The 72089-nt window shown below is 41.9% G+C and overlaps 3 protein-coding genes across 3 annotated transcripts in view; all 3 read left to right on the forward strand.

The window, feature by feature from the left end:
* The first annotated feature begins 6870 nt into the window (after positions 1–6870).
* LOC311598763 (protein CTLA-2-beta-like) lies at positions 6871–11480 on the forward strand. Its single transcript, XM_084784112.1, has 5 exons — positions 6871–6973; positions 9975–10116; positions 10401–10523; positions 10617–10736; positions 11122–11480. The coding sequence occupies exons 2-5, from the start codon at positions 10027–10029 to the stop codon at positions 11128–11130; spliced, it is 342 nt and encodes a 113-aa protein (XP_084640238.1). The 5' UTR covers positions 6871–6973; positions 9975–10026; the 3' UTR covers positions 11131–11480.
* A 22348-nt stretch (positions 11481–33828) lies between these two features.
* On the forward strand, positions 33829–34651 carry LOC311598764 (testin-2-like). The gene is made up of 3 exons (XM_084784113.1): positions 33829–33945; positions 34053–34199; positions 34383–34651. The coding sequence occupies exons 1-3, from the start codon at positions 33862–33864 to the stop codon at positions 34638–34640; spliced, it is 489 nt and encodes a 162-aa protein (XP_084640239.1). The 5' UTR covers positions 33829–33861; the 3' UTR covers positions 34641–34651.
* Positions 34652–65007: 30356 nt separating this feature from the next.
* Positions 65008–72089, forward strand: part of LOC311598750 (testin-2-like) — a gene marked incomplete at both ends in the record, with an annotated part of 12138 nt that continues 5056 nt past the window's right edge. The window contains 4 exons of the mRNA XM_084784085.1: positions 65008–65133; positions 65433–65555; positions 65643–65789; positions 65974–66198. Of these exons, the coding sequence (XP_084640211.1) occupies positions 65008–65133; positions 65433–65555; positions 65643–65789; positions 65974–66198 (621 nt within the window). The remainder of the gene's footprint in view (positions 65134–65432; positions 65556–65642; positions 65790–65973; positions 66199–72089) is intronic.

Here is a 72089-nt window from a genome sequence, read left to right on the forward strand (position 1 = left end):
AGACTCCTAGTAGCAAGAGATTTGAAACCTGAAGTAGTCCCCTCCTGTAGCCAAGTGGGTCTTCCAGTGGAGGGAGGGTGACACCAACTCACCCACCCACAAAACCTTCAACCCAACCAACCAGTGAGTGGCTCCACTTGAGTCACATGCCATGAGAGAGCCCACCCCTGATGCTGTTAATAAGATTCTGCTATACTTGGAGACAGGAGGCTAGCATAACTGTCACCTGAGTGGCTTCACCCAGAAGCTGATGAAAACAGATATAGAGGCCCAGAGACAAACATTAGGTAGAGCTTGAGAAATGTTATGGGAGAGGGGAAGGAAGGATTGAAAGACCTTTTGTGGAGGTCAAGGACAACACAAGAAAACCTACAAGGTCAACTAGCATGGACCCACAGGAACACGCAAGGATCCAACCATCAAACAGAAAGCATCCATGGGATAGACCTAGGACCCTCACATATGTCTAACAGATAGATGTACAGCTTGGTCCTCATGTGGGACCTCTGGCAGCAGGAGCAGGGACTGTCTCTGATTCTATTGCCTGCCTTTGGATACCTTTCCCCTAACTGGACAGCCTTGTCCAGTCTCAATAGAAGATGCACCCAATCCTACTTTGTGGGCATTCCTGACAAAGTGCTGTTGAGGCTCATAGCCTGGGGCAGCTTCCACAAACATAACTGTGGAAGCAGTCAGGTGGAAGGTGCCCAGAGATGAGCATCCATTGGCCAGCTCGGAGATGATGTGGAGAAACCTGATTGGTCACCCAAAGCAATATAACTTGCTGTATCTTCCTGGATAAATAAGTCTGGACCCACTCACCCTAGGTCCCTTTCACCAGAATCCTGGCGTCCCTGTGGTGACTCCCTACCACTCACCCACTCAGCCTGAATCCCTTGCTTTCACCCACAGGCTGGGCCCTCGGGAGGAAGAACAACACTACTTATTATACCGAGGTGGGTTGATATCCCTTCAAGGTCTCCCCTTCTCTGATAAGAAAGGAGGGAGGACACAAGGGGAGGGGAAGGAAGGTGAAAGGGAAGGATTGAAAGGAAGGGAGAAAGCAGTAGTCTCAATCAGGATGTAAATTTAATTAATTAATTAATTAATGAAAAAGAAAAAAAACATTATTGTGGAAATGGCAAGGTGATTGTTTTTCCTGGAAAGGATTTCCATAATGAATATGTTTTATGTTCTTGAGAAAAACCACAGTTTAGAAGATTTTTGAGCCTTTTTTTAATCGAAGAGATTCTTCTCTCATACAGTATATACCAAGCACAATTTTCCTTTGCTTCACTCCTCTCAGGTTGCCCCACTTCCCCTCTCCCCCAATTCTCTCCCCTTCCATTTCCTCTTCAGAAAAGAGCAGGCCTCCAAGAGATGACAGCCAAACTTGACAGGACAAAAAAAGATACAATAAGACAAGGTGAAAGTCCTCATATCAAGGCTGAACAAGGCAACCCAATAGGAGGAAAAGAACCCCAAGAACAAACAACAGAGTCAAAGATACACTTACTCTCACTGTTAGGAGTCTCACAAAAACACCAAGCTAACAGCCATAACATATACACAGAGGACCTGGTACAGACCCATGCAGGCCTCTTTGGTTTCTGTGAGCCCATGTGAGCCCTGCTTAGTTAATTTGGTGGGCCATGTTCTGGTGACCTCTGTTTTTAAGTTCCAGATTGTAGTAGTTAGTGGTTAGTATTATGTACCTAGGTTTTCTTCTATCTAAACATGTTCTTACATTCCCCTTATCTCACATTTAAAATTGAGGTTCATGAAGTGTCTTAGTTTAAATCTCAAGATGGACCTCGAATTTCCATTAGGCAAAACCCAGAGAGAAAGAGCAGCTGAGGAAAATTCCATTTTTCTCGTTTACCTTTCTCCACGTATGAGCAAAGCCTTTTAGTAAATGACTCATATATCATGAATTAGTTGCTAAAGACAAGAGAGGCTAAAGTGTCACTGACTGAGGAGACTAGGCAGGCTGCATAACCTAAGTAGAGGCATCTTGGGTCCTCTCGTCCCATCCCATCCAAGGGTTTGCTCTCGACTGTCTAGTCTCTGTTTCAAGACATCCTTCCACTAGCTAGTCTCTTTTCATAAAAACCTTTATTTACCTTCGTTTCACGTGTATGTGTGTCTACCTCTACTACTTTTGTGTCTAGTGCTCAAAGAGGCAAGAATAGGATATTGGATTCCCTGAAACATTAGTTAAAGATGGCCGGGAGCCCCAAGTGGGTCCTGGGAACTGAATTCAGGTCCTCTGCGAGATCAGTGAGTGCTCTCAGTTGAGGAGTCATTTCTCTAACCCTTCCTCTATTTTTGTCATACCCACCTGAATCCACCTCAGACACTGGAGTAGTACCCCAGGCTCTGTATTCCAACCAGGTGACAGTAGACAAGCATAATCTGACTCAGCCTACTCCAGGGTATTTCTTATTCTGAGTTAAGATCATGGTTAGGCTCGAAATCCACTCAAAACACCTGGAAACATTATTTTCTTAAATAACCCACAAAACACAACACCAGGTACTAAATGAGCCAAGGCCTCGAGGCTCGTTCCTGACGTTCCTCGACAGGGGACCATCGCACATCTCCCCATTTTCCTCTGTGGCAACCCATCCTCTATCCTCCAGTAAACCACGAGAGGAGATTTCTGTAAATGCCTGGAGTCCTAGAGCCTGAGGCTGAAATGCTGTCACCAACAAGCCAATCATAAAGACAGTAGGATTAATGGGTGGGGCTTAGTAGCCAGAGATTAGTGATTTAAAGACCGGTTAGATGCTGGATTCTCAGGGACCTCTGAAGCTCTGAGTCTGAGGTGTGCACAAACAGCATCGGACGTCGCAGGTGAGGCCCTGGCTCCGCCAAAGTAGATTAGGAACTGTTGGAGTGCCCTGGAGGGACTCCCTGGAGAATGAGGAAGACCTATTACAAATGAGGAAAATCTTACCTTCAGGAGCCTTGGTGAGGAGAAGCAAGGAAGGATGAGTAGAGGATCCAAGGAGCCAACCAGGACTCTCTCGGGCATCCAAGCTTGTACTAGATCCCTGAGAGTGCAGTCTGAACCTGGTCACTGGGGTGCTGGATGGTCCCCTGTACCATGGCAGCTGTGCCCATATGACCCATTTAGTTAGGATCACTTTTCCCCATATCAACAGACTCTAAAACCTCTGGTCTCTTCTGGCCTGTGCAGAAGGGATACCAAACAGCATGCTCCTGACTTGGCATCTTCTGGCGGAATTAAATTGAAGACCTGTAGAGCCCTGAGCTGAGAATCCTGGGAGTGCTCTCCAATGTACCCCCACTCCCACCAGTGGCTCTGGCTTCTAGTGGCATGGCCTTGTGAACCCCTTCCTCTTGGAGGCGGTGGGTAGGGACTCAGGAGGCACAATGACAAATGTGGGTGAGCTGTCTTTGTTGCCTTTCCTAAGTTCCCCAGGAAGGACAGGTAGAGTGTTATCATTCAAGAGGGGAGGGTCCAAAACATGGGGTAACTCCTGCTGTGGAATAGGCAGGAGGAAGATGTCCACGTCTTAGGACAACTCTGCCTTAAGTTCTTAGTTACAGCTTTAGCACTTGAAATTAGGAGGTATAAGCACATTCATCTGAAAACAGTGGCACTACTTTCTGTTGCCATCCCCAGAGCCGCGAGCAGCTACTAACAAATATCTCCACGTGCTTTCTTCAAACGAATCACATCCTTAGCTTTCTCCACATTGTTTAGGTAAACACTTGAAATCGTTCAGACAGACTTTAGCCACATGGGTGCCTTAATTTATCAGTAAACAAAAAAGAAAAATATACTTTGTAATACTTAGACTGAGGTTTCTCCTTTTTCCCTCTAGGTTCTTGAGACATGTCTCCTGTTGTATTCCTAGTCATCCTGTGCCTGGGACTGGCCTCAGCTGCTGCATTTCCTGATGCCAGGTTGGAGGCTGAACTGCAAGAGCAGACGATAAAAGATGAGAAGAGCAAGAGTCTGGTTGGTAACATGGGAACTGTCCAAAGGGATCTCAGAGAGAATAGTCTTTGCTGTTAGGAGTATGTAGTCAATAAAAGAGCCATAAGGATCAACCATCACCAAGGACTTGCTTAAAGTTGTGCACTATAAATACAGGGTAGCCTGCCTTTCTGAAGTGCAGAGTATGGAGAACAGTAGGCTGTGGTGTCCTGAGTCCTTCTCCTTGGCTCCTCTTTACCTGTCACAGCAAGACCACTTGGTCAGCTTGAGTGCGGAGTTAATATGAAGCAAATACAGTCACTAATGTTTATTTCTAGGACGAAGAAGCACACAGAAGAGGAATGTGGGATGAGTTTACAAGCACTATGGAATATGTCCCGGAGGAAGATGGGTCCGACCTGGATGAGGATGACTTTAGTAACCTGGTGTGTGTGACTTGGATGGCTTAATTCTGTGTTTCTTCGCATACAGCTTTGCAGGAACTCTGTTGGTTACCAATGTTTTATTTGCTTTTTTCCATGAAGTCTGCAAAAGAACTGCAAGCAATAATTTCCTTTTTACCCCCAATGTTTGGAGAGAAGGACGGAATGCCACTATACCCACCTGGTGACTATGCTGAAATACAGGAAATGGTAATGAGAGATGATATGGCTTCTGCACAGGATCAGGTATGACAGTGTCACATTTCCACTCACTTCTCAGCTGACCCCAGGGAAGCCCAGAAGGAACTGATGTCCTCTTCACTTATGTCAGGAGTGAGACAATGTGCGGTTGACTGCATGACTAGGTGTTCATCTCTGTGAATAGCGGCTACAGTTGATATTTGGTTGTAGGTGACATTCCCTCTCACTCGGGGTACATGTACTGCAGATTGAGCTGTAAGCGTGCGAGTGCCCTTGAAAAACAGATGTTCCAGAGGAAGTACTGTGACAAATCACTGGGATGCATTCTTTCTAATTAATGCTGCATGTGCTTTGCTTCCAGCCAGAGTAACACAGACGGCGGCAGCATAAGGTTTCACAAGGAGTGAAGCAGCCACCGTGCCTTTGTCTTCAGGAGCCTTCTGACCCGAGATGGGAGCCTCCTGGTGGTAAAAATGAAGATCTGAACTTGGGGAAAGGCAAGCAGAAACAGCAGGCTGTTCCCAAGTCAGTTTCCAACCCGTGCTGCACGGGATCCTACACTCAAGTCCCTTAAGATACACACTGTGTTGTGACTCCAAGGCATCTTCACACTAATAAAGCCTTACCAAGAGTTTAACCCATGCTCTCAAACTACTTCGTATCTTCATTCACAGAATGATGTTTATATTTAACCTTCAAAAAGAATGGACAGAGTCTGTCTTTAAAATAAAGCTTTATTTGAAACGCAGACTTCTGGTTTCTGGAAGTAAAATTGATGTGTGGTTAACACCTAGTTCTGCCTGAGGGCGTGGCTGACCTGTGATGGTGCTCTGGGAGGAAGTGTGATTGGGCCTCATCATTAGTCAGTGCTCCCCTCTTGATTAAGCCTTGTTTCCAGGACTTTATGTGCACTCGACCAGCACGTGATCTGAAATTCTATTTGAGATTTTCTGAAATTCGATCATTTTAATTGACATGAATTTGGCAAGAGAAAATTGGTTTCCTTCTGTTCAAAGAGGTGGTCCCTCATTCGCTTACACTGCCCTGCACCTGAGCTGTGAACCTCTTCTGACTTCCTTTCTTGAGATTATAATTACATCACTTGCCAGTCCCGTTCCCTTCCTACCAATGCTCCCATAGACCTCTCCTTGCTCTGTTCCATCCCATAGCCTCTTTTTTTTTTTTTTTGTCATTAATTGTGGTTACACGTATTCCAACCTGTATAATGCTAATTGCGTGTATGCTCTCAGGGGTGACCTTTGATATTGAAGGACCAATTATTGAGTTCTTCCCTGGAGATCACTATCCTTCTCACTCTATTCCTGAATTATTGCTATCTGTGTGGATCAATTTTCTGCTTATATTTTCATCCAACTTGGCTTGGGGAGAACATATGGTTTTGTTTTGTTTTTTCTTTTTAAAGAAAAGGATGTCTGTAATAAGCATCCTAAAGTCTTCAAATCTCAATTGTCAGACAGACAAAAATTCAGCAAAACTCTGGAGAATAGCAAAGGAAAGTGGCCACGCACGGGCTCTTTTATCTTTTCATATGAGGTATCAAAATGGAAACAAGCTGCTGATCACATGTAGAAAGTTATATTCTCTGTATTTTCTAGAACAAAGCCACTGTAGTCTTTTCTAATTTTTGTTAAATCTGCTTTGTGATCATGGGCCCAGCTGTGCTTGTCAGTGTAATGGTGAAGTCAACACAGCAATTTCCCCATGTCTGACATAACCCTGTAGGCCACCTAGTTTTGTATGCATCCGACATCTGCTCTTTGGTTTAGGCAACTGTAAAGCCCTGAGCTGAGACACTGATGTTCATTCAGGCTGAGAGACAAGAGCTTTCAAGCCCTGTTTATGGAATGGTTATTTCATGCTCCTGTCTGTCAAAGGCTGTTTTTGGGCAAGGCAGACACAAACAAGTACACACTGCTTGATGCTGTTGATGTGCTGTTTGGAGCTCTTTCACAGTTTGTAGGCTACCTGTGCTCTCCCTACAGATGCAGAATACGTGGGTGGGACTGTGAGCTGTCCCCATCGGTGTCATTCTGCTGTGGTTTTGTTCTCTAAAGACTGTTAATTGTAGAAACCAGAACATCCTGTGAGTCCTAGGTTTCTCAGAAAAGCCACATTCTATATGACACAGCTTGGGCCTAAGGTGTGATTAGTTCCCTGAACCATGGTTTCCTGACTAGCTAGTCAGCCTGGCTGATGACTGCTCTATGGGACTGGCTGAGGCCTGGGGAAGGGCTAGCCATGCTCCAGGCAGGAAGGGGCGGGGCCACGGGCTGCTATGGGCGGCACCACTGGCTTCCTTGGTCAGTTGCTCTTAGAAGGCTGGGAGAGCGCAGTCCTGGATTCCTCTTCAGCACTCCAGGTGGGAGCAAAGACAAGAGATGTACACAGACTCTAGATCCTGTGCGCTCTGCTTACCTGGGACCTTCTTATTTCCTAGGTTTAAAATTTTTGTTTTGGCTTTGTTTCCGTGTTTGTCTATTTCGATTTTTTGTTTGTTTGTTTGTTTGTTTTGGTTTTGGTTTTTTTTTTGTGGTGGTGGTGGTGGTTTTTTGTAGGGAGGAGTTAACAATAGAATTACATCATTCCTCCCTACTCTTTTCTCCCTCCTACCCTCGGAAATACATTTTCTGACTATAATAGATAAATGCAGGCACAGGACTGGGAAGGGAACGGAGAGTGCACAGTGGTGGTGGGGGAAGGGAAGGGGGAGTGAGTGCACAGTAGGAAAGGAGGGAGGGAAGGGGGAGTGAGTGCACAGTAGGAAAGGAGGGAGGGAAGGGGGAGTGCAAGGTGGGGGTGGGGGAAGGAAAGGGGGGCACACAGTGGGAAAGGGGAAGGGAAAGGGAAGTGCACCGTGGGGCGTGGGGGAAGGGAAGGAGAGATGGTAGGGAATTGGGGAGAAAGGGGACCCTGGAACCAAAATGTCTGTTTTTTATAGTGAGGCTCTGGGAGAGTGGAAGGCCCACACCTAGGCCCATGCCAGTCACACCCTGGAGCAGGACCTAATACCTTAGCCTTTTGTTGGTAATAAATGGATGGGTGGCACAGCATTCTGGCTTTTTGACTACTTCAGGCTAATAGTAGGAGGAGACAGGGGGGTGAAAAAGCTGAAATATTGGTCAAGTCAGAGAAGAACAAGCTATTGTATTTGCAGTTGAGGATCTGTGAGACCATATGTGGCAAAGAAACTGCAGGTGTAGCTAATGCAGTTTTTGAGGTTTAGGCTGGAGCACTTGCATTCTGGATGCAGCAGCTGGCAGGATGCTGGAACGAAAGTGTGTGTGTGTGTGTGTGTGTGTGTGTGTGTGTGTGTGTGAGTGTGTATGTTAAAGGCAGAAGATAAAGTTAAGGAGTTTACATTTGAAACGTTTAGGCCCATGGTCTTGGTAGTTGGGGGAAGAGAGCCCCAAAACTGGGGAATGGGAAAGGAATCCCATCCTCTGAAATGGAAATACTTATTTCGAGTGTGACCTGTGGATTTGAGTGGATCTCCTGCATCTTACAAGAATCTTTTTAAGTTTACAAAAAAAGAGACAAATGGGCTCGGGAGACAATTTAAAATCTGATTAATGTTAAAGCTCTAAACAGTCTACATACAACAGTAGCATAGGAATGGAAGAGTTCTTATGTACCTTAAATCACTTTCTTATTACCAACCTCAAAACACCTTCTCACCCTCAAACACGCCTTAGATCCTCAGACCTTACATAAACTTTACACTTTTCTGAGAAGGCAGCTGAAGCCTTGGTTTTTGTCATTAAACTGGTCTTCAAACCCTTTAGAGCCACAGGAAGATAAACTACCGCAGGAGGCATAATCCAACCGGCCGAAGTATTGATTAATATGACAGAGGCTTACCCATTATTCAGACAGCCTTCCCAGTAGCTTCTGTGGCGTCAGTGGCTTCAGTCTGGGCACAGATCTTAGGGCAGCATCAGTCCTGGCCCAGCAAACCTGAGAGTTCTTTCTGTGGAAGAGGACTTTGGGAGAATGACCGATCTTATTTTGTCTAGGCAAAATGGGGCAGTCAACTCTCCAAGTGTCCACAGTTTGGGGAGGACCTTTGCAGCGGCCCAGCTGGCTCAAATTTGCCCAGTATCAACAGTCCAGGCAGGGTCATCTCTGGCAGTATCTAAGTCTTCTTGGAGGCCTTGGGGTCAGCACCAGAAGCTGGGGTCTCTTGTCACATTAAGCTTTTTTAATTAAGCATTTACATGTACTTATTCTACAGATTCTATGACAGGTTTGAGGACCACCATCTATAAAAATATAGCTGATCTCAACAAATGGTGGCTCCAGGCGAGGGGCTTGGGACAGTCCTCAGGAACGCCAGGAATGTGAAGGCTTTCCTTGGAGGGTGGGGTTGGAGAAAGGGAGTAGCATTTGCCTGGCCATGTGGGGGAGGGGGAGGGGTGAGAACATGTTTTAAAAAAACAAAACAAAACAAAACATAGACAGATGCAGTTTGAAAACATAAATTATGTAGACACCCTGTGGCAATCCTGTCTCCCAGCCTTTGCCAAATCACAAGAATATGGAAGTGTCGTCCCAATTCGATATACTGTGATTGCTTAAGTTTGGTGAGGTAAATCCAGGAACACCCATCCCTGGAATGTGAGATAACCTTGGAACAAAGGCCTGGCTTTGTTCCAGAGGACTCTTTCCTGCACTGTCATGTCTTCACAGAACTGAGTCCAGATGATTTCTGGACTCCCCCCCCCCCCAAAAAAGGCACCAGGGGCCTCTAGGCAGCAGCTGGGGTACAAGCATCACCTGGAGCCATCCCCACAAGGCCCTGAGTCACTAGGCAGAGGTCTTCAACTTCTCCCGGGGTTTAAAGATCAAATCAGAGCAGGCAGAGAACGTTGAGGTATAGAGAGTGGCCCCAAGAGTCCGGCCTGCGGGGCTGAATGGGGCTCAACTTCTCTCCCCGCCCCCGCCCCGCCCCCCAGTCACCAGCAGCAGATGATCGATTAAATAAACAGAATGAGCTAATTGGCGACGAAGCTAGAATAAGATAAATGCTGGTTTATTAGAAGTGGCACAGGAGGGGGAAGGGAAAGGAGACCTGCGCTGGGGTGGGGGTGGGGGGGATAAGGGAAGCGAGTTGGGGAAAAAGGGGATCCTGGAATCAAAATGTCTGGTTTATATAGTGACTCTCTGGGAGAGCAGAAACCCCGCCCCTAGGCAGAGGGCAGGCCATGCCAGCCACGCCCTGCAGCAGGACCTAACAGTTACTACACTCACATATGCGTGTACATATATACTCGTACATGTAACCTAGTCAATGTGCATAGCAGTACTTGCCTGTGTCTTTTCAAGGCAGATCATTGAGTATTGACCAAATCCTCCACTTCTAGGTTTTTGAGACCTGATCAGTGCTGTCTTTCTGCTCATCCTCTGCGCTTGGGAATGGCCTCAGCTGCTGCTTCCTCTTCTGATCCCAGTTTGGATGCTGAATGGGAGGAATGGAAGATGAAATTCAATAAAAAGTACAGCCCGGTTGGTAATATGGGCACTGTCCAGAGGGATCTCAGAAAGAGTGGCTCTTGCTGCTCGGGCTGTACAGGCAGAAATGTGGCCATAGAGGCCAACCCTCAACAAGGGCTCGCCTGGAAACAGGCACCGTGAGGTCAGGGTGGTGAGCGATGCTGCTCCTGTGGGCCAGGAGAATGGCTGGCTGCAGTGTCCTGAGATCACTCTCTGTGGCTCTTCTTCTCTTATCACTGGACACCTGTATGTAGAGTTGATATGAGAAAATACCATCTATTGTCTTTTTTTTCCAGGAGGTAGAAGGATACAGAAGAGCAGTGTGGGAAGAGAACAAGAAAATGATTGAGCAGCACAACGCAGATTATGAGCAGGGCAAGACCAGCTTCATGATGGGCCTGAACCACTTTGCTGACATGGTGACTACTACATAAATTCTTAGCTTTGTGTTTCTTCTCCACACATCTTTCCTGTATCTGGTTTTCAGTGTTTTATTTTGCTCTTTTATGAAGACTTTTGAAGAATTCAAGAGAAATTGCTGTGGACACTCCATGTGTCCACCAACGGTTCATCATTTGCCTGAATCTGGGGATTTGGAAAAGAACAGCCATGTGACACCTGTGAAGGATCAGGTATGACAGAGTCACAACCCCACCTTCACCTGCCCACAGGGAGCCACGAGGGAACCGAAGTCCTCACCGTGTCAGCAGTGGAACAGCATACACCCACTGTTTGACTACGTGTTCTTCTCTATGAAATGTGGAAAGAGTTTATATTGGGGTGTCATTGACAGCCTTTCCTTCGTGATCGGGGTACTGTAGTTTGGCATTAAACATGGTGAACATGTGTGTGTGTGTGTGTGTCTGTGTGTTTGTGTGAGTTATAAAACACACACACATATATGTATTTATACACATACATATGTATATATACACATACATACCACAGGGAAGATATTGTAACAAAGCCATTATGCTGCAGTTTTTCAAATTAATGTGATACGTGTTTTTATTTCAGCCGGAGTAACAGTTGTGGCTTCCTTGGTAACAATAAGATAGCCTAGGAGTGAAGCAATTATTCTGCCATTGTTCGGTCTCCAAAGTCCAATCTCAGGAGCCTTCTGCCGCAAGATACGAGCTGCATGATGCTGAAGAGGCTGGACTGGGGGAAACCAGCAGGGGGAGCCCGCTGCAGTGTCAACCATGAGCTGTATGGAATGCAACACTGAACTCATGTGAGATCAACACTGTCTTGTGAACTCTAAGGCATATTCATACTAATAAATACTACCAATTCTTTAATCCATGAAGTCCTTTATGTAAATGATTCTCACATGGATCTTTACATTTTACTTTAATAAAAATAATATAAAACCATGATGTCTTAAATTTAGAGCTATATCTGAAATTAGTATTCTGTTTCTTTCTGGTTTTGTTTCTGTCAGTTTTTATGTGTTTAAAGACACAGTTCTGCTTGAAGGTACAGCTCACTGCAGCATGATGTTCTAAGAGAAAGCATGAATGGTTCTCTCATTGTACAGTCAGGTCACAATCATTGGTTGAGCTTATTCCCAGGGTTTTTTTGACCCTACCTTTGACAGTGATCTGAATGTGTGTATGGAATTTTATTGGATTCCAAATTGTTCATTCCCATGAATTCACCAAGTATAGACAGCAATTAGAAAGCTACTCAGTGCAGAAATGGTGCCTTCTGTTCACTGTCCTGTTCCTGTGCCATGAGTCTCATATTATAAGAATATATTAGTGACTTGTACTAACTGCACTGTGGTCACATGAAGCCACCTACCAGATGAGGTCTGTGGTCACAGGAGTGTAGTCAGCACTCGAGTGACTTTTTTACAGTCCGACTGAGCCCAGTCATACAAAGGTACATGGCTGTCTATTGCTGCAAATTGCATTCAGTCCAACCTCCAAAGTCATCATGTTTCCAGAAGTGTTCAATCTCCAAAGTCCAGAGTTTTTCTTACACTCAAGGACTACCATTAACTATGACCACCTATAAAATTAAACCAATGACAACACATTGCAGGCTTCCAACAGACAAATACACAGAGTAGGAATTTCCATTCCAAAATGGAATTATGGGAACATACCAAAGATTGACAAGTCCAAAGCAAGACAATAACCCATCAGAAAAAAATATCATATACTAAATTCCATGGTTGACATAGACAGCTGAGTCCTTCAGCTGTGATCCCTGTAGGACATGTAAACTCTTTCTTAGGCTGTCTCTTTCCATATTTTTTGCTTTCTTTGGTAGATATCCCATGGTGCTGGCCTCACTGCCTCCTGTGAACTCTACTGATAGTAAGATTTCATCCTCAGTTCCATGAGGGCCCCTACAGAGCCTGTTTGCAGATGCTCTGACCTGAGAACAGATGCCTAACCTCAGTGTCTCTCAGAATCCACGCCTCACCGAATTTTGGGTTTTTCATGCCTATAGAACCAGTTCTTTACAAATTTACACTGCCTGGTTTTCACATACCTGAAGGTAATATTTCACACTTGGATCTAAAACGTTTCACTGTCTTGTGCTGATACTGGGGACTCATTTCCCTAGGGAATAGTTTTCTGGAATGCCCTAAGGGCGCCACAACCAAGCCATCCCAATTCTCCCATTGTTAGAGGCATGTATTTGAATCTATAGGACGGCCACTCTAGTTTCCAGGATCTTAGCACTTAATGGTGACCCTTAAAAATACTTGGATAGTTGCAGGAAAGCGGAGTGTTATATAGCCAGGCTGCTATAGGTGCACTACAAGGTAGACTAGGGGTGTCCAGTAGAGACTCTCCCAGTACCTTCCCTACATTAGTCTCTGGAATTCCCCATCTCCCACCGCTGTTCCTATTCTCCTGCCTCATCAGTAGCTAATGACAAATGTAAGGCTGTGGGACATACTTCACACTCAAACCACAGCAGTAAGTAACACCTGCATGTGTGGTCCAGTTCCTCTGGTAGAATATTATCAACCAGGGTCAGCCTCCTTTATACAGAGCAAACATTCTTCCATAGAATTGAATTATATGCACTGTTCTTACTAACTTCCCAAAGCTGCACACGTGTCAGCCCACACTCCTGTCCTCATGGTACCAGTGGCATGCCAGAAAACCATGACACAAATACAACCTGCAAAACTGGAAAGCATCCCCTACACCTTGACACGCAATACTTTGCACTGTAGGCTGGACTGAAGCTACTCCCAGCCCTCTGGATACAGCAGGGTATCGAATAAGTGATTCTTACTTTTCTGGACTAAAGGGTGAATGTAGTCACCGTCAACAAATCAGTTTGTTGGTTTCCTAAACTTACAAAGCATTCTTCTATTTCAGTGCCCCCTTCTTATTTAATGATCTACCTATGCCACCCTGCCAAACACACTTAAATCCGGGTCCAATACCTCATGATGTTCATGCTACTTGTCTTTACTACTCTGGTTTTATCTGCTGAATATAATGACCTCCAGTTAAATAGGTTTCCTACAAATGGCATGATGTCATTTTTCCTTATGTGTAAAAGAAAATGTATTGAGTAAATGCATCATGATTTTTTTTTATTCATTCATCACTTGGTGGATGTCTAGGCTGGCCCCATACCTTAGCCATTGTGAATGGTACAACAGTGAACACATGCATATGAACGTATGTGGTATGCTAACTTAGCATCTCATGGACATACTTAGCTGCATTACAGATATAACTGTGCTTCTTGAGAAGCCTGCACACCAAATCCCCAGTGGCTGCAGTCTACACCCCGTTAGCAGTGGACACTGACTCTTTCCTCAGACCTTTGGCTCCCTGACAGCATCCATTCTGACTCTTATAGGAGACTATCAAGCAGTTGGAATTTTATTTTCCCCTTGTTGTTAAGGACATTGAACATTTTTTTAAAACTTTTTTTTAAATGTTTTTTAAAACATTTTTACAAACTTTCTTAGATAGCTCATTAGTTCACTGGCCATTTTTAAAGGCCATTTTTTTTTTGAGACAGGGTTTCTCTGTGTAGCCTTGGCTATCCTCGATTCACTTTGTAGACCAGGCTGGCCTCAAACTCACAGTGATCCTTTTGCCTCTGCCTCCCAAGTGCTGGGATTAAAGGCTTGTGCCACCATGCCCAGCTAAAGCTGCATTTTTTTTAAACTTTTGAAATTATGCTATAATTATACCATTTGTCTCTCCCCCTACCTCCTTCCAAACATTCCCATATACTTCCCTGCTCTTTGTAATTTATCATCTTTTTTCATTATTTGTTGTTATATGTAACAATATAAATGTGTGTGGATTCATAAGTATATATGCGACTTTCTCAGTCTGCACAATGTTACTTGTATGTTTTCAGGGCTCATCATCTCTAATTAAATAACGAGGTGGTGTGTTCTTCCTTAGGAAAGATTATTTTTCCTGCTCTCAGCATTCATTAGTTCCTTGTAATAATTCCTGTATGGTTGAACCCTCCTTGTCCTTATGGACATAACATTTGACATTTCTAGGAGACAAATGTCACACAGAAAATTCCCTGTTCCTCTGGTTCTGACCTTCCTTCAAACCTATATTCTGCAATACTCTCATACATTTTTTTCTTAATTGTTTTGATGTTTTAGTTGAAGAGGACCTTTACTATGTTGGTTAAATGGGAGTGGTTACTGTTGTTGGAAGCCTTATGGCTTCTTTCTCTGTAATTTTGCTATGGACATAGAGAATCCTATTCATATTTCAAATGTTTATTTATTGGACAGTTTTCTGTTTATAATGTATTCAGTCATTAAACTTTCTTGCCTCCCATTCTCACTTTTTCCCTCCAACAAATCCTCTTCTATTTTTAGGGTGTATGACCCATTGAGTTTAGTTGGGTTGTGTGCATGTGCCTGAGTGGAAGTTTTATTGACTAAGATGCAGAGAGCTTAGTGGTCTATTTGGATTTTGAAATAAGCACATTCTTCACTTGAATGTGTTACTCTAACCCACATACTTGGGAACTTTGAAGGTGTTAGTTTCAAGTGCAGCCAGAACAAGGTAGGAATTTTCAATAGGTCCTTCATGCAATGTAGGAGGCCCTGTTATTTGAGCTATTTAAAACAACATACCTGATTGAATCTGAGTCCTCAGTGACAGGTAGGAATGCTATGTGAAGTCTGTAGTTGGGCCCATAAGTGATCCCTAGCAGAGGCCCTTAGAATATAGAGCAAGTTCCTATGATCTTCTCTGGACAACCCCTCTACTTTGAGAAACAGTCTCTGGCCTACTATCGGGCCTTCAGGGAAAGTGAATACTTGACAGTGAGCCTCCTAATTATCCGGTAACTCAAACTGTGTTCGTGATCAGCTTTTTATGTGACATTTTAATTTATATATTATCATTTATATTTAATTAATTTTGTTAATTTATCAACTATTTAGATAAATAATCATTTCCAATGCATACAAATAAATATAAAACAATTAAATGATAATAATATTATTTATAATTAACTAATTGTCAATTATGTATGAATCATAGCAAAATTTCTGCTATTTATTGGTCGGTAAGAAGGTATCTATGTCTCACAAGACTTGAGGCTCCCTTAGTCTGTGCTTTAGATTTGGTAAGAAACACTGGAAAGGTTTTCTTTAGGTGACCTCAGCTCCCTGGATACAAATCCTGGCCAACTGTGTCATAAGCCCTTAGTTAGAGCTGTGACATTTGAAGCCACAAGGCACAGGAAACTGTTGTGCTACCAGAGCTCACACTGCTTAGCCCTTGTACTAACGGAGCTCACACTGTTCAGCTCTAATTCCTGAAGCCCTGAGCAACAACTCACATGTGGACTGACAAATGCTCCATGTACTTGCTTTAGATATCTGTTTATTGTATCTCTGGGACTGACAAATTAAAAGGGGAAACTTGGACAAGATATACTCAAGGGTAAGTTAGACTAGATACTCAGTTGACAGAATTGTACCTAGTATGTGAAAGTGCATGCAGAAGGCCTGGAAGACTACCTCACAAGGTAAAATATGTTTGCCTTTTTCCTCTTTAATTGAGAATAGATTTTTTTTCCACATAATATATTCTGATTACAGTTTCCCCTCCCTTTTTACCTCACAGTTTTACCTCACTTCCCTTTCTATCCAGACTTATTCCATTTTGTCTTTCATTAGAAAACAAACATGCTTCTAAGGGATTATAACATACTTCTAATAACAACAACAACAATAATAACAACAACATAAAATAGTAAAGAAAAAGTACCACATTGCATTTGGACAAGACAAACAAACAGAAGGTAAATCCCACAGAAGGCACAAGAGTCAGAGAAGTAAAGCACTCATCCTCACACTCAGAAATTCCAGAAAAGCACTAACCTGGAAGCCATAACATGCATGCAAAGACCTGGTGTGCTTCAGACCCATGCAGGCCCTAGGCAAGCTGCTGCAGTCTCTGTGAGTTCACATGACCTTTGACCGTGTTAGAGGGCTTTGTTTTCTTGTTGTCCTCCATCCTCATGGGCTACATCTTTCTGCCTCTTTTTGCAGAGGTCCCTGAGGGGAGGGATTTGATGAAGACCTTACATGTAGAGCTGAGTGTTCCAACGTCGCTCAGTGTCTATACAACATCTGCTTATAACCTCCTTCACATTCCTTACTTAAATATCTGGAATAGTAGTTCAAATAGTCTCACCCTACTACAACTGTCTTCAGTTTTTTAGGAGGATGTAAGAAAAAATTATTTTCTCCTCTGCACACAGCTTTTTATTATTTTCATAATAAAATATAGCTTCAATACTGATATAATTATATGAAATGCATAAATATTAACAACCAGTGCACATCCATAATTCTAGTGCAGAATTAAGGTACATAAAACTGAATGTTTTAATAAAGCAAGACCTCATACTGAACACTGCAAGAAATCAGTAGTGCCTCTTGTACATACTCAACTGTTGACATGAAAACAGACATTACCAAACACTAATCTAGCTGTCCTTATAATGTATAAGAACCATAGTTTCCAGGCAGCACAAAGGGACTTCCAATTTAACACAGAAATGGTATCACCAGAGAAGCACCAGAAAGGTTGTATACTCTAAACTGAAGCCACATCGTAGTACACTGTTATTACATTTCCATACCTTACAAGAGTAGTTTCTGTTTCCTAAGCCTAATGTATCCTGAAAACCATGTTTTCCAGCTTAAGTTGGACTTGTGACCCCATGATGTATGCCCGCCCCTTTGCCTTGCTAAACTCCTGAATCTGTGGTATTTGCTTTCCCTTTTGCCTTACGAAAATGTCTTCCAGATACCCTGATGGCTCCCCTTCCACATGATGTATGTATGCTTGCATTTATTTTTATTACATCTTTTCTAACAGCCAATTATCCCAAAAGTTGTTGTTGGGTTTTTTTTATGACACTTATTTACCGCACAAGGAGCCTTGAGTCCTGAGTCAGCCACTCTTTTGTCCTGATGCTAACAGCCAATTATCTCGACCCTGACCCTTCCTCTGGTGATGATTTTCTATTCAGGCCACCCAGAGAGACCTCCAAAGCCAGTGAGAGACTGCTCTCTGAAGTCTCAGCTTTGGAAGAGACATCTGACAGGCTAGTTCTAAATAAAACCTGCTTTAGTCAGCAGTCCTGGAATTGGTTTTCCTCAGGTCTAACAAAGCACACTGCCTTTAGCAGTTGTTATTGTACAAAGCAGTAGGGTATGCAGCCTGTGCAATGCACCCAGGAGTGCTGGTGTCCTATACAGGATGCCATAGGAGAAAACAGCCCCTCTCCCCACCAGCAAACACAGCGGAGTACCACTAAGAAGTCCACTGCAGTGAGGATTTTCCATACAGGAAACCCAAAGTATTTTAATAACTGTAAACATTCTTTCTTGACCAAAACGTTCAACAAACGTGCACATGAAAAAGCATAGGTTCAAGGTCTTTGCAGTTTAAATTTCAGATGCGTGTTATTTAATGAAATAACTGGGCATTATAAATAAAGTAGAGTTTTAATTTCTTTTTGTAAACAAAACAATGAATGATAATCTGTACTACAATTTAGAGAGAAGAGTGATGCAGACATCTCTGGTGCAGGTCAAACGTTATCTCAGGGCCATGATCTTGGCTTCATGGCTTTACACATAGCCATCTGTGATGGTACCTTTCACAAAGTGTCCTACTTGGCATATCTTAGAGGAGAAATTTAAGAAACCTGTCCTACCAACTTGCACATCCTCAGGATTCCACAGAACCTCATAGTGGACCCAGCTTTCTTCCCTCACCCCATCCCTTTGTGTCCTCTCTACCTGGGAACCCATTGGCCTTGCTGGCCTAGGAATCAGTGTCCACACTGTACGTGAACCCAGATATACAGATAATAACACAAAACAAAGAACAGAACACCCTAGAAACAGCACAAATAAACAATCATTACTGTTCAAGACAATATGTCTCCACCAGAACCCAGCAAGCCTGCTACAGAAGACCCTAAGAAATGCAGCAAAGCTGAACACAAAGAAAGGACTTTGAAATAGCTATTATGAATATGCTCAAGGACCTTAAAGAGGATATGAATAAATTGGGTAGTGATGCCTGTGAAAACACACACACACACACACACACACAGAGAGAGAGAGAGAGAGAGAGAGAGAGAGAGAGAGAGAGAGAGAGAGAGAGAGAGAGAGAGAGAGAAGAATGAAATAATAAAAACAGTGCAACACATGAAAAAACAAATAAAGTCACTAAGGAAAACCCAAACAAAGCAAAAACTAGAAATTAAAATTTTAAGAAGTCAAACAAAATCCTTAGAGATAAGACCCAACAACAGAGTACAAGACATAAGACATCGAAGGAAGAAAATATCAGGCAGTGAAGACAAGGAAGAAGAAGCAGAGACATCAGTCAAAGAAAATGTGCAATCTAAAAACATCTAGGCAAAACACATCCAGGAAACAAGGGAAACTGTGAAACGCCAAACCTATTAATATAGGAACATAGGAAGGATGAAAAATTTAAACAACATCATAAAAGAAATTTCCCTACTCTAAGGAAGGAGGTGCCTATCAAGGTATGAGAAACACAGAGCACCAGAAAGACAGTACCAGAACACAAATTATCCAAGACACTGAACACACAGAACAAAGGAAGATAATAAAATGCATAAGGGGAAAAGACCAAGTAGCACATGAAGGTGGACCCATTGCAATAACAATGAATTCAATGGAGAGTCAAAAAGCCAAGAGGGCCTGGACAGATGTTAGAGACTAGAAGACCACAGGTGCCAGAGCAAACAACTATACTGAGCTAAACTTTACATCATTATATTAAAAAAATCAAATTTGAGCAGTATCTACCTACAAGTCCAGCTCTTCAGAAGGCACTAATAAAAGATGAATTTAACAGGCTTACAAAGACACCAGATGCTGGTGTGAAAGGACAAATCTGATGCTGTTTACCTTTTCTCCTGATGCCAAAAGCCATGTGGCAATTAAGGCAGAGCTTGCTTATGATAGCAGCCCTAAAGTCCTTTTCTGCTGTAGCATTTATTTTCGACACACAAGTGTTAGCCTAGGAACAGATTCACAAGCCTGCCTCCTAGCTGCCTAGCAACCTCTGATGTCATCACCTGCCACTGCCATTAGGGCCCCCCACCCCCGCCAACCTGTAGCCCCCTTACTCTTTGTCTCTCTTCCTCTCTTCCTCTGTCTTTCTCTCTGTCCCCTGGGGTGCCCCCTTCCTTCTCTCCCCATCCAGGCTTCTACAATAAATCTCATACCATACGTCTTGTGTGGAGCCTATTTCATATTTAATAACAAGAACAGAACACTAAACAAAAGTCACATCTTGACTACATTCCCAAGGCTCAAATGTGCTGCGAACATGCAGGGATTTCTTTCCTTCTGTTTGGAATGTGAACTAAATGTTGTTCCTGTTATGTGTAAGCTGTTGGAAGTTTTCCTCTAACTTGACTGAGGGGAAGGCACACACATTTTATAGGGCTCTATCTATCCAGGTCTGCCTGTAACAAGCACACAAACATCCTTAAATATCAATTATGTGTCTGACAAATGCACAGTAAAACTCTGGGAAACTCAAAGGGAAATGGGCAAGAATCTATCGCTTTACCTTTTCTTGAGTTATAGTTAAATAGAAACAAACTTCAGATCTCTTCACTTGCAGTAACTTACATTCTCTGTAGTTTTCAGTCACACCTGTATGTGATTTTTTTTTATTCTGATTTTTGCTAAATCTGCTTTCTGATCATAGACCCAGCTGTGCTTGTCAGCGTGATGGTGAAGTCCACACAGCAATTTCCTCATGTTCTGTCACCCTGTGGCCACCTAGTTTTGTATGCAACAGGCATCTGATGTTTGGTTTGGGCAACTCAGGTGATCTTTATTCACGATGAGAAGTCCTGGATTGAGACGCTGACGGCCAGGCTAAGTCACCAGTGTCTGACACCTCTGTTTCTTGCTAGTTATTTCATCCCCTTTGGAAATGCTTCTGTCTGTCATTAGTTGTGTGGCAGGCATGGCAGACACAGACAGGTACACACTGCTTGATGCCTCCGATGTGCTGTCACCAGCTCCTTCACCAGTAGGCTAGCATGTGCTCTCCTGACAGATGCAGAATCTGAGGTGGGACTTTGAGATGCATTACTGTCCCCAATTGTGTCATTCTGCCATAATTCTGCTGCCCCTAAAGATGTTCTTTGTAACAAAGAGAGACTAGTCTGTGAGTCTTAAAATTCTCAGAAAAGTCACATCCTGTAAAACACAGGTTAATCCCTGGGGTCTAGTTTGTCTCTTGAGCCATATTTTCTTTAGCTCTGTGGCCCAGTTGCCTTAGCTGAGCTTGCACGTGATGCCAGGTGGTGGGCCAAGGCCCCCAGGTAGGGAGAGCCACCACCTGGAGGGGATTGGATTGGAGGCGGGGCTGAGCCTGAGCCCTGGGGGCCTCCTTTGTATTTAAGCAGCTCCTCTGCAGCCAGGGACAGTGCAGTGCTGGCTTTAGCCTCTACCTGGACACTACAAATTTCAGGCAAGAAACAAACACCAGCCAAGGTGCACAGGGTGTGAGATCCAGCTGGCTGCTGCTGCAAAAATGTTCCAATAACGTTGGGATGGCTAACCCTAGACTTTCTCTGGGTTTTTTGGTACCTGGCTCCTGCTGTTTTCCCAACCACTCTTTGCTTGGCAATGGCCTCAGCCTCTTCATCACCTGACCCAAGTGTGGATGCAGAGTGGCAGGAGTGGAAGACGAAATATGGGAAATCCTACAGCCAGGTAGGTAACATAGGAACAGTCCAAAGATCTCAGAGAGGATGATCTTAACTGCAGGGAGTTTGGAAAGATAAAAGTAGGCATGGAGGCCAGCCATCACCAAGACGTTGCCTAAAGACAGGCACTATGAATCCAATGTGGCCAACAGTGTTGATCCTCTGAGTGTGGCGAATGCCTGGCTGTAGTGTCCTGAGATCCCTCTCCATGGCTCCTTTTTACTATATTCCACTTGGTCAGCATGTAGGGGGAATTAATCTGAAGGAAGTACTATCTGTAGTGTTTATTTCCAGGATGAAGAAGGACACAGAAGAATGGTGTGGGAGGAAAATAAAAAGAAAATCAAGCAGCACAATGAAGAACATGAGCAGGGCAAGGCCAGCGTCTGCATGGGCCTGAAGGAATTTAGTGACTTGGTGAGTGACAGTGAACTGTTAACCCTGTGTTGCTTCTTCTCTGATTTTTTCCGCTATCTGTTGGTTTTTTAATGTTTTATTTGCTTTTTCCGTGAAGACTAATGACGAATTCTGGGAAGGGATGACTTGCTCTTCAGATGCAGTGTTGGGAGACCAAGACGTAATGAACACAAATCTCTTTAGTGATATCACTGAATTTGAGGATTTGACAGCGGACAATAATGTGACACCTGAGAAGGACCAGGTATGACAGTGTCGCATTCCCACCATCAACCGCCCATAGGGAAGCCAAGAAGGACCTGACATCCTCACTTCTCTCAGCTGTAGGAACACAAGCAGTCCACTGTTTCACCAAGTGTTCAGCTCTGTGAGCAGTGGCTACAGTTGATATTTGGTTATGATGATAATCTTTCTTCTTGCTTGTGGTAGATGTACTGCAGGTTGGGCTTTCAATATGGCTGCTTCCCTTGAAGGACAGAAGTTCCAGGGAAGATACTGCAATAAAGCCACGGTGCTTCATTCTTTCTAATGAAGGCCACATACTCTACACTTCCAGCCAGAGTAACAGTTGCGACATGGATAGCAACACAAAGCTAGGCAAGGAGCAAAACAATTACTTTGCCATTGCTGGAGGAGCCTTCTGGCCCAAGATGTGAGCTGCACAGTGGTGACAAGGCTAGGGGGAAAGAAGAAATAGCAGGGGCTTCCCAGTTATAATGGTCAACCTGTGCGATGAAGGATCCAACACTCAAGACCTCTTATGTGAACTCTGTCTCTTGTTCACACTAATAAAAACTTACCAATATTTTAAACCATGCTCTGAAATCCTGTATGTGTTTGATTCTCACAAGGATCTGTAAATTTTGCTCTAGTAAAAATAAGGTACACTCTAATGTCTTAAAAATAAAGCTTGATTTTAAACGTAGTATTCTTTCTTCCTTGTTTTATTTCAGTAAGTTAAAAAAAAACTCTGCTTGATGGTACACCTGACTGTGCAGTAGTATTCTGGGAGGGAGAGGGGGTGGCTCTCTTCACTGTAGAGTCAGGACTCCACCCTTGATTAAGCTTTGTTTGCAGGGTGTTAGGGGCCCTCCTTCAGCAATGACCTGAAAGTCTATTTGAATTTTTCTAGAATGCAATGATTTTATTTTATTTTATTTTATTTTTAATGCAATGATTTTAATTCACATGAATTTGACAAGTAAAAATTGTTATTCTGTGCAGAGAGAAGATGCCTTCTTCTGTTCTACTTCTCTGCACAGCGCTCTCTTCACACAGGAGGCGTGTTGAAGGCATCTATAGAATGAGGTCTGTGGTCTCAGGAGGGTAGGCCATGTTCAAGGGACCCTGTTGTAACCCAATACAGCCCAGTCACGAAAGAAGTTCATAGCTATGTTAGGGTACAAAATATACCTTTTGTGTTTTCCTATATACTTTAGTTCTGTTTTATAGTTTTCTGAAGAACATTGGAACTGTAGTGAGAAGTCTGTTATCTAGATGGCTATTGACAGTCTACTAATTTTTGTGCTACCATGCCAATCCATAAGCATGAAACACATTTCCTTCTTCAAGCTTCTTCATCTGCTTGTTTCTTTGTTGTCTTAATGCTTTCACTGCAGAGGTCCTTTGCCACCTTGATTATGCCTATTCCTAGGTATTTTATTAAATAATAATTTTACATTATTTAAAAGTTGTGAATTATATTTTTTCTTGACTTCTTTCTAAGTTTGTAACTGACATACAGAAAGTTATTCATATTTTTATTCTTTCGTGGATTTATAGATACATAATTACTTTAGGCATCTCTATCACCCATTACACTTTCTTACTTCTTTCTTGCCATTTAAACTCATCTTCCCCAACAAATCTCCTTTCTGCCTTATGTCTTTTCTTGGTGTGTGGCCCACTGAGCTTAATTAGGGTTGCTTGCATGTGCCTGGGTAGGAAGTCCATTGACTAAGATGCACAGAGCTCAGTGGCCTGTTTGGATTTTGAAATCCACACATTCCACACTTGAATGTGTTACTCTAACCCACATAGCAAGTGAAGCTTAAAGCCGCTGGTTTTCAGCGCAGCCTGAACAAGGTAAGGGTTTTCAGCAGCTCCAGGCTTCTGTGTAGAATGTTCTGTCACTTGATTCATGCAATCCTGAACACATGAGTGGACTTCAGACCTCAGTGTCAGATCAGAATGTTGTCTATGGCAGACCCCTTAAGTGAATTTCAGGAGAGACCATTGAGAATGTAGAGCAAGATCCTAATATCATTTGTAGACTATTTCTATCCTCTGTAAAACAATGATGGGCCTTTTATTTGCCCCCCCCAGGGAAACAGAATATTTGGCAATGGAACATGAAGTTACCATGTGATCTGAGCAGCAGTTCATGAGTTGAGATTTATTTGACTCACTAAGCCATGAAATTAGACATCTATAAATACAATCTTTCACATGGCTAGGCTTGAGCACATTCTGAAGGAGTAAGCCACTTACATGAAGAAATTTTCCAAATGCCTATGGTTCTTAGATCTGTGGCAATGCCTTTCTCTCTCAGATATGCAGCTATGACCTCATGAAATATGCTCAAGGAATGATTGAGAAAAAGAAGGTCAGAGTGTGGCAGCAACGGCTCTTTACACTAAGCAGCCACTACTCAGAAGGTATGTCTAGAGTATTAGAGCCCTTTGCTGGAACAACACTGAAAGTTCTGGTGAAGGGACATCTTCACACTGGGTAAAATTCTCGGCAAAGCACATGGTCATACACTTTTCTTGGAAGAAATGACTATCGTTCAACTCAGTGTTACTATCTGGACCACAGCCAATGGTCTGACTGTACACCTGAGACTTAGGATGGAGGATGATTAGAAAATTGGTGAAAAAGTCATTCAGAGAATAGGTATTGTTATAGGAGTAGCCAAGGCCCATTACAGGAAAATTATTTCCTTCAAATACAGAGAATAGGAACTTCAGTGTGGTTGGACACTAACATTTAATTTCCCCAGTTGAATTACCTCTAAGAAACCATTCCTCAGGGAGGCAGGACATTCCCTCTGGAAGGGCAATCCTCCTTAAGCCATGTGGAATAGTCAGGAGGATATCCTTTCATGAGATAAGCACTCTGCTTTCCAGAACCCTCGCCCCTTATCACAGTGACTCACGCAGCTGCAGCTCACAGTGGCCTTGCTTTTCTGAATCACTCAAAGTGTGACTTGCCCTGTCCTTTTTCTGCCTATGTTTCAAGCATGCTTTCATTAATATTTGGGGTTTTGATGTGTTTAAAGATCCCCTCCATGTTGTGGGGCTGCTTGTCCATCACGTAGCTGACCTACAAGCCAGCCTAACTCAAATGGTGTGGCTTTCTGACTTCTTCACTATCTGACTCCTCCAAGAGTCTACTGAGACGTTCAGCTTGCTTACTTCAAGTTTTCTTTGAAAGACTACCAACCTTGTTATCACACTTCTGTTTTAGTTCACTTTTCAGTTCTTAGATATGTTCTTAGGGAACTCCAATTTTTCTAGTAATCTGTAGTTCACTGGCAAGACTACCCAATGTCTCTGATAACTGTATGCTGATAGATCTCTTCAAATGGGGCAAAGACTTGACTATTCTTATGCTCCTGAAAATGCTCATCAAAAGGTGATTTCAGCAGAGGAGGGGCTCAGTAATCAAGAAGATATTGTGAGTTAGTCTGTGGAATGTCAACATCTCTTCTCAGCCATCCCTGTTACTGTTCAATGGATCCATGAAGAAAGAGAAGTGGAGGCTGAATTTGGACTCAACATCTTGGACTTTCACACACCAAATCTGACCAGGATATGGCTGTTGCTTAGCATCAAGTATGCCAAAAGCAGAGATCAATACCAGGCCCTAGATATGGGCCATTTCTGGAGTGACTTAGTAGCAAGCTTTCTGCACCAAACCATAGAGAGTGTTCTTTGCTTTTATTAGAATAGACGTGTACTTTTCTGCTATTTGTAGACCTACAGATGCTTTGTCTACTGTTGCAGTATTCCACACGGAATTGTTTCTGAACAATTAACTCACTTCATGATCAAATAAGTGTGGAAACTGATCCTTGGAGCTCACTAATCATATCAAATTCCCCATCATTCAGAAACAGCTGGCTTCATAGAAAGATTGAATGGCATTTTAGAGACACAGCCATAGCATCAGTTAGGTAGTGATAAGACGATAGCCTAGGAATAAGTTCTCTAGAAGGCTATCAAACACATGATATGGCTTCTCATATAGCCAGGAGTCACTGATCCAAGAATCAAGGGGAAGCAATGAGAATGGTGCCACTGAACAACACTCGTAGCAGCGCACTAAGAAATAGTTTTCTTTCCCAAACTTTATGCTCAGGTGCACTTGAAATTTTGTTTCCAGAAATGGGAACGCTTCTGTCAGGAGTCACAACAAACATTCCATTGAACTGGAAGCTAAGACTTTCTCCTGGCCACTTTGAGCTTCTGATATCTTTGAGTCAAGAGGCTAAGAGAGGAATTAACTGTTAGTAAGAGTGATTGATCCAGACTAAAATATGGGGACATATTTTCCACAATAGAGGTAAGGAAGATTTTGAAGTGCCCAAGATCTTGTGTATCTTGGAGTGGCCATGTTATATGTTTAAGATCAATATGAAGCTACAAAAACCCAATTAAAGCAGGATGATAAATGAATGGCCTAGATCCTTCAAGAATGAAGGTATGGTCAGGTGGAATTTCTATGGTAGCGTTGAAAGTGAGTGATACATGATGTGACTAGAGAGGTAATCAAAGACCATAGCCTTGGGGGAAAATATCTGATCTCAGCCTATTGGCAGCTCCCCTGGCTTCTGAGGCTCCAGTGCCATTGGGAGAAGGATCCAGGAGCACTGGTAAGCAGTGAGATACTGATGACCAGGAAAGATGTGCTGACACCTGCAGGAGCTGTTCAGATTGCTACATTCTGAGTCTTGGGTAGGGGGAAAGTATGACAGTTCCTTGTAGCCATTGAAAACAAGTGATTAAAGTCTATTTGCAGATGCATATAACATCTTATCAAGTAACCCTTAATTAATGCATGAAAGGGTATAGTTTGGAGTTATATATGCGTGGAATTGAGACTTGTATAGTTTCCAGACATGTTGGAGGGCCTATAAACTCATGAATGCCTGGAACCCTGTGTGTATTCCAATCACCCATAGATTAAGGAGATACAAGGTAGAAAATGTTTCAAGGAAAGGATCAAAAGTTATATAGGACAGATTCCTGTGTCTTCACTTTCCAAGGCTGTTTGTTGAAGAAGCTTCCAGCTGGCACCATCAATGAGAGCTTGGCCATACTAGCTTTGTGACCAGCCTTGATCTCATGCAAATCTCATGGCTTTGGCTAAACAAATATCTTTGGTGGACTTTTATGATACTTTCTATGATGGCTAATCTTTCTTGTCAAATTCATACAATTTGTAAAATGGGTCTTCAATTGAAGACTTGCCTTTATAATATTGGCCTGTTGGCATGTGTTTGAAGAACATCCTTGACTGACAATTGATGTGGGAAGTCTCAGTCTATTGAGGGGATACCATCCTTGGGAAAGTGGGCCTAAGCTCTATAAGAAAAGTAGCAGAATGTGAGACTAGGATTAAGCCAGTAAGTCTCATTTCTCCATGGTCTTTGTTTCAGTTCCTGAGTCCAGACTCTGCCATGAGCTTTTGCCCCGGCTTCCCTAAATAAAGGATTCTCACTTATATATTGAAATAAACTATTTTCTTTTTAAGTTGCATTTTAGTCATAATGTTGATCATAGCAACAGAAAATAAATAAAAGCAGTATTCAAACAAATTTATGTTCACACTAATTTCTAGAACCTTCTTCTGGGATGGAGAACTTTGAGTTTGTTAGAGCTGCTTTTCCTGGGAGAATAGTGCCCTTACACATAGTCTGCTAGTCAATGGCAAAAAGTGCATGCATACCAATCACCCACCAACAAGAAAGATTTCAGAAATAGCTATAATGGAGGACTTTGTTGTCTTATGTTGTCTTTTCATTCCACAAAGTTCTGTAAGTGTGAAGGGCCTTCTGGCAAGATAAGTTTCAGTTTCATAAGATGAGAGAAGATGCAAAGGTTCTTTGTTTTAAGTTGCCCTTGAAGATTCTGCTCTTTCTAATGAGATTCTGGGTCATGTTCTCCAAGTTATTAGTAAAGAAGTGTAACACAAAGATCTCCTGATTGAGGTAGACCAGGGAAATGTGAACGTGTCCTTGATTCAGAGACAGAAGGACATGTGACATGAAGGCTCCTTTTACTTTTTCCTTAAGACTCACATTGTATCAACTATTTATTGAAAAGTGAAAATGTGTGCTTGATTGTAGGAGCACCAGAACTGTAAACACGTTACAAAAGGAGATTATTTCTGGGATAAAACAATATTGCTATGCCCTGTTAAAAAAAATAAACAGAACTGTTGATTAAAGAAAAACTTCTGCCCTTTTCCTTCTACTGCAAAACACTTCTGTGAACTTACTATGTAATATCATAAGCTAGAGAAAGAAGTAAATATTATAAGCTAGAGAAAGAAGTGAGCATAGTATATAGCTTAATATTTAAAGTCATGTTTACCAGCCATTGCTACCCAGCATTGTACAGCACACTCTTTCTAAAATCCTGCTTATACTACTGTCTTAATTAGTGCTACTATTTCCATGATGAAATGCCATAAATCAAAAGCAACTTGAGGAAGAAAGGGTTTATTTGGCGTATGTATTCTGAATCAGTCCATTGAGTGAAGTCAAATCACAAAGCCAAACCTGGTGGGACCCTGGAAGGCAGAGCTGGAGCAGAAGCCAGGCATGAGTGCTGCTCACTGGCTTGCTCCCATGCCCTGCTCAGTCTGCTTTCTTCCAGAACCCAGGACCACCAATCCAGGCATGGACCCACCTTTATTTATCACAAATGAGATCACAAATCCATCTTAAGGAGATATTTTCTAAGTTGAAACTTCCCCATCTCAGATGACTCTAGCATGTGTCAAGTTCGTGGAAAACTAGACATTTCAAGACAATTTCTAAAAATCCAATCTATTGATAAGGATACACACACGTGTTTATAGAAGATTGACAATAGTCCACAGTGAAACCACAGCAGATTTATAGTAGGAATATGTTTATACTAAAGTACAGTGTACTTCAACATGCAAAAGTTGGAACATAGTATATCAGAAGATATCTGACAAGGCAGCTCATTGTACCTACACTGACCTCAGTGCTCCCTGATGCTAAGGAACTGGGATGGTATTGCTAGTGGCAACAGTGTGATGACATAATTTTTCAGAAATTGAGAGATAAAGCCCTTTAAAGGAACATGGTAAATAGGGTAAAAAAAATCATGTCACAAAAGTGGAGAAGTTAATGGTAACTGAGGAAAGAAGAGGAGCCAAATGAAAGGGTTAAGGAGAAAGAAAGGGGAATGAATGAGAGTGTTAAACCATACAGAGTCTCTGTTTTTCTGATTCTGCTTTATTTAAAGCTTCTTATTGATTCAATCATATTACTCATTATTAGTTTATTTACATTTCTTACTTTTTTATCTAATGGTGATACATGATGTGTACCTAGTAATTAATTTGTAATCTATTTTCTTTCTTTCTTTTTCTAAAATTACTTATTTATTATGTATACAGTGTTCTGCCTGCATATATACCCGCAGGCCAGAAGAGGGCACCAGATCTCATTATAGATGGTTGGGAGCTACCATGTGGTTGCTGGGAATTGAACTCAGGATTTCTGGAAGAGCACTCAGTCCTTTTAACCTCTGAGCCATCGCTCCAGCCCTGTAATCTATTTTCTAATTGGTAGGATTATTTCCTATGCTACTTGTGGTTCTGTTCAGAAAATCTTAGCCTACACTTATATCTTCATGTACTTCAGCAAGATTTGATTATTACTGATGTCACATTGAACTAGTATATGGTACTTAGGTCACAGAACCCTGCCTTCACATTCCTTCTGGATTTGTTGTTTTTAGATTCTATCCTTCCTCCCCTTTCAGTTTCGCTGTCAGTTATTATTTCAGGAAAAACACCACCATTTGAAGTGTTAAACTTCTTTCAAGAATTTATGTTTTTATTCCCTGATTGATTCTTCTGCTTTATTGCTTCTTTCTTTCTTTCTTTCTTTCTTTCTTTCTTTCTTTCATTGTCAGCTGCTGTGGGATTGAGTCAGGTCTGCTGACATCAAAACCAATGTTTATCATATGGGAGGTCAGCATACAAGGTTGTGAACTCTTCTTTAAAGGAGCCATGAGGCTTTGCCTAGAATAGTGACAGCCCTGAAGTGCAGAGAGTCCCCTGAACTGTGAAGCATCATTTACTCGAGGAAGCCACATTGCATAATGGCTGTACCTGGGTGGATCATCTGTGATTTTCTGTCATCTGAGTCTGTCACTCAACATCATTATTGTAGTCACTCATATTAATATTTGCAGAGCAATGGGCATGAAGATGGTACTTTTTATTTCACAGAATATAAGGAAGCCACAAAATTTTACTAATAAGTGTAGAGAGAGTGTCTTGTATGTTGTAAGGATGCAACATCTGTCAATAAAAATATATATGGCCTATAGGAAAGGGTAGACTAGACTGTGGGACATCTGGTAAGCAGAAAAGATTCAAAGCTAGAGCCGGGTGCAGGGACACTCATCCAGAAAAATGTGAGGAGGACAGATGCATGGTACCTGACCAGAGATAACCAGACAGGTGGCAAAATGTAATTTGTATAAATGGATTATTTCAAGTTATGAACTAGTCATAGAAGACCCTAATTATATGGCCTAGGTATTTGTAAATATATTTTAAGTCTCAGTCATTATCTCAGAGCTTGGGGCTAGGAGGAAAAGCACATACTCCTACTATAGATAAAGTCTAAATTCTACTGATAAAGTCTACTGATGCTCTAACTATGAACATGGGGCAGAGAACCAATGCCTGTTCTCAATGAAAGCCTACTTGGGTCACACATGGTATAATAACTTTGGTGACATAGTGGAGCTTTCCAGTGGTTATTTGTTATGAAACACAGAAGAAAGCACATGGTCTTCTAGTAAAAAAGATGAAGAGAAAAGTCTTTGGGGTTCCACACTAAAAACTTGGAAGGAATTTTAATGATACTCATATTTAGTAACCTTTATCTCTTTAAAGATTTGGGGGAATGAAAGACTCTAGAAGAGATTACCCAAGGTAAATAAATAAAAATTTTGAGTGTTTCATGAACAACATGTTTATCTTGGATTAGCAATTACAGTTGCTTTGAGTAATCAAGATTTTAGGTGGCCACTATAGTCAGAGCAAGACCATTTTCTTCCATTTTCATGAGCCTAGTTAGACATGGCTCCTTACCATTGTGTACTGTTTACTTCTTACTGTGATTAAGGCTAATTAGAAAGAAAACACAACAGACAGAATTTTAGCTATGGCTGCTTGCTTGAAGCACAATGTGAGAGTGAGAAGCATGCTTAAGCTTTCTCTGACACTCCATCTCTGACACCCCGTTTCAATGCAGTTTCTGTATTGTTTTTGCAGGTTCACTTACCCAGCCCATTGGTGCAATCTCCATGCTCCTGGACCTTACCCATAATGCCAGTTTGTGCAGATCACCCAATGTTTGGCTGTGAGTCTCAGCATCTGTTTCAAGGTACTGCTAGGTAGAAAACAACTCTCAGAGGACAACTCTGCTTGACTCCTCTCTGAGGCATAGCAGAATATGGTTAATAGTGTCAGGAGTTGGCTTTCTCCCATGGGGTGTGTCTTAGGTTGGGCCAGATCTCTGAAGAAAGAGCCTGGGGAATGTAGGAGAGAAGATCGCTCATGCTTGTGCCTTGGTAGTATTTATATTAGGGAAATGACAATTCTGCAAAAAGCAACTTACATTCAATGCAATGAACAATCAAAATTCCAACGAAGTTGTCATGGCAACATACAGGTTAGAAGTTCAGTATCTATTTCTTTTAAACAAGGCCTTTTTGGTTATTGTCAATGCAATGCTGAGATGATACCTGGCATCGAGGCTACAAATTCTGACCTTCACAGTCTTTCTTGATTTATGGCTACAGGTTCTACCCTTTCTCACCATCCTGTTTCCTGGTCAATCCCAATGTCACTGAGCTCAACTCGGCTGTGGGATAAAAGCAAGATGGCTCAGTCACTCCAAGATATTTTAAGCAAAACAACTTCTTCTAACGTAAAATGAGGACATAGGCTGAAATTCAACACAGAGTTATGTGAAAACCGTTTTTTTCTCGAGCCATTCAATAACACGATGTCAGAATTCAAGACTTCAAGTCTGTGTTGCTGCCTTCGCTGCTGAGGCCATGCTGCTAAGGGTGATTTGCAGTGGAAGCCCACAGCCCAAGGGCCAGATGGGATAAGATCTTAATATAAGCCTGGAGTCCCAGTCCACTCACTGACATGGGAAAGCACAAGAAGATGATTGGGGTGGGGCTTCCTCTAGAAACTTAGGATTTAAGGTCCGAAAGGCTATGTAACACAGAGATCCTGGGACTACCAAGACCTCTGAAAGCCTGACTCTGTGGATTGCATCTGAGGAGCAGCAGCCATCACAGGTGAGGCCACTAGGCCTGTGAAGGCAGATTAGGAACTGAAGCTAGAGGAAAGCCCTAGACAGACTCCCAAGCAGATTCATCCAGAATGACAACATGTCTCCAACCTCTGTGGCCAACCCTGGCATAGGGGAGCAAGGGAGGTGGGTAAAAAAGGTTAAGAGATAATTGGGTCCCTCCAGGCCCTAATTCTGTCCCAGGACTCAGGGAAAAGTCTGTGCCTCTCCGCGAGGCCATACAGGGTGTCCTAGTTCGTAATTACTATGTCCTTCACCTGCTCTGCCAAACAGCACCATCTTTTTACAGATTACCACTAGATGACATGTGCTGGTCTCGGCTAGCATGTGCAGAGGGGAAGTGTCCATGCTAGCGCCCTGGCCTGACCCTGGAGTGTTGAGAACCTGGTCTTGAGAGTAGTCTCTCCTTGTACCTCACCTACACTGTTGTTTCTGCTTTAAGCCTTGTCCTCAATGCTTCCATAACCACCTGGGATAATAGTTAAAATAATTTTATTTAACCACGATGACCCTAATTTTTAGATAGGAAAACAGTGTTTTATGGAAGCACCAATATAATTAGGGTCTCATTTCTTCCCCTGTCTAGGTTCTTCAAGCATGACTCCTATTTTATTCCTGGCTACCCTTGGTTTGGGAGTGGTCTCAGCTGCCCCAGAACTTGATCCACGGTTAGATGATGAATGGCATGCATGGAAGGCAGAACACAATAGAACATACACAGCGGTTGGTAACATGAAACTTCCAAGTGAACTCCAAAGAGTATTGTCCTTGCTATGTGGACGTTTCTATTGCTGTGATAAACAGCACTACCAAAAGCAAAATTTGGGGAGGAAAGGGTTTGTTTGAACTTATACTTGTCATGAAGGGAAGTCATGGTGGGACGTCCTAGTGGGAATCTGGAGGCAAGAAGTGAAGCAGAGCTGCTTCCTAGCTTTTTCCTTCTACTTTGTTCAGTTGATATATATATATATATCCCAGGGCCACCCTGTTCAAGGAATATCCTACCTACAATGAGCTGGGACCTTCCAAACCCAAACAAATGACAACTAAGAAAATGCCTAGTGGCTCGCCTACATGTACGTCAGTCTTATGAAGGCATTTTACCAATTGAGATTTCCTCTTCTCAAATGACTCCATCTTGTGTCAAGTTGGCAAAAACAAACAAGCAAAATGCAACCAACACAAGAGCTTGGGGGTTACAGCACATGTTCTGGAAACCAGTTCTTTCCAAGGCTTAACCTGATGACAATCATTCTGAGCACTGTAGCAAATGTCCTTCTGGTCACCGAGGAGGGATAGTGTTTTTCAGAACCATACAGCCATCCGTGGCCTTCCTCTCTCTCTTCATTTGTGGCAGGAGACTCACTGAGTGAACGTGGGGTGGGCATACAGTATAAGTTAAAAACCACAAATTTTATGTATTTTAGAATGAAGAAAGATCAAGGCGAGTGGTATGGGAAAATAATATGAAAATTATTGAACTGCACAACCAGGAATACCTTAAGGGGAAACACAACTTCACCATGAGAATGAATGCCTTTGGTGACGTGGTGAGTATGGCATGAATTACTTGAAGGTGCTTTTTCCCCTTTCAGTTCTTTGTAAGTAGTCCACTCTCTTTGATGTTTTTTGTTTGTTTTTTACTTTTTTTTTTCAGACTAATACAGAATTCATTAAAATGCTGACTGGCTTTCAAACCCAGGAACTCAAGAGGTTGGAGGCATTTGGAAAGTTTCTTTTGCATGATATCCCTAAGGCTGTGAATTGGAAAGAACAAGGCTATGTGACTCCTGTGAAGGATCAGGTATGACAGTTACTCTCCTGAGTTCCACTGCCCACGAGGAATTGGAGAAGGAAATGTCATCCTTGCTTTTACTGTCTGTGGAACAGCATGCGGTGCACTGTTTTATAAGGTTTTTTTTTTCCCAACAAATTCTCAATGATCTGATCCCAGTTTGTGGCCAAGAGCTTTTTCTTTCTCCTTTAGGGTTACTGTGGCTCTAGTTGGGCTTTTAGTGCAACTGGGGCCCTAGAAGGACAAATGTTCCGGGAAACAGGTGAACTGGTCCCTCTGAGTGAGCAGAATCTAATTGACTGCTCCGTGTCTTATGGCAACCAAGGATGCCATGGTGGCTTCATGCAGTATGCATTCCAGTATGTGAAGGATAATGGTAGCCTGGCAACTGAGGAGTCCTATGCGTATGAAGGACAGGTACGTACAACTCCTATATTGCTGTCACTCTAGCTCAGGCTATAGAGAGCAGAACAATCAGAGGGACAATCTGCTCACTCTAAATTCATATTTTAATTTGAATTATTTTATTGAGAATTTCAAAGCATACATGTATATAATAATTTTACCAAGTTTACTCACATTTTCCCCTCAGTTCCTACTCTATGCTTTCCAACTTTCTGTGTGTCTTTAAAACAACTCACTAAGTCTACTTAGTGCTGCCTCTACATGCATGGCATAAATTTATTGAAACAATTCCATAAGACAGTATTAAATCTGAAATAGAAGCATTTTCATGACCTGATGCCAGCAATATTAATCAATCCCACATATCCATGAGCATATGACACTTATCTATTGGTATTATATTCAACACCTTTCTTCTGTGTCAGGCCTTTCATTGTATAATTCTTCTTGCTTGGTTATATTTATTCCAAAATATTTGCAGCTACTATGAATGTGACTGTTTCCCTCACTTCTTTCATTTCTTTCTCAAAATGTTTGTTGTCAATATAATTGAAGGGGAAAGGATACTGATTTTGTATCTGGCTACGTTGACAAATATGTTTATTAGGTGTAGACATTTTCTGGTGGAGTCTTTGTGCGTGTGTGTGTTTGTGTGTGTGTGTGTGTGTGTGTGTGTGTGTGTGTGTGTGTTCATATATGAAGGACTTGAGAATGTCTTTTTCAGGAAATATGTGATTGATGTCACTTAGTATTCTATTCATCCTGGGTTTCCATTTTTGGGAAGGCTATGGTAGTACAGAGGACTGAACCCAGTTCCTTGTACATGCGAGGCCAGCATTTGCTGGCGTCTTCAGAGTCTTTTGCGTATACATTTATAGCATTTGAAATCAATGGCATCTTTTCTTCTTCCCTGCCTATTTGTGTTCTTATCTCCTTTCATTTTCTTACTGCTGTATTTTCATAAGTCTTCACAACAAAAGCAACACACAATGAGTTCATAGGCAACTTCATGATAAATGAAGAAAATCTCAGAACATTTCCACTAAAATTAGGATCACATTGAGGTGGGGGGACATCTGTAAGTCATCAATGTCGCCATGTTCTAGTCTCTTCCATGAATCTATTGTTCTGTGAACATAAAGAATATGAAAGCCATTCCATGCAGTACAGATTTCTCCATTGTGAGTATTTGTTATGGATGCAAGACCAGGTCTCTGAAGAACATGTAAGCTAATTTCTGGTTTCAAATATCTCTGCCATTTCACTTCCTGAGACCTTTTCTAAGAGCACAGATTAGACATGCTGGCTAGGAGGGATGCAGATCTTTCCCATTTTGTAGTTCACAATCAGTATTTATTGAATTGTAGGCAATTGAAATTGCTTAGACTTGACATCATTTGAATGCAATTGAAACATTAAATGTTAGTGTATTAAAGATCCACACGACTTTTTGTGCTGATGAAAAAAATGTCCTAGTTCTCAAGAAACATGTCCTATGGTATTTCTGAAAAATAAAAGACATGTTTTCAACTATACACCAGCATACATTGATATATCCATGAATATATTGTATTACATGTATGTGAACATACATACTCACATACATGCACATCCAAATTAGATAAATAAGAGATAGGAAAGGGAGATGAGAAGAAGGAAAGAAGAAAGCAGAATACTAACCCCAGTGAGGCCAGGTGTGAACAGCAAGTGAGCTGAGTTAGCTTGACATTCTTCTCATTTCTTGGACTTCATGGTTTTGGAAATTTAATTTTTTATTTATAATTAATGAGACTTTCATATATTATTACTGTACTTACATAATTTTATCCTAATCTTTCCCTGGACTACTCCTCTGTTCTCCCCATTCAGTCTCAAATTCATGCCCATTTTTCTTCGATTATTATCACTATTTGTATATATGTAACATATATATGTATACATAAACTTATAAATATAACATGTGGAGCCTCTGTAGTGTTGCTCACATGTATGTGTTTAGGGCTTAACACTTGGGACTGAGCAACTTTTCAAGAGACTGATATTCTCTCTTTCTCTCTCTTTGTCTCTCTGTCTCTGTCTCTCTGTCTCCCTGTCTCTCCCTGTCTCTGTCTCTCTCTGTCTCTGTCTCTCTCTCTCTGTCTCTCTGTCTCTCTGTCTCTCTGTCTCTGTCTCTGTCTCTCTCTCTCTCTCTCTCTCTCTCTCTCTCTCTCTCTCTCTCTCTCTCTCTCTCTCTCTTTCTCTCTCAACAGCTATAAATTGCCTTCTGAGAATTCCCACATCCCACATTCATGATGAATGTCAACTGGTATTGCCACTTGCCACTTTTCATGACTTGTTTAGACAACAATATTGTTGACACTTTATGTGTGTAGCTTCTTGTCATATATAGAAGACATTTTCTTGGATCATATGTCCTGGTCCACTGGCTCTTACATTCCTTCTGCCCAGAGTCATGTAGTCCAAAGGAAAGTTGCACAGGAAGTGGACAGCAATGATCACATGTTTTCCCGCTTAACTTTCAAAGGAAGGACCTTGCAGGTACGATGTTGAGAAGTCCACTGCTAGTGTCAGAGACTTTGTACAAATCACAGCAAGTGAGGAAGCCCTTATGTATGCTGTGGCAAAAGTGGGGCCCATCTCTGCTGCAATTGATGCGAGCCACAGTTCTTTCCGGTTCTATGGCAGTGGTAAGCATAGTTTCGTCAAGAAATTTATGAAGAAAAAGTATGCCAACGTCATGACATGTCAACTTGATTATGATTTGGGCATATAAAGTTAGTATAAATGTTTCAATTGGTTAATTAACATTCTACATGTACAATATTTGCATAGGACATGTCTACTTGACATTGCTTAAATATCTTCCAAAACCGTGAGTCAATCATGTTTTGTAAAGTAGCTACACTGTGTTTCATGGAGCTAAGTTTAGATGATTTTTTTTCTAGTAATTGGTCTTCAAGACTTAAAATGAAGATTTTTTTTTCTCAAGGTAAATCTAACAGGAAATTCTTGAATCCAGTAAATTTGTGTTCCATGGTGTTTGGTTGAACTGATATTTTCTAAGGATTCTAGCAGAGGATTTATGCTGAATTTTATTTCAGTTAAATATACATGAGAGCAGATGACCCTAGCCTTGATAACAATGACTCCTCTTGTTAAATCTTATCTGCTGTGTATGTTATTCCAGTGAATTTGGAAATGCTTCTCTCGTTGTTGGTGACATGGTCACTGTAAGGTCACTGGAGTCTCTCACCTCAGCTTTAATTTTATTTTCCAGGCATGTATTATGAGCCAAACTGTAGAAAAGTTTTCCTTAATCATGCTGTTCTGGTGGTTGCCTATGGCTATGAAGGAGCAGAATCAGATGGTACTAAATACTGGCTGATCAAAAACAGGTATAGATTGCCCAAATGACTTGCATTTGAAATTGAAAGCAATTACTGTCTGTAGGTACTATATGGATGCAAGAACCAACAGTCTTTATTCCATGGAGGTTGAACTCAGAATGTTCCATATGTGGTTATGACACTAGGATTCTGTCATGGTTGGGTATCGATATGGAATTGTACTATTGCACTTCCGGATTCTGACACATTTCTAATTCTGAGCTACATGTGAGCGGAAAGACATTCTCCGCAGTGGTTTTCACAATCCCATGTAAAGTCGCTGTTTGTGTTCGAGTTGACTCTCTTCCTTTTCTCAATCTGTCTATTAAGTGTGGGTTCTGTCTCAGTGTTGAAATGAAGCTAATGTAGTAAAGCTGCTGTGTTGTGTGTTTTCTCCCAGCTGGGGTGAAAAATGGGGCATGGAGGGCTACATGAAAATCCCCAAAGACTGGAACAACCACTGTGGAATTGCTACGTATGCCACATACCCCGTTATGTGACCTGAGACAGGTGGAGCCGAAGAAGGGGTGCTGTGGGTACCACACAGGTGGGGATCCCTTTCACAGCTAAAGCATTATCTGCTCTGTAGGACACAACACCTGAGTCACTGAAGATGTGATATGAATTCCAGGACATTTCTGTACCTGTTAATTATTACTACTCGGTTATTTTAAACAGCTTCATAACAGCAATTTCCCCCCACCTCCACCAAGAACACAACAGCTGGATTTTTACTTTTAAAAATATGTACCAAGTTACATCTTCAAAAATAAAGCTTAAATTTATTATGTGGGGCTTCTTTTTTGTAACCCAGCACGTAATTCATTTTGAGGGCGTACTAGACCAAGTAGTGATGTTCTAGCGAGAGGAGTGAGTGGTGAGCATTCCACACGCATTCTTGTTCTCCTTCCTGGATTTTGTCTACTCATCAGGAGTCACAATCTAAATATGCTATATGGATGTACAGGACTCTAAATATTCTATATGGAGATACAGGAATTCAAGTTTTAAAAGTTGGGTTGTTTATTTACTTATTTTTTTATAACTTTTAAGGGTTTATTTTATTTTTAGAATTTTCACATATTAGTACTGTATTTATATTATCATTTATAACCTACACACTCTCCTCTTCAGATTCTCCTCTGTGACACCTCAACTCTATGGTCCCTTCTTTATTATTGTTATTACATATGTATATACATATATACATGTATATACATACATATATATATATATATGTATGTATGTAACAATCAACATGCATACCATACATTCTGGTGGGTCCAGAGTTTCTCATGTGTATATGGGTTTAAGGATGACCTTAGGGGGGAGTCCTCCTTGGAAAAGACTGATTCTCCTTCTCCTAGCAGCCATTAATTGCCAGTAGATGTTCACATAGGAGTGGGGTCTTGTGAATGTTTTCACATTCGTGACAGGTGTCAACAGATGTCATTGTGTAGGTCTTTCTTAGGTGACCATATTGTTAATATTTCAAGAGTGTGATTCCCTGTCATAGATAGAAGACACTGTCTTGTAGCAAGCATGGTGCTGTGGCTCTTGTAGTAGACATCACAGTCCTCTGGACCTTAGAATCTTTCATCCCCTTCTTCCATAATGTTTCCTGAGCCTTAGATATAGAGGTTATGTTGTAAATATATCAGTAGGGGATGGGCCCCAATAGTCTGCTGTTCTCAGCACTTTGTAAGTTGTGAATTTCTGCACTGGGCTCCATCTGCTGAAAAAAGAAGCTTCCTTGGTAGGTGAAAGCTATATTCTCTTGATGCAAGGATGAGTATTTAGAAATCTTTAAGAATGTAGCAATAATAGGCTCTTCTTTAGAGTCCAAGACTTCCTCAGCCTTGCACTGTTGCCTAAGTTTACAGTACTAAGGATGAAAACTCTCCTTTAAATGGAGAAGAGTACCTTTTAGGTACCTATTACTTATCCAGAGATATAAGTACCACATTGTGTGATTAAATGTGTCTTACCATGATATTGCTAATGATTGTAGGCTTTTCAGCTTAGGAAAACTTGTGACTGCTATTCTCCCTTTGGGAGTGATGAAAGCCTTTCAGGTAAAAGGCTTTTGAGTCAGTTCTAGCTCTCTTCTGTCAAGTCCTATGTCTTAATTATTTGTTATCTTCCGCAATAGAGTCTTACTTTCAAGTTTTAGGAGAGAGATAAGGGCAAGGAAAAAAGCCCATATTGTTTGGGGGGTGTCTTGGACTATCCTAATAAAAATTCAAAGGAAGGTTTCCCATGTGTGACACCAGAGTCCTAGTTACTCTATGCATAGGTGAAGGAGTATTCCCACTACAAATGATGCAGCTTCACTTAAATTTTTATATATGCAAACACACTTGTATGCATGTGTGTGCATGTATGTATGTTTGTGTGTGTGTGTGTGTGTGTGTGTGTGTGTGTGTGTGTGTGTGTGTGCTAATGTTATAGGCTCTGTGCATGTTACTTGTCATGAAGTGGCCCAGCAATGCACTATGAGGGAATTCCCACAGGAAGAAAATGTCAGTCGGTTTATATAGGGCAGGAATGACTACCATACATTTATTATAATTTTTCCCTTCTGGATTCCCCTTGCCTGGATGCAAGGCACTCTGGGAGCTGTAGTCTATCAGCAAAAAACCCTATCATTCCTGTAAGGGGAGTTAGAAAGAAAGGAGTGGCTTTTTTTCTTCTGAAGAGGATCTTTGTCCAAGTGGGTAGTTTTAGGTCTCTTGAAGAGGGGTCTTCTTGCCACTTAGCAGGAGGACTCTAAATATAATCATCTATGACGGATCATGTTGGTGAAGAAGGGCAGTTGTGGGTCCACTGAAGAGGAGGTCTTCTAGAAAGTGGCTCCTCTGGTTACTTAGCCAGAGTCAAAACTTTATCTTGTATTCGTGTCTTGTGTTCCTAAAAAGACTTTTGAAAAATGATTATTAGAGGGCTGTAATAAGATGACTTAGTTATGAAGAAAAACTCAGATATTCCTCTGGGAAGGCTGAGGGAGGGGAAGGAGCAGAGGTGGGAGGGCTAGAGTGGGATGGTGAGAAAAAGTGGACATAAAGTTGATTCAGGGTGACAGTGACTTCTTAGACCCATTGCCAGGACTGCAGTACCAAAATGAGCTAGCAGAAGTGGCAGGGAGCTACACAGCCCCAAAGGGAGGTAACACGAGAAAGCAGGGGACTAATGTAAAGAGCTGTATCTGCCCTGGGGTGGAAGGGGTGAAGGTACCTTCTAGCCTGTTTCTCCGCGTCATCTAAAAGGCGTTTCGGCAACTGTATCAGAAACAAAGGGAGCTGTCGTAGTGTGAAAACTATTGAAAGGGCTTGCATGGAACATTTTGTGTGACTGCAGGTAAAACATTTAAAAGACAGAGTAAAAGCATAAGTATAATAAAGAGGAAAGGAATCATCCAGTAGGGATGGCCAGAGTGTGAGGGAGCCAGAGAAACTTTTGTCTGGTCCCTATGCCTTTAGACTCCGTTTCAAATCAATTAGAATCTGCTGATGTGGAAGCAGCATCCTTCAGAGAGGAGGACACATATCCATCCTTAATAGTAGTCCTATTTAGTCCTTTTTAACTGTGGAGTACTGCAGGAGTCAAGGGGCTGATCTTGTGCCGTGTGGCGTCAAGCTGATTTGAGCTGGTAAGACAGAGGTTAACTGATGAAAGAAGGTTTCAGTCCACATGTTTTGATTCTGAGTCCCAAAAACAATGTCCACAGTGGCAAGAAAAGGAATGAGTTTGACACCCATGGTACATTAGCATCTTCTTAAAGGTCATTGGAACTTCTTTTAATGGTTTGGAGGTACCAATCTCTTCTGTAAGTGCTTCAAGACCAACAAGAGAGTGATAAAGGGAAAAGCAGTTAAAATTCCTCAAAAGAGGGTTCATCTAAGGAGCTATGATAAAACTTAGCAGTTGGCAAAGATCCAGAACCTAAGTCAGGAGGTAATAACTGTACAAGTTTGTGGGTAACATTAAGAGAGAAATTTACATGAAGAAAACTTTTACATCAAGACTACTATGAGTTAATATAAAATTAAATATAAAGTTAACACATGGTTAAGTGCAATTGTACAACTGAATGACCCATGTACTAGAATTCCACAGAAACATGAGGCAGCTGTAATTATCTGTTTATTTACGTTACTCTCCTGCATAAGAAACAGGTATCTGGAAGCTTTGTAAAATGAAGTCAAAGTCAGCATCTAAGGAATGAATCTGAACAGACAGTGTATAAGTGATATTCCTTGCATCCAAATATGACAATCTGTCAGAGACATAATGAAAAGTCATTTGCTTGACAAAGTTTCAGAAACCTCCAACTGTCCAGCATAGTCTCTAGACACCCAGGACAGCTGTTAAGGCTTTGCTTGACAAAATTCCAAAGATCTCTGCCTGACCACCACTGCCCTTAAATATTGTGTGTGGTCCAGGGGCAATTTTGCCTAAAAACTACTGTGAAATCTGTTTTTTTTTTCCTCTCCTAAAACTGTCTTTCTCTCTATTTCTCAGCCCTAATAAAAATTTACACTGGAAAACTTTTTCCCACAGACAATGTTGAAAGAAGGCACCTGGACAAAGGCTTGAGACAAGTGCCTTGTCATATTGTGGAACTATTCCAGTTAAAGAATTGATAAATCTAAGCCCATTTTCCTGGTATGCCAACTGGCTTTATAGGTAATCATTTTGCGCCCTATGTCAAAGAGTTTCTTTTTGGCTTAGCATTTCAGCCTTTTCGAGGTGGGACAAGGAATGATGTACTCTCTTCTGTAACTACTTCCAGGTGAAACTAAGGTGACATCAGGACACAGGAAGGCTGGGATGCTAGTCTAAGCCTGGGCAGTGGGGAGTTATTAGAAGCATCTGGTTAGCTGAGCCAGCTAAAGACAGGGAGCAACCAAGTCAGCTGGACTGGTTTACATCAGCTTTCAGCAAGCCCAAAGCTCAGCAATGTGCAGCCCACAGGTGATCCCTGTATGAAGTCTATAATCCAAATGGAGTCTTTTGCTTCAGAGGTCCACCATCCCTTCTTGTACAACCCATATGCTAGGAAACCATCAGGCTGGGCCTCTCTGATACCCCCTCAGCTCCCGAACCATGCTAGGCCTATACAAACCTGCAGCTTTGGCTCCCAGTGCTGTGGAATACCTCTATGGTTCCCTAGCTCTGTTGTGTAGTCTCGGAGTTGGAATCCTGTTGACCCACAAAGTGTCAGGCCTCTCTGAGCTAAGGGGTCCTTAGGGCTTCAATGCCAGGGGAGAGAATCTGAGGGTTCTGGCTGAACTCCCCAATTAACCAGAATTAACCAGTGGGCCATGGGATGTCTCCCTTTGCCCTAAGGGTTCACAGACCTTGTCAAGTCCTCCCCATTTTCAGATAAGGTACCCCATAACCAGGACTCAGAAACAAGGCAACAAAAATCACAGGAAGCTAGCTTTTTTAAAAGTAAGGCTATTTAGTTCTGAGCCCCATTTCTCAGTTGGGTTATTTGGTTTAGTGGCTTTTAATTCCTTGAGTTCTTTATATATTTTGGATATCAGACCTTTGTCAGATGCAGGGTTGGTGAAGATCTTTTCCCAGTCTGTAAGCTGTCACTTTGTTCTATTGACAGTGTCTCCTACCTTACAGAAGCTCTCAGCCTTATGAGGTCCCATTTATTAATTGTTGACCTTAAGGCCTGGGCTGTTGGTGTTCTGTTCAGGAAGTTGTCTCCTGTGCCAACAGAGAATTCTCAACAAAGGAATATCGAATGGCTGAGAAACACTTAAAGAAATGCTCAACCTCCTTAGTCATCAGGGAAATGCAAATCAAAACAACTCTGAGATCCCATCTTATATCCATTAGAATGGCTAAGATCAAAAATTCAAGTGACACCACATGCTGGTGAGGATGTAGAGAAAGAGGAACATTCCCTCATTGCTGGTGGGAATGCAAACTTGTACAACCACTTTGGAAATCAATCTGGCACTGTCCCAGAAAACTGGAAATAGGGTTTCCTCAAGACCCAGCTATTCCACTCCTTGAAATATACCCAGAAAATGTTCCACCACACAACAAAGACACATATTCAACCATGTTCATAGCAGCCTTATTCATAATAGCCAGAACCTGGAAACAGCCTAAATGTCCCTCAGTTGAAGAATAGATAAATAAACTGTGGCACATTTACACTATGGAATGCTATTCAGCTATTAAAAATAAGGAAATCCCAAAATTTGTGGGCAAATGGATGGGACTAGAGATGATCATAATGAGTAAGTTAACCCAGAAGCAGAGCAGAAAGACTTACATGGTATATACTCACTTATAATTTGGCACTAGCCAAAAAGCATGTCCCACGAAAGTCTCCACTTACCAGGAGATTGGGATAGATTTGAGAACATCCTACTGATACTCTAGGTAAGAGAAACATAGGAGATGGGGAAATAGAAGGACCCAGAGGGTCCTAGAAACCTACAAGAAGAACATCATGATGGGTAGATTGGGGCCCAGGGGGTTCTGCTCAAACTATTGCACTAACGAGGGACCATACAATAGTAAACATCGAACCCCTACTCCGATCTACCCAATAGACAGAACATTCTCTACAGTTACGTGGAGATCAGGGACTGACTTTGACATGCACTCTGGTGCCACATATTTGACCACCTCCCCTTGTTGAGGAGGCCTGGTGGCACTCAAAGAAAGAATAAGCAGGCTACCAAGATGAGACTTGATAGCCTATGACCATATAGTGGGAGAGGCGGTCCCCCTCAGTCATAGAGCTCAGGGAAGGGAATAGTGTAAAAGCAGGAGGGAAGGAGGAATGGGAGGATACAAATGATGGGATAACAATTGAGTTGTAATCTGAATAAATTAATTTTTAAAAAATAAGGCTAATATTACTTACCAAAAAAAGGCCTCCGTAATAATTTTCTAAATGCTTATTATTTCTTTTTTATGTATGGCTGTTCACAATGAGCCTAGCTAGAGTTGAGGATTGAATGCTCTTTCTTATCTCACTGGGGTGTCCAAGTGGTAATCCCTGAGATTTGCTGGAGAAAAACTAGTTCCACCATTTGAGTCAATTTAAAGCAAGCTTTTAATTAAATTCTGACCAGGATGGACTTTGATCATTCCCAGATGAGTGGTCCTGAGACACATTTTGCAAGGGTTTATAAAGACAAATCCATAGGGTCCTGTCTTTTCCCATGAGACTTTGTTATTTTTCCAAGAAGGACAACTTCCAGCATTCCAGAAAGTTACTTGGTGTTTGGAAGTGTGGGGCTCATGGGTTAACTTCATGTCTTAACACAGTAAAAATTTTGTTAACATCATTTTATTTAAAAATAAATTGGTTGTTTAGAGGTTTAATTTGTAAAGCGAGATAACCAAATTATATGAATTTTAACAAATATTGGCTTTGGAGATTTCTTTTTTTTAATCTTTTTTTTATTTTATTAATTTATTCATATTACATCTCAATGGTTATCCCCTCCCTTGTATCCTTCCATTCCTCCCTCCCTCCCATTTTCCCCTTACTCCCCTCCCCTATGACTGTGACTAAGGGGGACTTCCTCCCCCATTATATGCTCATAGGGTATCAATTCTCTTTTTGGTAGCCTGCTATCCTTCCTCTGAGTGCCACCTGGTCTCCCCATCCAGGGGACGTGGTCAAATATGAGCATCTCTGGAGATTTCTTGAAGAGCATCCATAATTATCACTACCAAAGCCTGTGTAGTCCTTGTGGGATTCAAGGTAAGCATGTAGTCACTGTCCCTGGGTCTCTCTATCTGGGTAGAAGGTAGATTTTATTCCCAAACCACCACCAACCTTAACCAAGAAGCTACTTACAACTGACACCTTGTGGGAAAGGGAAAACAAATTTTCCCAATGAAGTATCACTGAGTATACCAACAAGACTACAGGGCAGCCCCAGGCATAAGAGTAGTTGGCCAACACACACACACACACACACACACACACACACACACACCTCCATGTCTCTGTGTGTGTGCTTTTTGTTTTGTTATTTTTGTTTTCTTATTGATTTTTTTAACTTCATTTCTTGATTTTTTATTTTTCTGGCATTAAGAGAGTTGGGGGAAGTAAGAAAACAAGAAATTATGTGAGTAGGAGGATGAGGGGAACACTGAGGAGCTGGGGGAAAAAGTAGAATATGAGCAAAATATAATGTCTAAAAAGAATTTAGATAAAAATATTTTTAAGTAAAGTTTAATTTGAAAGGTAGTGCCTTGGCTTCTATCTGTCTTGTTACCTATCTTTTCTTTTCAGTGGTCACATGTCTTATTTCACTGGAAGACGTGACTTTTGGAAGGTTCTTCAGGAGAGAGAGTGGGTGGCTCCTCTCATTATACTGTCAACATTTGTGTTTGTGTTTCTTTCTGCTGAGACCGGCCTGCAGCTAATCCATCCCAGCAGATGCCTTTTAGCTCCAGGGAGAGCTTGGCTTAGGTCTTAAGGCTCTGAGCTCAGGACAGACCCATAACCTCACAAAGAAGTCTGTAAAGAAACCATGTTACAAAAACTCCCTTCGTGTGTTATTGTTTGTCTAAGGTCAGCGGATGTGCCCACGGTTGCCTCCCGTCCTCCAAGGTTAAGAATTTGGAGCCAAGCCATCTGGATTCCCACTTGACACGCATTGCTTCACTGATTTGTCACTATACACCCATCCATGGAAGTAAAACTGTGGCTTGCTGAACTGCTTTGGATCATGTGGTCATTTTTCTGATGCCTTAGGCACATTTCTAAGTGCTTAACGCACAAGGTGAAGTTGTGTTTCCTGTGACTCAGTGTCTTGGGGGTTATGTCTCAGACTGTGAGGGGTATCCCACTGCCATGTTGCAGTCATCAGAGTGTGAAGGCAATTCTAGCCCTGGAACTTACAAGAGCCCAGTATCAGAATCAAATCAACAATTTAGGTATAAAGGCCCAATGTAAATACACTGTGGTGTTTCAGCTTCATTGATGGGCCAGAGGGTGGGGAGGGGAGGAGGGAAGCAAAAACACAACTGCTTTGGTGGTAGGAATATCCTGGAGATTGCAAGTATAATTAAGGCACATATTGATGTAACCGTGGACTCCATGTGCCTGATTGGTTGCAGTCTCCTGTCAGGAACCTAGTTAGAGAAATAGGAAGTGATTTGGGAAGGATGCAAAAACCTTCCACACTGAAGCTAAGAAGGTCTAAATCATGGCATCTTCATATGACAGAAAGTGACATGGATGGATACAGTCGGGGCTTAATAGTGACTCACCTGTAGCCAGGAAGGTCCTCTGTACCATTTCACAAGAGAAAGGATGGTTTAAGTCCCTGACAGAAAGCACGTATAGAAACAGCAAATACTAGGAAAGGACAAAAGTCCCATGACTGTACACAGTGTTACACACACCACCACCACCACTAGAATTGCAAACGTAACTAGAGCTTGAAACTTGTGGAAAGGAAGTTGCCTCATGATTTCAAATGTGGTACGTGATGCATTTGTTAAGATATGCATCTCTGTGGCTGAAAGCAATTGTCAGTATAGGAACATGTGTCAAGCAAGGGGTATGACGAATGCAGCTCTTCTTACACAGCTATCAATGGGGCCATATATCCATTTTACATATCCCTGAAAGCCCCAACACCAACACATGCAAGTAGTTTCAGGGGAGTGTGGGGACGACCTGAGTATGTAGAAATTAGAGAAAAGTTGCTAAAGATGATTTTAGCTAGAGAATGGGTGTGTTCTCATGGGACCACAGACTCCTGTGGCGTAAGTGCCTCACAGCAGTCTGTGAAGAATCTAGTTATTTAGAGCACTTAGGGTATAGGAGAGTGTCACCCCTCCAGCGGAGTCTGTGTAACAAATACTATACAGGCCTGGGGCTAAGACCCCTGAAAAGGGGAGAGTTGCCTGGACTGGGGTTGATATTCTTGCCAGGAGAAAACCTGCAGCTTTTCTCTCACTGTGCTGGGGACCTATTCTTTCTCTTCTAACTGTACTTCACTCCCAGTGTAGGACTCCTCAGGCGTAACCACGGTCGCTAGGAGATGACCCTGACTCGGGACTGCAGCCAGGGACGGTCCAGGTCTGGAGCAGTTCTGCTTCACGTCCACTTATTAAAAGAAACATGGCTTCACAGAAATAGGACAAAAAAAAAAAACCAATCCTAACATTGTGTGGATCTATGAAAGACCCTGTATAGCTAGAAAGCATGAGCAAAATTAGTGATGCTGAAAGGATTACCATACCAGATTTCAATATATATATTAAAGAGATATGGTTTTGAAAACAACATGGTACTGGCACAGAGTAACTAAATGGTACCGGTGCTTTTTTGGTGGCAGCAGCAGCAGCAGCAGAGGACACATTTCAGAAATCCACAGTCGGACAAATACAGAGAACAACTGCCTTGGAGTGTACAGTACCAACTAATGCATCTTCAGCACAACCTTATCCCTGGGGCTCAGGGAACATCCTGGAAGAGGGCATAGGATTCTTGTAAGAGCTAGAGGACTGGACTATCTGGTTCAAGATGGTGTCTTCTATATAAGACAGAGAAGCAGAGCCCGTGAAGCATCAACACTGCCTAAACAAGACTTGCACAAGGACAACAGCCAGGATGGGGGAATCCTCAAGGCCCCACCCATGATGAAGAGCTGCAGGCAGTGAATGGCTGCTGAGACGGAGAAGCAGTCATTTCCAGGGAAAAGCCACCAGATGCGTTAGTCAAATCCTAAGTGGTTAGACCCAAAACACACATAATATGATAAACATATGGATCTGCCAAACTGTGTGTATGTGTAAGCAACAATGATGATTAAGGACCTTCAGGCCATGAATTTGAATAGGAGTCGGGGTAGGGCAGTGCCATAGGAGTTGGAGAGGGTAGGGCAGTGCCATAGGAGTTGGAGAGGGTAGGGCAGGGCCATAGGAGTTGGAGAGGGTAGGGCAGGGCCATAGGAGTTGGAGAGGGTAGGGCAGTGCCATAGGAGTTGGAGAGGGTAGGGCAGGGCCATAGGAGTTGGAGAGGGTAGGGCAGGGCCATAGGAGTTGGAGAGGGTAGGGCAGGGCCATAGGAGTTGGAGAGGGTAGGGCAGTGCCATAGGAGTTGGAGAGGGTAGGGCAGTGCCATAGGAGTTGGAGAGGGTAGGGCAGTGCCATAGGAGTTGGAGGGGGTAGGGCAGGGCCATAGGAGTTGGAGGAGGGAGGAGCAGTGTAGATGATATAAGTAAATACAGCACTTGGGTACAAAATTCTCAAAAACAAACAAAAAAAAATAACTTCAAAGGGGGAAACAAACACAGAATTTGGCATTTCTGCCATTATTAGTAAAACTCAATTGCTTATGAGCTACCAGCTTCAACCGTTCCATGGTGTTAGTGGCACTGAATTCTGGAAGGTCTCAGAAAGAGGGTGAGCAGAATCCTCCTACCAAGTGTCTCCAAGTTTTTGAGGTTATTTAAGAGAGAAAGAGAGAAAGAAAGAAAGAAAGAAAGAAAGAAAAGGAGTCTAAACTGATGAATGGAGAGGAAATTTTTTTTTTACAGCAACTCAGTTTATCACATGCAGATTCTTCTGCATTGTTTCTAACAGTTCACTGGTCCAAAATTACTAAAATACTTTAAAAACTATACATTATGTAAACAAAATATAAATAAGCTAGCCTTTTCCCACTTATATATGTTTCTTCTTGAATTTGGACTGTTGTGGTATATATCTACAGTATAGTAGTCTGTGTCATTAGTGACATCTTATTTTTGTTTCTGTAAAAAGAATATATATATATATATATATATATATATGTATATATATATATTTGCATTAAGAAAATGCAGTTTATGGTGTAAAATTGTACATAATCCTTAAATCCCTAATAATCTGTACTTAATATATGGAGAGGAAATCTTATTGCAGAGAAAAGTGCCCACTAGAGGAGTCAGGAGGGATCTTTAAGAGAGGATCAACTTCACAGGGTTTTCTTTTTTTTTTTTTTTCCTCCTTTATTAATTTATTCTTGTTACATCTCAATGGTTATCCCATCCCTTGTATCCTCTCACAGGGTTTTCTTGATGGACTTTATACTAAATGCTAGGGGAGAGCCGAGCACACACTGTCTTCTCAGTTCCATGTGACAGAAAGTATGTTAAGTCATTGCCATGAGACCATGCACAAGGTCAGAGGCTGACTTTCTTTTGAAACAAGCTCAGTTTGATAGTTGTTGGTTGCACAGCTAGATAGCACGTGGTAATGTAGGCTGCAGGCCTTGCATTCCTTCTGTGCTTGTTGCTTTAGATTCTGTCTTTACTCCTTGTTGTTTACTGGAAATTTACTGCATCAGGACCAATGGAGTCAAGTATTCATCTTCTCAAAGAAATTTATTTTTGTCCCCTTAGTGGGGTTTCTGCTTCATTGTCTTTTTAATTTTTATTTGAATTTTTCACACAATATATTTCCATCACATTCTCCCTCCTCTCCCAATGCTTCCCAGATCCTACCCACCAGCTGTACCCAACGCTAAAACAAAACACTAGCAACAACAAAACCAAAAATTATCTTTTAATTTCTTTTATGGTCGGCTACTGCATGATTATCGTTGGGTTGGTTGACTTCTGAGCCCTCTATCATGTGGAGATTTAGCTACAGGGTCCCTGAATTCTGACTGGAAGTAGTGACTAGATCAGAAGAGCATAGAACCCTCTGCTGAGTAGGAACAGTCCTCTCTGGATGAAACCACATTGCACAAACACTGTGCCTCTGTCCACTCAACCCGATGACTTTTCTGAGGCCTGCTGTCAACATCACTGTCATACTCACCACCGACAACAGTAAACACACAGAGGGGGGAGGTGTGGACAAACGATGGCCCTGGGCTTATGAAAAAGTGGGCGTTACTGATTGATGAGTACCATTCCCCTGAGGCCTGGAGATCTATGGTGGCAATATTTACACCTTAGTGACTGTCCCTCATGCCACTGAGCTCAGGACCCACCACGGCCTAAAAGAGAAATTTAATGTCATAATTTTGACATTATTTGTCACAATATATGTCACAAATTTGACATAATTTGACACATAATGTCAAAATGTGTGTCATTTTACCACACAAAAAGAGTGATAATTCAGATTATGCTTCTAGTTGGAGAATCAATTTTACCTCAAGCAGAAATTAGTACATGCATGCAAATGTGCAATGATTCCACTTTTATCAAACAAGTCAAAATATAGTTTAAAAACCCCATGAAATCCCATGATAAATTAGTTGGATGATTTCTATCATGAATATGATTTATACAATTAGGAAAATTACAAACTTTATATATCTAGAGCTGTGTTCCTTGATCCCTGATATAAGGGCTAAGATTTATATACATACCTCTATCCAGCAATATTCTCATCTAGCTAAAGCCTCTTTGTCCTGTACTGTAAGTACTAAGGCTCAAAAAGTGTGTTTTTAGAATTAACTCTCAGGATGAAGAATTAAAAAAAAAAACATAATAGAAAATGCAGAGAGAGAGAGAGAGAAATGAAAGCTGTTTCCAAAATTCTTGGAAAGTTTCCCCATTTATTTAATCAAGCCTTTTTACAAATGACTTACATTTCACAACGTATTTGCTAAAGAGGAATTCCTGAGTAAGAAGAAAAGACAAGATCTTCCAAGTGGGAAAAGACAGCCAAACCCACCTTTGCTGCATCCCTGCATTCAGAGCTGATGCCTCTTTATGCTGCCTAGAAGAAAGCTGCAGGGGATGGATGCTAGACAGCATAAAGCCAGGCTGAAGGACAAGCCATGGAGAAGATCCGAAAAGCTGTCTGCTAAACTCTCCTCCAAAGCCAGAGCCCAAATCTAAAAAGGCCCTTGCGAAGAAGGGAAAGAAGATACCCATGGGTAAGAAGGGAAAGATGGTTCTGGAAGGATGTGAATAACAGTGCAGAAAACAGCGACTCCAAAACAGACCAGGCCAGAAAGCTGAAAGCGCTAGAGATGCCAAGTGATGTGTGTGTATTTTTGATAATTCTGTGCTTCCGATAATTGTACAGTTCGAAATACTATTTTTTGTCAAGTTTAATAGAAATGTAGAATTTTCTTTTATTTTTTTTTTAAGCTACATTCTTAGCACACAGAACAGTTCGTTTTGTTTTGTTTTGTTTTTGTTTTTGTTTTTTTGCAGGGCAAAGGGGCATGTGTCACTAGCAAAATGTCTTCCAAGCTGATGATGGAAAATGTCTTTCTACTGTAATTTTGAAAGACTCCTATTGTCTCCCAGGAGAGATATCCTGGTGTTGGCATGGTGGCCACCATGACACAAAATGCCATGTGATGTGGGAAAACTCTAAATTCATATTGTATCTTCCTCCTCCCTATCCTCCCATCAACATAGACTTAAGTCCCTTAATACCAGAGACTGGTTGGGACCTGAGCTCCCAAATAGGTTTCCTAATTTGTTGGGCCATCTGGACTTAGCCATGACATCATTGAGAATCCTCAGAAAAGCGGCAGGTCCTTTTATAAAAGCTTGTAGATCTTCAGATGGACAATTCCGCCATCTTCATGGCAATTGTTGAACAACATCTTTAATGAGAAACTCCAACCTTCACTTTAGGCTACCTCTCCATTTTCAAAGTGTTGACTGAAGGCTTCATTGATTTTATAGGAGTTTTCTAATTTTGACAGTTTATACTAGAAGGGATTTTGGAAGTTCTAATATACCATTAATAATTATCTGCCCATGTCCTGCCTGAAATATCCTGACTGTTTAGGAAAAATATCTTTCAAAAAGATGGATACAATTTGGCCTTAAAAAAAAAAAAAAGGCTAGACCATCCACATGTCAAAGAGCATCTGAATTCTTACACAAAGCTCCTGTTCCCTCCTTGTTTGATCTAGACCTTGTCACCCCTGATTAGAGACTCTCTTCCCTTAAGACCAATGGCTCTCAACCTATGCATCATGACTCCTCTGGGAACCAAACAACCCTTTCAGAAACAGGTGTCACATAAGTCCACCAGAAAACACAGATATTTACACTACGATTCATAAAAGAAACAAAATTGCTGTTAGGAAGTAACAAGGAAATACTTTTATGCTGTGGGGTATGGGTACCACAACATGAGGCGCAGTATTAAAGGGTGGCAGCATTAGGAAGGCTGAGGACAACTACCTGTTGACGACTCCTGTGAGAAACAACCACGGCACACTGGACTAGAATGTAATTAAGTCACCAATCCAGGATATTTTAAGCAAAAGCATCTTTTTTTCCTAATGTAAAATCAAAGTTAGGCGGAAGTCCAGCAGATATACTTGGAAGATTTTTGTTGTTGGTGGTGGTTTTGGTTTTGGTTTGTTTGTTTGTTTGTTTTGCTTTACTTTGCTTTGTTCTAAGCCTACAAACACAATGCGGGGATTCTAGGTCTCAAGGCTGTTTAGCTGCCTTCACTGAAGAGACGCCCTGCTAACAGCCTCAGTGTGTCTGTGGAACCCAACATTCTCATTCTTAGGCATGAATGCATTCAGATTTCAGAGTGCTAGAGTCCCAAAGCCTGCAAGTCTAGGCGCCTCACTGACACAGCCAATCACAAGCATAAAGGGATTAAGGGGCGGAGCTTCCTAGCTAAAGATTTGGGCTTTAAAGTGTGAGAGAGATGCCGCTAACTCAGATCCCAGGGCCTCTGAATCGGAGTGCACCTGTGGAGCAACAGACATTCCAGGGGAGGGCACCAGGCAGGTCAAGAAGACTGGGAATTTATACTGGAGGAAGGCCCTGGGATAGACTTCCGGTAAAAAACAGGCAGATCGATCCCCCAGAGCGGACAACGTATTTTCAACCTCTGTGTCACTGACAAAACAGGAGAACGCTGCTGGAAAGCGCTGAGGGATAACTAGGTCTGTCAAGCTACCAACCCTGTGTCGAATTCCAGTGAATCTGGGCCAGGAACAGGGACTTTCAGGGACTCTCCATATCACATACCTCACCTGCCTGCCTGTCCCACACTCCCTGAGCTAACAGGCGCGTCCTCTTTGGCTATTACTACTCGATGGCGTGCTCTGGTCTCAACTGGCTTATGCAAGGAGCCTTACCCATGCTTTAACCCCCTGGCTCTACCTCAAGAGTACAGAGCCTGGAATCCTGGGAATGAGCAGCCTTGTGCCTCGCCTACACTGTTGTGCCTTGACTCCAGTGCCTTGGTCATGTGACGCACCTTTCATATTCTGGAGCTGAGTAGAACAAAGAGAATGCTAGGCCGGCCCCTCTTTGGATTCTCTAGCAAAGAAAGTCTAGAGAGGTTTTATTGTGGAGGAGAGGTCCTGTCTCCTGCTGCGTATGGGCAAGTATAGTGTGATAAAGCGTAGCTGTAAGCTTCTGAGCCATAAAGGCCAGCACAAGCTGAAAAGGCATGCAGGAAACAAAGCAAAATCAAAAAGACTAAGATCCAGGGTACACAGATATGCCAGAAGAGACAAATCTAATCAGATATGTGGGGATGTGGGGCGTGCTTACAGAGGGCTTTGCCTGGTGCATGTGGGCATGTAGCTGAAGTTGACCTTTGAATTGACTCAAACTGGTAGAGTAATCTTATATTCTTGGTTACACACTTTCCCACTGAGTGTTTGTCCCATATAGGAAGCCACAGAAATGAGGCATGAGTATATTTACTGTGCACCCGTCATTTATGGATGTCGTGTTGTATGAACAAAAAGATGGGTGATTATGCTACAATATCCTGCTCAGTGACCCCATATTTTTATTATTGGGAGTTGTCAAGGAGCGAGCGACTTGATGGAATTTAACAGGTCTATCTGCTCTTATAGTGTCACAGGAAAGTGACTCCAGCCTTAGAAAAGATAGAATCACACTTAGGGTTGCATCGCCAGCTCTCTATGGACTACTGTTTCTGGCTCCTCAGCACTATTGGGGGAAGCGAGGATGAGGAAGATTCAGAAAGCCACAGGGCAAATAGAGACATCCACCTGCTCAGTGGGTCCAGGTCCTTGAGACAACTTCTAAAAGAATTCATAGAAGAGTCCCAAGTATGAATGGAAAGGAAATTTCATTATACAGCAAAGTACCCAGTCAAAGGTTGGGTAAATGTCGGGGTGTTCTTTTGGGGGTCTATACTAAATCCAGTGGAAGAGTGCTGCATTGGTTACCATTACCAAACTGATGTGGCAAGGAATATTTTATTTCATTGTCATGGCAATACTTTGCTAGAAGGCCAGGGGCAGTTTTTTCTTTAAATCAAGCCCAACTTTATTATTGCTGATCCTACATCTAAATAGGATGTGATATTTAGGCTACAGGTCCCTGTTTTGCATTCCTTCTGGGTTTGTTGTTTATATTCCACCTTTACTCCTTCCTGTTTCCTGAACAGTTGTTCTTATTTCAGGACCAGTATACTGGCGTGTCAGCCTGAGCCATAGAAGATCATTTGTCCTCACTCCTGTGTGTGCCCTCTTCGTTATCTTTGTTCTCCTTCACTGCCAGCTGCTGTGGGATTTTGGTGGCTCCTCATCAACCTGTATACCTCACACAGATGCTCACTCTACAGCATCACTCTTTTCAGACATCTTCCTCAGAGAAACTAGTTGGGCTGTGATTAGAAATTGTGACTTCCACTAAGGAGCTGAATGCCCCCCCCCAATGAAGTAGGAACAGTTATCTCTTTGAGGAAACAACACTGAGTGACTGCTACAACTCTGTCCAGTCAACCAAATGATGGGTCTGTGATTTGATGCCCTTTGTCAACAATATTCAAATAATCACCAAATTAGTGTTTGCCCAGGGAATCACAGTGCATTTGGTGCTTGACAGACAATAAAGGAGTTAAACAATACTACAGCTAAAGAAAGCCATTGAGGATCTACGTATGAACAGGAAACAGGAAAAAAAAAGACCTTTGAATGTAGCCCATGTGGGACACACCTGGCAGAACAAACTCATGGACACTCGTCATGAAACTTCCGATGGATATTTGTTATGAAACTCAGGAGAAAGCATGTGTTTCATAATCACATTCCAGCAGAAAATATGAAGAAAGAGATGCCTAGTCTCTCTGGGGCCCCACAGTAAAAACTTGGGAGGTCCTTTATTGGTGACAAACCAAACTCCTTCAGTGCTTTTATGATGTTCTTGCCAGTGAGAAACTTGTAGGCATTTAAATATTTGGGGAATTGATATGGATGTAAAAAAGGACTTTCTGAGTAGGACTTCATTCACTCAAGAGTTAAGACTTCAGAAAACTAAAATCGTTCTGTATAGCAAAGATAACAATAGATCAAATGAGAGGAAGTCCATGGAGTAGGAGAGAAGCTTTGCCAGCCAAACGTCTGAATATACACACACACACACACAAAACCTCAAAAACAAAGAGTCAGGAAGACAAATGACTCCACAGGAAATTGGGTTACAAATTTGAGCATAGTTCTCAAAAGGCAAATGTTAAAGGGGCTAAGAAATACCATTTAAATATTACTCAATAACTTTAGCAATTTGATAAATGTAAATTAAAACTACCTTGAGATTTCATCTTTGCCCAGTCAGAACAGATAAGGTAAGGAAAACAACTGACAATGAATACTGGTGAAGAGTCTGTGAAAGGGGAACCCTCATTCATTATTGCTGGGAGTGCAAACAGTACAGCCACTATAAAAATCAGGGTGGTATATTTGAACATGTCCCTTGGATGGAGATGCCTGGTGGCACTCAGAGGAAAGATAATAGGTCACCAAGGAGAGACTTGATACCGTATGAGCATATTCAGGGGGAGGAGGTCCCCCTCAGATACAGACTTAGGGGAGGGGAGGGGAGTAGGGGGGAAGTGGGAGGAAGGGAGGAATGGGAGGATACATGGGATGGGCTAACAACTGAGATGTAATATGAATAAATTAATAAAAAAAAAGAAAAAAATCAGGGTGGAGAATTCTCAAAAAAATGAAAAGTAGATAGATTTACCATATCATCCAAAATGCCATTCCTTGGCATATGCCTAAAGGAGTCAACATCCTACTCCACATTTACTTTCTCAGTCATGTTCACTGTCACTCTAGTCACAATAGCTAGGAAATAGAAGCAACCAAATGCCCTTCAACTGATCAATGGACAGTGAAAATGTGTTCCACATAAACATTGGATTTCTGTTATGTTGTAAAAAAAAATAAAATAAAATCATGAAATTAGCAAGTATGTCGAGGGAAAAAAATATAAATCTAATAATGCAAAGTAAGGTAATGAATGGGTTATCTCTACCGATGAAACAAGCCAATTGAAGCCAGATTAAAAGTATAAAAGGGGCAGGTTTATTGGAACCAGCATGAGAGGGGCAGGGGAAGGGGGAGTGCGCTCTGGTGATGGGAGGGATGGAAGGAGAAAGGGCAGGGAAGTAGGAAAAGGGCAAGAGCGGGGCGGGCTAAAGAGAAGAGGGGGAAAGGGGGCTGTGGAACAAAAATGTCTGGTTTATAGAGTGAGTCTCTGGGAGAGGGGAAGCCCCGCCCCTAGGTAGAGGGTAGGCCATGCCAGCCACGCCCTGCAGCAGGACCTAACAGTAATGTCACATGTCCTCTCCTCTTTGTGCATACAGATCTGACTCTTTGGATGTAAGTTTGGAGAGTAAAATGGACCATCAGGACAGTCAGAGAAGGGACCCCAGAGAGGAAAGTGAGGAGAAAGAAAACGGAATTTAAAGTGAGGAAAGGGGCAAGGAAGTCAAGTGAGGCAGAAGGGATTACAACACACACACACACACACACACACACACACACACACACACACACACACACACAGAGCGAGGGAGGAGGGGATTAAATGAAGTTAGCCCTTTTGATGATAGTTATCCCTCAAGACTTGTAGACTATCAAGAACCTCAATGTCAGACACGGCTAACCTCTGTTCTAGCTGTTGGTCAGGGGAGTCCAAGAGACAACCCAAACAATATAGGCTATTTTCGTTTTCCTTGCTTGACTCCCAAAATACGAACATAAGTAAAACTTTGGACTTATGACAATCATTAAATAAAAAGCAGTCATGAATTTGAGAGCAAGTAGGAACACCAGAGGAGCAGGCTTGGGGAGGGAGCAGTATTAAGTGAAAGTATCAAACCCTGACTTTAAAAATGATTAGGGAAACTGGCAAACAACAGAAAATATGCATGAGGTTAACAGAAGGAAAAAGGTAAGTGTTCCATAAAGAAAGAATGCACTTATTTTAGGTAAATAATTACAAAGATGTTTTGAGAAACAGAGATTTTAAGTGAATATGAATCAGAGCAAGTCCGTGCTCCTCCTTCATCATAGTGATTCCAAAATGTTTTTATTCCTTTCTACCCTTTATTGTTTGGGTTTTTTTTTTCTTGAATCACATGGAGGCAGAATGGAAAGAGGACATGGCTGATGGGATCCCATGTATGGTTCTTGAAGGACATCACAGGAATCAGAAACATAGTCAAACTTTCTGCAAACACTGACACCCTACTTAGCACGCAGTCTCTATGTTGATAGTGTGGGGCCATTCCCTGTTTGGAAGCAAGATGAGATTTCTGCTGATACCTACACTCAGATCAAGGTTGTCTTTTCAGTTGTTGTCTTCTTCCTCCCCATCCTCCTCATCTTCCTCCTCTTCCTCTTCCTCTTCCTTCTCTTCATCTTCCTCCTCCTCTTCTCCTTTCCCTCCTCTTCTTCTGTCTCCTGAGACACATTTTTAATGTGCAGGCTCCATGGCATCATATAACCTGGGGAGCCTTGAAACATCTGACAGCTATAGAGTCTCTAATCTTACAGGTTCTCTGATCTTGAGCAGGGCCTTGGGAATCCTGTAAGTTTCAGGAACTTCCTGTACCATACAGTTTTTATTTATATCCTACATATTGCAGGACTATCCAAGAATGCAGCTTTCATGAGTCAGCACTAGTGTTGGGTTGGGCTTCTCATGGATACAATTGCCCTTGTGTCACCGTAGTTTCTTTTAATAATCCCTTATGCATCCTTCTCTTAAGTGGTGCCATTAAACTTAATTCTTTACTAAGTTAAGGTTGTGTAAAATAAAATTTTGTCTGTTTTGATGTCTATTAAGCAGGATATGCATTTTTCTTACATACATCAGTTTTTTAAAAAATCACAAAAATATCACGATAGCTGCTGCTTCAGAAGTAGAAGCTGGATTTTCCGTGCCTTCCTACTCATCCCTACATCTGGTCTCTATTACTAGCTTGGCAAATTTAAATCTTGGATTATGAGGGCACCACAATCTAGTTAGTCCTTGATATCTGGAATCAATTGGCATGAAACCCGAAAGCTTGTCATTAACAACTTCTACATTTGATGAGGGTGTCTATTGTAACACTGGAAAAATAAAGAATTGGAAATATTGGTGACCTGTTTAAGGGAAAGTTATTCCGTGATTCTCATTATAACACAGTTGAGAAAACTTTATTAAGGACCTTGGAAATAGGTAGAGAGACTGTTGCTGATAAGCCAGGACCTGAGGGAGAGTTTGTGCTCAGAGGCACATTGACATGGATAGGGAATGTTATAGCCAAGGAGCAGGTTGAAACTCCATATGTGTAAACTCTCACGGTATAAACACATTTTCAATGTAAAATAAATCCTTCCTTTGGACAGTGTCCACATGTGATCCCATGAGGGTCTGTAATGTAAGTGGGAGACCTAAACCTTAAGTTATATTTTCATGGCTTATATATTCATGTAGGAAGCAGTTCCTTGTAAGCTATGCTAAAGTTAGTACATTTATTCTTTAAAGAAGAATTTTTTTCTTCTAAATAATAAAATATGAAGATTCTCTGGGAACTCCTTGGAATACTGACTTATTTAAGCCACTAAATCTGAAGGAGCAGCACCACAGCAATTGGAGAACACTGAAAACAGCTTCTTTTCACTCTATTACTGGTAAATAATCATACTTCTAAATATTAAAATAAGTCTTCTTGGGAAGAATGTGGCTGTGTCCTTCATAATCTTGCTACAGATGTGCCAGGTGAGCAGAGATTACCCCAGTCACCGTGGAGAAAAATCATCATGTATGGAGGACGGTAAGCTCATGCTAAACGGGTTTGTCAGGCTCAAATAGTGTGCTACAGAGAAGTGGAAAGTCAGAATTAGCACATGACTTGGAGGTCTGAGTTGAGGTGGTCTGAGCACTATTTATCCAATTTTGTAAAGTAGTTTCAGCAACTTACAAACAAGTAATGTGTCACTCTCTGACCTAGGGGTATTTTTTTTAACTGTTTCTGTGTGTGTGCTGTGTGTGTGCATGTGTGTGCATGTGTGTACATGGGTGTGTGCGTGTATTGCATGTGTGTGCATGCACGTGTATGTGCTTGTGTGCATGCATGTACATGTGTGTGCATGCATGTGTGTGTGCACATGCATGTGTGTGTGCATGTGTGTGTGTGTGTATGTGTGTAAGTTTCTTGGTATAAGTTTAGATTTTGTGGGCATTGGGGAGTGTGGGAGAGATAAGTACCAAATCTATCTTGATGAGACACAGAGGAAGAAAACGCATGTTAGAAAACAACACGCAGAACATGCTGTTGCCATGGAATTGGACAGTAACAACCTTAGGCAGCAGGTGAGCAGTGACACATGCTTTGGGGCCCACTTGATCGCGCAATGCTTCTGTGTTTTCATGCTGTTATAAAGGAGATTACATTTCAACACGGCTGTGGTAGGAAACAAATACTAAGCCCGCAGAAAGAAGTGAGTTTTCATGCAAACCGAACGTGAAATGGCGGCTAGCAGGCTTGGAAGAATGGAGCGGGGGAATTACTGGCTGATGAGGACATTAATTAATGTCCTTGAGATCTACAGTGGTGGTGTTCACACATCAGGGTGACTGTCCCGATGTCTTGGAGCTGAGCACCATCCCTGGCTTATGTGCAAGGTTTTGTGTTACAAATATTTTACAACATAGAGAGTCATAACTCAGATTTTGCCTCTTGATGGGGGGATCAGTTTAAAGTCAGACAGAAATTAGTATATAAAAGCAAATGCTTAAAGACTCCACACTTATCAAGGAAGTCAAAATATTAAAATCCACCTGAAACCACATGATGAATTAATTTCTATAATGAACAATTTCTGTAATGAATATGTATTTATATAATTAGGAAAATTATGAATTTTACTGCAATAAGGGCTGTGTTCCTTACTTGCTGAACTGTAGGAACTGAGATTTGCATGCACATTTTTTATACACTGCTATTTTTATCTATTTAAAACCTCTTCAGTTTTCTCTGTCTTAAATCCTGGTATTAAGGCTCGTGGTGTTTCTAGATCTAAATCTCAGAATGAATATTGAGAAAAGAAAAAATTAAAATGCAGAGAAATGGAAGCCATTTTCCAAAGGTCTCAGTCACCTTTCTTCATTTATTGCCTATGCTTTTTAACTTCTTTTTGTGACTTACTTGCTAAAGACAAGGGAGGAAAAAAGAAGTCCTGAGGGAGGAGACAGCCCAGAGCCATTTCAAATGTCAGGCAGCATCAGGTGACCTGGTACCCCACCGGGTCCTCTTCCCTTAGAGTTGAACTCTACCTTGTTAACTCTGATTGGAGACTCTTATGGCATCTGTGTCCTACCCAACAGTGAAGTCAATGTGCCCAGAATCTGTATACACAGGGTCCAACCTTAGCTTAAACAAGAAACACTACACTAGAGTATAGCGACTCAGCCCACTCTAGAATATTTTAACCAAAACCACCTTCTCTAAAGTAAAATCAGTGTTGGGCGAGAATTGTCTGGACCCTTTTTTTTTTCTTGCTAAACCCTCCAAATACCATGTCAGGATCCAAGGTCTCAAGGATAATTTGTCACCTTGCCTAACTGTAACAGCCTACAAATCGTCCTGCTCCAGGACAAGATGGGATCAGTTGTGAATACGTCCCTGGAGTCTAAGGCCTATGGGGCCAGTTCACTCACTGACACATCCAGTCACAAGCAAGAACGCACACGGGGAGGAGTTTTCCAGGCAAAGATTCGGATGGTAAAAAAATCTAAGGCAGAGACAGCTAAGACAGATCTGTGGAAACCAAGGATCTCTGAAACTCAAGGCTGAAGAGCAGCAGCCGTAGGCATCCCAGGTGAGCCCACTAGGCTGGTGAAGGTAGACGGGGAAGCCGCACTAGAGGACAGCCCTGGACAGATTCCCTTGGGGAAAACGGATGGCAACATCTCTTCAACTTCTGCAGCCCCAGTGTAGGGGAGCACAGGAGGTTGGGAAGAGAAAGCTAAGAGCCCCCAAGGTCTCAAATCTATGCTAGTTCCCAGTAAGGAAAGTCTGGGCCTGGCCACAGGGACATTCAGGGTGTCCCGTGTTCACAAGTGCTGTGTCCTTCACTCCCTGTGTCAATAGGCACCATGTTCTTGCCTGTGCTAATGTCCCTGGCCTGGCACTACCTGAAGTGTTGAGAGCCTGGTCTTGACTGATCAGTCTTTGTGCCTCACTTACACTTGCGGTTCTGGCTTCCAGTTTCTTGGTCATGTGACTTCCTTCCATATTTTTTAAGTGGCTGTGCAGTTTAAAGGCAGGACAGAGGGACTAGTGCCTGCTGTGCTTTCCTGATTCTTTGGGGAGGATGTACCATGAAGTTTTTTACTCCAGATACACAGTGTACCTCCTGTCTATGTTAGTCTGAAGGATGTGTTATGTGTTCCCAAACTCCTGAAGCCCACTTTGTGTGTCCTTGGAATCAAGTATCATGTAAGAAAAAGTTTCGTTTTGATGACCTGAGTACTATTGGTCCAACTCTTAAGTATGCCTTAAGTGCTTACCTCAAAATTTAAACTTCTGAAACACAAGAGACATCAATCTATTCTGGTTACAAAAGTTCACAGTGCTCCCACATTGAACAAAGACCAAAGAAAAATTAAAATAGATCTAACGGAGAATATGATATTGCTGGGGGCAAGTTGTTGAATACTGAAAGAGACAACTGTGACTAGTGATTTAAGGAGGCAGTCAGTGCTCAAGAAAGGCCTCTCCTGGTGGGCGAGGGTCCCTTCTGAAGAGAGTGCAAGAATAATCAGCTGACTTATTGTTTTAGTAGATGTTCCCCATTTCTCATTTTGTGTGTCTCCTGGAAAAGAGTATTTAATACTAAATAAGGATTATTAAATTTTTGCTGTTTGAATTTTCCAAAGCTGATAGAATTATCTTATTTTTCCAGTTACACTTTGCTCTTCAGTGGTCACAGATTAGTGTTACACACACACACACACACACACACACACACACACACACCTACCTGAGACTACTTGGGGCTTACTCCTAGTGACTTAGAAGAAATTGCCTGAATCCTTTAGGCTTTCTCCTCTGCTGTGCCATCTTAGTGGCTGGGTCAGGGTCCTGCTGACCACGTGGCTTCCTTTGGGAGCACAGGGAATGTGTCAATCTCCATTGGCTCTGTTCCCTACAGGATGTACCATGGTTCCAGTAGAATGTCTGGAACCCTACAGCCTCAGTGAAGAGGACAGGGCCCAGCTTCTCTTGAGCCTTGGATAACAAAGATTCTAAGGGCCAAAGTACTGAGTGTTCTTTCTGACCACCATGTCACTGTGGGTGGAGGCCCCTAAGCTTTGGAGTTGCCTATGCACGGCAGCTTTGCCAATATTGAAATTGTATGTTATATTTAGACAAAAAAAAAATTAAATAAATCTTGATTTTGCTAAGACAATTTACTCAAATGGTTAAAAACCTAACCAAATTGGCAAAATCACAAGTAATTATGTTGATTGTCCATACTTTAAAAATTAGGTCAAATGTTGTAAATGTCATCATAAGCAAAGCAGTATCTTAAAAGAATTGCATTTATTTAAATAGAAGCTTGGTATCAATGCATTGAATTTTGACCTTAGAAAATGCCTTTAATCATCAGCCATTTATCATCCTTAGGCCTCATCTGACACACACCTGACACATTCACTCAAACCTTTTCCAACCTGTCTTTAAGCTTTTCGGTATTCCTCTCACATTAGAAGTTTCTTAGTAAAAGTCTTTTCTCATACAAAATCCGTTCTTATATTACTCATTCTCTTTTCACTTTCATTCTTTTCACTTAGCACAACTTCACTTTTGTGTCTTTATTAGCATGTCCCTTTCACCTACTTACTTTTTTGTTTTGTATTTTTCTAAAGCTTGGATTTTTACACACTTTTTCCTCATTTAAAAAATTATACTAAGATATAATTATATAATTTCCACGCTTCCCTTTTCCCCTTTAATGTCCTTTCTCTCCAACCCCTCCCCAGCGTCCCCTTCTGTTCAAATTCATAGACTCTTCCTGTTTATTATTATGTTACATATATTGCATAAGTATATGTTGCTTGCATATACATGACTTTGAAACCGATCCTAGTCTTCTGGGATGGTGGGCTCTTATGTCCACCTCTTCACTGTGGCTCTGGCATCCAGGTCTCAACCACTGGACCACACTGAGGCTGTGAGCTGGGTTTTTCAGTCACATTCCAAAGCAGAGGAATTAAGAAGTAATGCATGTGTCTTTCTCTGATTGCCTACAGAGAATGCATCAGAAAGATTTCTGAAGGAACGAGCCAAGACATTTCCTGGTGCATTCTGGCCAAGTGAAAGATACTGTACGGCCCCCATCTCTTGGTGTTGTATTACTCCCTACTTGAGATGATATTCTGTACTAGTGAATTTTATACCTATGTGACCACAGTACCAATGGCACAAAACTTGGGCCAACTATATCTGAAGGCTTTTTAAAGCTTCTGAACCACACAGTCTATCTATACCCTGTGATGATCTAAGTACTCAGGCACACAGTCCAGTTCCTGAAGCCTCGCAGATTGCTCTTTATTCTAGTGGATGAACCAAACTCCTCTATGTGTCTGCTTTAAGTCAACCTGATCTTTAGCCTTTTCCATACTGTGTTGTTTAGGTGGACAGTTTAAATAATGTCATTGCACCACTGTGGTCTTAATTTCTAGGTAGGAATAACCAGGCTTTTCTGAGGCACTGACGTAATTGGACTCTCATGTCTTCTTCTCTAGGTGTAGGGAGACATGATTGCTGGTCTTTTTCTAGCCATCCTCTGCTTGGAAGCTGACTTAACTGCCTCAACATTAGATCCTAGTTTGGATGTTGCATGGCACGAATGGAAGATAAAACATGGGAAAACATTCAACATGGTTGGTAGCATGGAAATTCCCATAGACAATAGCCCTGGTGTCATGCATGTGTGGAGGTGTGTGTTATGGCCACACCATGGGTTCCGAATTTCAGCTCCATTCAAGGCTTAACCTGAAGACGTGCATCAAATGTACTGTGTGACAAAAATCTCTATTGTTGCTGGGTGTAGACAATGGTTTCTAGAAGAGTACAACCATTTTTTTTTTTGCCATGATTCCTCTTCATCAGCAGATCCATTGAGTGGACTTGGGTTGGACTTGAGATAGAAGGAAAGATCACAACGTGTGTTATTTTCCAGAATGAAGAAATTCTAAGGAGAGCAGTGTGGGAGAAGAATTTTCAAATGATTGATATGCACAATTGGGAGTACCTTGAGGGGAAGCATGACTTCACCATGGCAATCAATGCGTTTGGTGACTTGGTGAGTGTGACGTAAATTACACAGCTTAGTGTTTCTTCTCTTTAGTTCTTTATAAATATCCTCAATGATTTGGTGACTTTTTCGAAGTCTGATGCAGAATTCAAGGAAATGATGACTGGCTTTCAAATGCGGAGGATTAAGAAAGCAGATGTAATCCAGGACCCTCTGTTCCTTTATGCCCCCAAATACGTGGACTGGAGAGAGCAAGGCTATGTGACTCTCGTCAAGAATCAGGTATGGCAGTGTGACATTTCCAACTTTCACCACTCACAGGAAGCTACAAAACAAGCATCGTCTTTGCTTTTTCTGAGTGTGGAGCAGCATACAGTTCACTGTTCTATAAAAATTATTATGATGTGTGAATCATCCACAAATGACTGTAATTAAACTTGTGAATGACTTTTTCTTTATTCTTTAGGGTCATTGTGCCTCTAGTTGGGCTTTTAGTGCAACTGGAGCCCTAGAAGGACAAATGTCCAGGAAAACGGGGAGACTGATCCCCCTGAGTGAGCAGAACTTGCTGGACTGCATGGGGTTGAATGTTACCCATGGCTGCAGTGGTGGCTTCATGCAGGATGCTTTCCAGTACGTGAAGGACAATGGCGGCCTGGCAACTGAGGAATCCTATCCATACAGAGGACAAGTAAGTAGAAATCCTGTGCTGCTGCCATGTCAGCTCAAGCTGTAGGAAGCCGAACAATTCCAGAGACAATATTTTCTCCTCAAACACATATTGTCATTGATTTTTTTGTTATTGATTTTTTTAAACTGTTAGAGAACTGCACAAATACTTATGTGTTTTGATCAAATCTACACCATTCCATTGCCTCCAACTCCTCCTCTGTCACCCCCAAACACTTCCACTTCCCAACTCCCTGTGCTCTTTTTTCCATAAACCCACTAAGCCCACACAACACTGCATGTGTATAAATGGTATAAGCCCATTACTGGAGCGTAAGTAAACTCTCAGCAGTCACATACCTAAAGAAATCCTACTCTGCTCCTAGCACAGCTAGCATCAGTTGCCAATAGCTTTTCAGCTGGGGGTGGGCCTTCATGATCCTCCCCCTATCCCTGCTGGTATTTTAGCAGGGTGGATTTTGTGACGACCATGTGTTTACAGTCTTAACTCTGTGATTTCATGTGTGCAATGTCCCTGTCATGTTTAAAAACATGCTTTTTTGTTGCAAATGTTCACTATCTCTTTCCCAGTCTTTAGAACACCCCTACACACAACTGGTACAATGGTATCTAAGCCTGAGCTAGCGTCCACATATGAGAGAAAACCTGATATACTTGTCTTTCTGGGTATGAGCTACCTCACTCAGAATTATTTCCAATTCCACCCACTAACCTATGAACCTTATAATTTCATTTTTCTTTATAGCTGAATATATTCCATTGTGTATATGTGCCAATCTTGATTATCCATTTACTGGCTGATGGACAGTTTTTATCTTCTGGCCATTATGGATAAAGTATCAATGAACATGGATGAGCAAGTACTGTAGTCCTAGAACATAGACACCCCCCCCATGGTTAAATGCTGTGGCTTAATCATAACTTAGATCCATCTCTGGCTTTTTGAAGAAACTGCACTGATTTCCATACTGGATCCACTAATTCGCACTCCCACTAACAGTGAATAAGCACTCCCTTTTATTCACATTCATCTCAGCCTATTTTAGTCATTTGTTATATTATCTTATCTATTCTGGTCAGAATAGATGAAATTTCAAAGCAATATTCAATTTGTATTTACTTTGATGACTAAGGATGGTGGACATTTTGAAAAAGTATTTTGTGGCTATCTTATTCCTTCTTTTGAGAACAGTGATTAGATCTAATACCCACAAATTTAATTGAGTGTCTGTTTTCATGGTGATTGTTTTTTTTTCCAATCTTTTTGTATTCTGGACATTAATCATCTGTCAAATGTATAATGGTTTTTTTTTTAAAAAAAAAAAAACTCCCATTCTGCATGCTGCCTGTTTTTTGAGTGATGGTTTCCGTTGCTGTGGTGAAGAGTTTTAGTTTCCTGAAGTCCTATGTGTGTCCATTATTGATCCTTTTATCAAGGCCAGATCACATTTATTCATTCAGTTTCTATGTAAAATTATTTTAAAACATGTTTTAGTTAAGATAACATTCACTTATACAGCCTTAAAACTTTTAAAAAGATACATGTGGCATTACTAAAAATGTAGATTACAAGCATAGAAGGACAACTTTACTATGATATGGAAATCTGAAGGTCATGATCATTTCCAAGGCACAAGGCAAAAGGGTGAGTCTTGAGGGGGCTCACTGGAAACAACTACACATTTTCCTGGATTAGTTTTGACTTTCCTATGACATCTGTGCTCTTTCTTTCCATGTAAAAAGTAGTGAAGGCTTCCATCCATCCATCCATTCGACTTTTTAAAGACAGAATAATTCCATGGATTTGGCAAATTTTTTCACCAACTTCTAAAATACATTTTTCTTTTATTTGGTTCTGAGACAGCATCTTACTATGCAGTCATGGCTGGCAATGAACTTAGCAGAAAGAAACATACCCTGTGTCTAGGAGCTCTCTGACCCTTAGCACACAATGACAAAGAAGAATCACCTATATAACAGCCGTTTTCACCCCACAGGTCTGGGAATGTGCTATTTCTTTTTTTTTTCTCCTTTATTAATTTATTCTTGTTACATCTCAATGGTTATCCCATCCCATGTATCCTCCCATTCTTCCCTCCCTCCCATTTTCCCCTTATCCCCCTCCCCTATGACTGTTCCTGAGGGGGATTACCTCCCCCTGTATATGTTCATAGGGTATCAAGTCTCTTCTTGGTAACCTGCTGTCCTTCCTCTGAGTGCCACCAGGTCTCCCCCTGCAGGGGACATGGTCAAAGGTGAGGCACCAGAGTATGTGAGAAAGTAATATCCTACTCTCCACTCTACTGTGGAGAATGTTCTGTCCATTGGCTAGATCTGGGTAGGGGTTTAAGGTTTACCGCCTGTATTGTCCTTGGCTGGTGCCTTAGTTTGAGTGGGACCCCTGGGCCCAAATCTGCCTATCATAATGTTCTACTTGTAGGCTTCTAGGACCCTCTGGATCCTTCTACTTTGCCATTCTCCCATGATTCTCTCATCTAGAGTCCCACTAGAATGTCCTCCCCTCTGTCTCAGTTTCCTGGTAAGTGAAGGCTTTCGTGGGACATGCCCCTTGGGCTAATATGCAGATAAGAGGTATGGGCTTTGTTGTTGTTTCCATATATTTTCTACCTTTATTTCCTTGTCTTTGTTCCCCCTGGTGGCCTATTAACAGAACTCTTTATTCTCTATAAACAGTCTCATGACTGTATAGTATCCTTGCATGCAGTTGCCCCTAATATAAACTCTGCACAAGAGCCACTCTTTTTATAGGGTTTCTTGCATGATCTTTGGGCCCTAGAATCCCTTGCTGAAAATTCACATTGCAGACCCAAAGTCTTTTTTTTTTTAATTTATTCATATTACATCTCAATTGTTAGCCCATCCCTTGTATCCTCCCATTCCTCCCTGCCTCCCGCTTCCCCCCTACTCCCCTCCCCTATGTCTATGACTGAGGGGGACCTCCTCCCCCTGTATATGCTCATAGAACAAACTCCCCTATCTGTGGCAGCCTTTGCCTTCCAAGAGCCAGGACCCAAGGCAAGCATACCCATGCCAGGCTCATAAAATGTATTTGCAAATGCTCAGGATAGCCTGCCTATCTTTTGCAGAAATGAGTGACTCCCAGAACATCTACCTCACATCTAAGGGCTTTCCTCTCCATACCCCAAAGGAAAGATCAACAGCATTTGTATTACAGCAATTCATTTCTTCTGGGTCATGAATAATGCATGAGATGTGATGCTAACAATGCCTTGCTAATAGAAAATGGATTTGTAAGCTGCTGTGGTGGTGCTCAGTCCAGAATCCTACCTATGGACAATGAAACATGAACCCTAGGCCAGTGCTGTTGAGCACTTCAGCCAAGGTTTGTTACAAGTAAAAGAAATAACCAAGAGAACCTTACAAAGAATGCCTAATTCTCATTCAGAAGGGCAAATAGAATAGACATGAAAAGCAATTGAAGAGAGGGAACAAGGAGGAAGCCTATCATAGATCCTCTGAAAGACTCCACCCAACAGGGGATCCAAGTAGATGCTGAGACACACTGACAAACTCCTGGGTGGAGCACAGGAAGTGTTATGGAAGAGCTGGGGAACAGAGGCTCCTGGAAAGGTCAGGAGCTCCATAGGGAGACCAATGGAGCCAACAGATCTGGGCAGAGGAGGGGGCGTGCTGCAGAGACTGGTGCACCAACCAAAGACCATGCATGGTGTGGACCTAGACCCTCTGCTCAGATGTAGTTGATAGACAGCACAGTCTCCTTTGTGGGCCCCATAATATGGGGAGTAGAGACTACTTCTGTCATGGACTCTGGCCCCCACACATTGATCACTCCCCCTGGTGGGGCAGCCTTGCCAGGCCACTGAGGAAGAGAATACAGGCAGCCCAGATGAGACTTGATAGGCTGAGATCAGATATTATTAGGTGAGGGGGGCTCCCCTTTCTGAGGACTAGAGGAGGGAAGGAGAAGGTATGAGGGAGGAAGGATGGGATCGGGAGGCAACCAGGGAGGGGGTTACAATTGGCATGTAAAGTGAACAAATTAAAAAAAAATTTTTTAAAAGAAAAAGAATAGCTCCTGAGACTGCAAGGATTTCGAGGGAGGATCTTGCTTGAGTGGTGAGGGCTGTGGTTTTAAATGGTTACAGAACAAAGAGAGCAATCTTGGCTAAGGGTGTAAATGGGAAGCTGTGGTCACAATGGCAGAATTGTGCCCCAAACCGGAACTCTGTCATGAACTAGTTTCTAAAGGCAATCAAGAGAGGGAACCTTGGCATCAGGTGTGTGTCCAGGTGCTTGGGGTCCCTAGATGGTTAATGGCCAGTCTGTAACTACCTAGCTTCTCTGGTTCCTGTCTCAGGCTCATCAGTCCTGATGCAGCAACAATCGCAGCAAATTATCTGTAACCATTTACTGACAGGACAAGATGGAGTTGCTCTAGTTTAAACTGACCGATTGTGTTTACACGCCAGCAATTCTCCAGTACAGGGTCTCTGATGGATTTTAAGGTGTAACTTCAAACCAAACTTTCTTTGCGATTGTAGGGTGCCACCCCACTGAATTATCTGATGTGTCCTAAGACTTGAAAGTCAAGTAGGTAATTTGTCCCATTCTTACGTTGGTAAGGTTTCTCTCCTGCATGGGCTCTGTAAGGGGTTTTAAGGTGTGACTCATGCTTAAAAGACTTGTCACTACTTTATGTTTCCATGGTTTCACTCCAGGAGGAAGTCTTTCCTGTGAACATGAGTTCCTGAGGCATTTTCTCCACTTCCTACATTTGTGTGGTTTCTCTCCACTGCAGATTCTTTGCTGAAGAAGTCCGTCTGTGCAGTCAAAATATTTATCACATTCTTGGTGTTTATGCTCTCTTTCAAGTGCAGATTCGTTTGGGGGGGTTGGTTTTTCTTTTTATATTATTTAATTAATTTATTCAGATTACAACTCAATTGTTTTTTTTTTGTTTTTATTTTATTTTATTTTATTTTTAGTATAATGCTTTTTTTTCCTCCTTTATTAATTTATTCTTGTTACATCTCAATGGTTATCCCATCCCTTGTATCCTCCCATTCTTCCCTCCCTCCCATTTTCCCCTTATTCCCCTCCCCTATGACTGTTCCTGAGGGGGATTACCTCCCCCTGTATATGTTCATAGGGTATCAAGTCTCTTCTTGGTAACCTGCTGTCCTTCCTCTGAGTGCCACCAGGTCTCCCGCTGAGATTCCATCTTACACCCTTCAGGATGGCTAAGATCAAAAATTCAAGCGACACCACATGCTGGCGAGGATGAGGGGAGAGAGGAACACTCCTTCATTGCTGGTGGGAATGCAAACTAGTACAACCACTTTGGAAATCTATCTGGTACTATCTCAGAAAAATGGGAATAGGGCTTCCTCAAGACCCAGCTATTCCACTCCTTGGAATATACCCAGAAGATGCTCCAGCACACAGCAAGAAAATTTGCTCAACCATGTTCATAGCAGCCTTATTCATAATAGCCAGAACATGGAAACAGCCTAAGTGTCCCTCAATACAACTCAATTGTTATCCCATCACTTGTATCCTCCCATTCCTCCCTCATTCCCACTTTCACCCTATTTCCCTCCCCTAGGTCTAAGACCCAGGGGGACCTCCTCTCCCAGTATATGGTCATAAGCTATCAAGTCTCATCTTGGTAGTCTGCTTATTCTTTCTTTGAGTGCCACCAGGCCTCCCCACCAAGGGGAGGTGGTCAAATATGGGGGACCAGAGTTCATGTCAGAGAACACTCTGTCAAGTGCAGATTATTGGATTCTGACTAACATTGGCACACAGATTTAAACATGCCATGGTTCCTTTCCTTGCCCACTCTTTTACTGGAGTTTGAGTGATCCAACTGAGATATTCCTGCGGTCA

Source organism: Acomys minous (assembly GCF_964271855.1).
Source record: "Acomys minous genome assembly, chromosome: 5".
Lineage (NCBI taxonomy): Eukaryota > Metazoa > Chordata > Mammalia > Rodentia > Muridae > Acomys > Acomys minous.

Excerpts from the sequence above, each read along its gene's own strand:
- LOC311598763 (XM_084784112.1), top strand. The coding sequence starts at position 10,027 with ATGGCCTCAGCTGCTGCTTCCTCTTCTGATCCCAGTTTGGATGCTGAA. Across the intron at positions 10,117-10,400 it reads TCAATAAAAAGTACAGCCCG|GAGGTAGAAGGATACAGAAG; the intron begins GTTGGTAATATG and ends TTTTTTTTCCAG. Across the intron at positions 10,524-10,616 it reads TGAACCACTTTGCTGACATG|ACTTTTGAAGAATTCAAGAG; the intron begins GTGACTACTACA and ends TCTTTTATGAAG.
- LOC311598764 (XM_084784113.1), top strand. The coding sequence starts at position 33,862 with ATGAAAATTATTGAACTGCACAACCAGGAATACCTTAAGGGGAAACAC. Across the intron at positions 33,946-34,052 it reads TGAATGCCTTTGGTGACGTG|ACTAATACAGAATTCATTAA; the intron begins GTGAGTATGGCA and ends TTTTTTTTTCAG. Across the intron at positions 34,200-34,382 it reads TGACTCCTGTGAAGGATCAG|GGTTACTGTGGCTCTAGTTG; the intron begins GTATGACAGTTA and ends TTTCTCCTTTAG.